Below are 53,710 nucleotides of genomic sequence, written 5' to 3' on the forward strand. Positions count from 1 at the left end.
AAAACCAAAAGTGGTTGCCTGAAACCAAACAATTAAACCCAGAAGCTTGGTCATCAACCTATATGAACTGGGCTATAAATTGACAGCTTTCATACAGGCTATTGGTAAAAATTGATCAAAACCAGAAAAAAATGGCAACAATAAGCATAGTTCAGATTTGAATGCTAGGTCTGATTAAGTTAAATTTCAATCCCATCTCCTTGCAGTCAATCAAAACCAGTATTATCTGCATTTGATCACTCAAAAATGTTTGAAAATGCCATGTATATGGTAAAGCTAAGGGAGACTCAAAATGTATTTCTATCCCAGCACAAACACTGGTAGAAAAACAAAGTAGTGTAAAATGTGACCATTTTCAGTGTAAAAGAACATAATCTCTTCAGTAACTAATAGTAGTCTCAAGTTCAGAAAGTGATTTGTCATTGTTGTTAGTAGGTCAAAGTATAACATACTTATATGTATTTGGCTGGCTTGCGTGACTTTATCAATTTCGGTGTCAGCTTTGCTTTAGAGGTTGTGCAATAAATAGATTACCACACCAGGGAAAGCGTGCCAGAAAAAAGGCAGTACCGGTGTGTAATCCTCCCCCTCCAAGTGCTTCTTTTATAAAGGCATTGCCTGTAAAAACTCTGTCAGTCTCTGAGCTTATACTCAATAGGAAAAATGTCGACTGGTGAAGAGCAACAAACAAAGAGGGAGAAATTAATAGCACAAATAAATAAATGGGCAGAACAAGCCAGCAAAATGACACCAGAAGAGCTGAAATTTAGTTATAAGGGAATTCTGTACCCTACTGTTCTCTGCAGCAAGGAAACTTTTCAAGCAATGGAGAAATTAGAGGCTAGAGAAGATGATGTGCTAATTCTAACCTATCCAAAATGTGGTAAGTGTATTGAATGTGAGAGTTTTGTTTTGTTAAATGGAAATCTGTTTTCTTGTTGAACTTCAGAAAAACAGCTAAATACATCATTGAAAGTACATACGGAGAGCACTATCCTTTGCCTCTTTCCATATGTGATTTGGATCAAGTGGAATCTAAATTGTCCGAGATTGTTTGGAGTCTTCATTTATATGCCCCAGAGGGGAGATCCAATGTTTGACCTGTTAATTCAGAGGCCATACCCTGGAGGTGATTGGCAGTGATTTTGTTGGTGAAGGGGACTGCACACCATCCACAATTGGAGATTTATGCAAATTATACCTTCCATCACTGATTGCTTCCTGTTATCCTGCCATGATATCTCTCTTTGTGTTCCCCTGTGGACTTTTTTTTATCTTCGCGCTGCACTATGTTTGGATATATATGTTCTTGGATAATGTGGAATTTGCCTTAGTGTTCAGCTTGCAATTAATAGGTTTTGCTTTCAGTCTGTTTGCACTGATTTGTTTTTTCTTTACTTGAAAATACATACTGTATATGGAGGTGCTTTATCTGCTAAAAGGGTTTGTATTATTGTCTATCCAGTACAGAGATTTACACAGCATAGTAAGATTGCACATCCATGTCAGTGACCTGACTTACACTATATTGCCAAAAGTATTGGGATGCCTGCCTTTTCCAGCACGTGAATTTTACTGGCATCCCAGTCATAGTCTGTAGGGTTCAGAATTGAGTTGGCCCACCCTTTGCAGCTATACCAGCTTCAACTCTTCTGGGAAGACTGTCCACAAGGTTCAGGAGTGTGTCTTTGGGAATATTTCACCATTCTTCCAGAAGCACATTTGTGAGGTCAGGCACTGATGTCGGGTGAGAAGGTCTGGCTCGCAGTCTCTGCTCTAACTCATCCCAAAGGTGTTCTATCAGGTGCAGGCCAGTTAAGTTCCTCCACCACAAACTCACTCATCCATGTCTTTATGGTCCTTGCTTTGTGCACTGGTGCACAGTCATGTTGGAACAGGAAAGGGCCATCTCCAAACTGCTCCTACAAAGTTGGGAGCATGAAATTGTCCAAAATGTCTTGGTATGCTGGCGCCTTAAGAGTTCCCTTTGCTGGAACTAAGGGGCCAAACCCAACCCCTGAAAAACAACCCCACACCATAATCCCCCCTCCACCAAACTTTACACTTGGCACAATGCAGTCAGGCAAGTACCGTTTCCCTGGCAACTGCCAAACCCAGACACATTCATCAATTGCCAGACAGAGAAGCATGATTGGTCACTCCAGAAAACACATCTCCACTGCTCTAGAGTCCAGTAGCGGCGTGCTTTACACCACTGCATCCAACGCTTTGCATTGCACTTGGTGGTGTAAGGCTTGGATTCAGCTGCTCGGCCATGGAAACCCATTCCATGAAGCTCCCAACGCACTGTTGTTGTGCTAATATGAAGGCCACACAAAGTTTGGAGGTTTTTAGCTATTGACTCTGCAGACAGTTGGCGACTTCTGCGCTTCAGCATGCGCTGACCCCGCTCTGTCATTTTACGTGGCCTACCACTTCGTGGCTGAGAGGCTGCTGTTCCCAGTTGCTTCCACTTTGTTATAATACCACTAACAGTTGATCGTGGAAAATTTAGTAGCAAGGCAGTTTAAGAGATGGACTTATTGCACAGGTGGCAACCTATCACGGTAGCACGCTTGCATTCACTGAGATCCTGGGAGCGAGCCATTCTTTCACAAATGTTTGTAGAACCAGTCTGTGTGCCTAGGTGCTTGATTTTATACACCTGTGGCCATTGAGGTGATTGGAACACCGGAATCCAATGATTTGGAGGGGTGTCCCAACACTTTTGGTAATATAGTGTATTTCTATCAACGTTAATCTATTAAACTATGTTACCTCCCTGCTCCCAACCTGACAGGGAAGGAGTAGCAGTATCTCAGTAGCATCATTTGTCATCATATGTGCACTGCAGGAGATATGATTGGCTAATAGTGAATCACCTCCCTCTGCCAGTCTAAGTGCTGCTGTGCAGGGGATAACCAGTGGGTGATATCAGATAAAGTGTTCCTTTACTTACCATGTTCAGATGGGAGCACATACTTCGTTATCTCCTTTTCCCACAATCCATTGCTCTTATCAGCTCCTATTTGTACAGCTTTCTGATCTGTTCAATATAGTACTGTTCTGCATGTTCTCCCTTTTGCTATTTTGACCCTATTGTCATTGTTAATTCTACTCTGCGTTTATTAAAGTTAAAGCTACCCTTTGACTGATCATTTGGTCGATTCCTTGTACCTGGTATAGGTGTATTTTTAAAAAAAATCTTTCTTTTTTAATGAATGCATAACTGTAGTAATTGATTTTGTATTATATATGCATTGGGGCTCAGCTTTAAAGTATTCATTTTATTTTTGTATAGAGTGGGGAAGTGATGAAACCCCTGCCTGATTTTTATTGCCAGTGTATCCAATGGGGACATGAACCTTCTGAACTTATCTTGTTGAAAATTGCCACAAGGATAGAAAGTGGTGTGAAATGCCACCTAAACAGGAAGGACAGGAAAATTTGGGGACACATTCTGGTTACAAATGTCTAAGACAGTGAACAATTAATATGTACATCATGCAATAAATGTAAAAAATAATGCAAAAATGTAATTAGTTTGACTACAGTTAAAACTGTCACCTAAAATTTCTTAATAAACACAGGGGTTGATTAATAGACTGTGCACTTTGCAAAGTGCAATTGCTCCAGAGCTTAGTAAATGAGCAAAATTTTTGCTGACTTCCATCATCCAATCATGCACACGCAAAAATGCAGTTTTCTTTTTCCTTGCATGTGATTGGGTATTCTTTACAAAGTGAAGTGTTACCTCATTTGCTAAGCTTTAGAGCAACTTCACTTGCAGGATGCAATTCCACTTTGCATAATGCACAGTCTATTTGCCTTTAGTAAATCAACCCCATAGAATGCAAAAAAACCCGTCCTTTAATGTGTTGCCCATAACAACCAATTAGGTTACTTGTATAATTTTCAGTGCTACTGTAGCACTACAGCCATAGGAGTTGCTGAAACAACAGAGGACAAACTTCCTGGAACTATAAACAAGTCTCTTTACAGCACAAAATCCTCTTCTGGAGAACTAGCCAGTTGTACCACCACAGACCCCATACACTCCTCTATTCAGCCGTTCTGGGTAAATCCTTGAGCAGGGGATCCAGTGCCTGTCGCTTCAAGGGTAAGACAGTCCCAGGTAGCAGCTAATCTAGTTTCCCACCAGATTGCTCCTTCCCCTTACAGGCTCATGGGGTGCAGGTCTATTCACTCAGTCCTTCTACTATGCTGCTGATGGGTCAGTGGCTGCTGCCAGGCCTTCTATCTGGGACACTCATTCCCTGCTGCATAGGTGGTCCCTATTCTGGGGACCAGTGAAGTCCTAAGTTTTCCTCCTTCCAAGTTTCCTTCTGCCTGTAGGTGAGCCCCTCTCCATCAGGGCCCCCTCCCAGGCTCCTGCTCTTTAGCCACTCACTTCCTCTCCATCTTCCACTCAAACTCTCCTGCTACTGAACAGGCTCTGTCACTTTTAAGCACTGTCCTGGCCCCATGCCAAGCCTCCTGCAGCAGATTGGCCAGGATCCTTCAAATGTGTGGATCAGCCACTCCTTACCTCCGCTCACTGCTTCTAGAACTTTCTCCAAAGTTCCATTGCAGGGGGAAGTCTCAGAGAGCTGGTCTGCAGAGACTCTCAGCCCTGACCTGAATTTTACCTCCCTCTGACTATTATGCAGGCTGCTACTCAGCCTCTGACTAACGAATTAGAACCCTAACTCCCCCTAGCTACCTAGGAGGGTGCTGCACTACACTGCAGAAATGACAGGCAGAATTCAACTGGTTGCAGGTTTAGGAAACTTTTCATACATATGCCCCTTGAAGCAACTCTGTCCCCCCTGTATAAAAATTGAAAGGAAAATCATTCTGTGAAAGAACGACCCACATACTTACCTGCCCTGTTGGCGGTATGTTGATACTTGACTGTCAGTTTTGGATTTCCTCGACACATACAATCTTTACACTGTACAACGCACTATATTTTTCTCTCTGTATTTGCTACATACATAGGTATGAGTGCTCTGTAAGTTCTGATATTAGGCTCGTTCATACTGTGCTGTGACCCTAAAGTTGTGCAACTTGTTTGCAAATTTCTTGCGACTTTTGTGATTTAACATTGCAGTTTATGCACTCAAGTCACATCAAAGTCGCAGAAAAGTAGTGCAGGAACCTTTTTTTTTATCTCTGCAACTTGAATTGCATTGAATAAGAGAGCACTTATTGAAATTAATGTGTTTTGACTTGTCATGTGACTTTATGTGTCTCAAGTCACATGATAAGTTTCAGCAGTGGGAATTGGGGCTTACCAGCATGTTATTGTATACTGTAAACAATCTGCAAATTGAGGTATATGAACATGAATAACCTTCTTCTTTTACTATCAGTCATCTACTATCAAAAGTTAACCCATTTACTGAATGGAAATTAATCTGAAATAATATCTGCTTTAAACAATACGAGAGATTCCTCTGGGGGTCTCTGTGATTTTTAGCTCAGATCAGAGCCACTGCAGTAAGCGACAGTTGCTAGGACGTGTCCCGATGCTCGCTGTGTATAGAACGATCTCCTACACTTCACCAGGACTGAATAGCCGCCTTGTGTAGAGTCCTGGAGAAGTGCAGGAGTTCGCTCTGATCTGAGCTAAAGATCACAGAGACCCCCAGAGGAAGCGTGGCTGCAGAGGAGGCTTGTGTCCAGAGGAGGGATCCTTGTTCCAGGATGGCTGACAGATCTACCTAAAGGGGCTCCCTACTGAGTCTTATTCTGCTTAATGGACATATTTTATGTGCATCTGGTGAGTGTGCATTTTATACAGTATCACACGGTTTGAATCGCACGGATCTTTACCGGAAGTCACAAATGTGAATGAAGCACTAATTTGCTGACCTGACTGCGTCAAGCCTGCACTATCTTTGAACACTTTTTTGAATTACAGACTTTTGATATTATCACGTTCCTATTTGGCGCCTGATGATGCGCCACATTCACTTGGATTTATAAGTTATGTAATAATATTTATTGTACTGGCGACAATATTTATTGGTGACAATATTTTTCATTATAAGCATATTCAGCGCTGCACTTTTTATTGATTGGTTTTCACTGGGTTTTAGGGTTCCTAAGTTAGTGCATATGCAGCTGGTTATATTAACCACTTGCCCTCCTGAGGATTTATCCCCCTTAATGACCAGGCCTTTTTTTGCAGTTTGGCGCTGCACTAATTCAACTGATAATTGCGCGGTCATGCAATGCTGTACCCAAACTAAATTTGCATACTTTTTTTCACACAAATAGAGCTTTCTTTTGGTGGTATTTTATCACCTGTGCGCTTTTTATTTTTTGCGCTATAAACAAAAAAAAAATGAAAATTTTGAAAAAAACAATATTTTCTAGTTTCAGCTATAAAAAATATATATTGTAAACTGAAAGTTAGTCATAAATTTAAGCCAAACTGTATTCTGCTACATGTTTTGGTAAAAAGAAATTGCAATAAGTATATATTGATTGCTTTGTGTGAAAGTTATAGCGTCTACAAACTATGGTATAGATCAGGGGTGGGCAAACTTTTTGACTTGAGGGCCGCAATGGGTTCATATATTGGACCCGGGGGCCGGACCAAGAGTAGATGAATGATGTGTATGTGTCATCCATAGTAAGTATAGTAATATTCCCCCATAGTAAGCATAGTAATTAATCCCCCTTATAGTAATTCATCCCCCATAGTAATTCATCCCCCATATAGTAATTCATCCCCCATAGTAATTCATCCCCCATATAGTAATTCATCCCCCATAGTAATTCATCCCCCATATTAATTCATCCCCCCTATAGTAATTCATCCCCCATAGTAATTCATCCCCCATATAGTAATTCAACCCCCATAGTAATTCATCCCCCATATAGTAATTCATCCCCCATAGTAATTCATCCCCCATATAGTAATTAATCCCCTCTATAGTAATTCACCCCCCTATAGTAATGAATCCCCCATATAGTAATTCATCCCCCATATAGTAATTCATCCCCCATAGTAATTCATCCCCCATATAGTAATTCATCCCCCATAGTAATTCATCCCCCATAGTAATTCATCCCCCATATAGTAATTCATCCCCCATAGTAATTCATCCCCCATATAGTAATTCATCCCCCATATAGTAATTCATCCCCCATAGTAATTCATCCCCCATATAGTAATTCATCCCCCATAGTAATTCATCCCCCATATATTAATTCATCCCCCATATAGTAATTCATCCCCCCTATAGTAATTCATCCCCCATAGTAATTCATCCCCCATATAGTAATTCATCCCCCCTATAGTAATTCATTCCCCATATTAATTCATCCCCCATATTAAGTCCCCAAGTCCCCCCTGTGTCAATTCACTTACCTTTGCTCTGCGCGTTCCTCTCGCCGTGTTCACACGCCGTTCCGGTGTAGCATGAAAATCTGTCTCCTATGAGGATCTGTCCCCCTCGACGTATCTGCGCATGTGCCAGTTTCAGGCATTAGCAGCCGATCGGCGATCTCCGGCACATGTGCAGATACGTCGAGGGGGACAGATCCTCATAGGAGACAGATTTTCATGCTACACCGGTCTTCAGGGCGGACTGTGAGAGGAGCCTAGCGGGAGCCTAGCTCCGCGGGCCGGATTAAAAGGTCCGCCGGGCCGTAGTTTGCCCATTGCTGGTATAGATACTGTAATTTATGTCTTTTTTTTGCTATACAGCGCTGCACTAGTTTAACTGACAATTCCGCGGTCATGCAATGCTGTACATAAATGAAATTGACGTCCTTTCTTTCACACAAATAGAGCTTTCTTTCTGTGGTATTTGATCACCTGCTTGAACCGCTACAAAAAATTTACCGACAAGTGCTAACAGAGATCAGGCCTGATTCTGTGAACACTGAGGTTTTGTGTGTAATGTATCAAGTGGCAGTTATCTACTGACACTGCACTTGCTGGGGGAGATGGGGGGGGGCGTAGGGGCTAAACGCAAGTGCTGGCAGGTGTCGGGGCTGATCCCGCTAACGCTACATTTTTGGGGATACTATAGTAATGTGGCGCTGATTTGATCAAAGATATTGATCCAATCAGACACTATACTAGCAATGGAGGTTTAGCATGCAAGTGAGCGTGTTCCTGGCAATCAAGGGGTCAAATGTGATTACTTGTGTACTAGCGGCAATCTGACCCTATCTGGGAGGGTGCTAATTGACGCTAACACTATCGGAAGTCACCAGTGACCCTAATACAGTGACGAGTAAACATCTGTTCACTGTAATCAATGACACTGGTGACAGGGCAGTGAAGGGGTTAACTGGGGGGTGATCAAGGGGTTAAATGGGATACTGGTGTACTAGCGGGAAAACTGGCGCTATCTGGGAGGGGCGCTAATACTATCGGAAGTCGCCAGCGACACTAATACAGTGATCAGTAAAAATCTGTTCACTGTAATAAATGACACTGGTGACAGGGCAGTGAAGGGGTTAACTGGGGGGGGGGCGATCAGGGGGTTAAATGTGTCCTAGGTGTGTTCTAACTGAAAGTGTAGTGCTTTGTACTCACAATTCTTCTGTCTTCTCTGTCTGAAACGGAATGTGCCCAGGCAGAGAAGAATGACATAATATCCTGTCCTGTGTAACTGTCAACACAGGACAGGATAGGACAGGGACCGATCATCCGATTTCAGCCAGACATCACTGGCTGAAACCGAATGATTGATCCCTTGGGGATCGAATAGTGACACCCCCCTGCCTGCGAAAGCCTCGGGAGTGCGGGACATGTTTAAAAATGTGGTTTTGCACACCCGTGCCGCCCTGCCACCGTTTTAATACAGTGGCTGGGCGGCAACAGGTTAATAATCTTCATTTACTTTTTATCTATTAATTTCTTCTGATTTGAGCTCTCTCCCAACACGCATGCAGAAACGCATCCAGAACATATCTGGACTGTGTTTCTATAGTGTGAACCGACCCTTAGAGCAGCCAGTGACTTAGGAGATCATCAACTGTTTGTTTGAAATTCTACAGTTTCCTTCAGATCTGGGTATCCTGTGCACCCCCATTCCCCATTCAAGTTAACTGTTCCTAAAATAAACGCCAGACCAAACACCCCTACACTGTTTATTGAGCTGAGTTTATTGAAGTGTGTGAAAATGCTTTTTGCCTGGCTGTGGGTGTTGTGAGGGCAAAAAAAATAAAATTATATATATATATATATATATATATATATATATATATATATATAAAATCAAGGTACGCTGCTCTTCTGAACAATGTCTGGAACTACCCATTTTCCTCAGAATATCAGAGAGAAATGCACTGTAACCAGCATGTACAACATTTGCTGCCTTCCTTCCTTAAATAAGGGCAATAATTGCCACCTGTTTTTCAAAGAATGAATGACCTCACTAATAGAACTCCACACTGCTATTATTTTGAACATGCCCCTTTCAATTAGTGATTCAATTACACAGAATCAGCAGCATGAATGTCATGACTGTTGGGTCTGTTGGATTTCTATTACTCTACTACACCTGCTAGTAACCTTTTTGCTATGTAGAAATATCATTTCTACCAAAAACAGTGATTGATCAGGTTAGTGATGTCTGACTGCTATTATTTTGAACACAACTCTATCTATATATATATATATATATATATATATACAGTTGCAAGAAAAAGTATGTGAACCCCTTGGGATTACGTGGAGTTTTGCATGAATTGGGCATAAAATGTGCTCTGAACGTCATCTAAGTCACAACAATAGAAGAACACAGTCTGCTGAACATAATACTACACAAACATTAGATGTTGCCATGGTTAAATTGCACATAACATGTAAACATTCACAGTGCAGGGAGGAAAAAGTATGTGAACCTTTGCACTTAATAACTGGTTGACCCTCCTTTGGCAGCAATAACCTCAACCAAACGTTTCCTGTAGTTGCAGATCAGACCTGCACAACGATCTGGAGTAATTTTGGACCACTCCTCTTCACAAAACTGTTTCAGTGTAGCAATATTCTTGGGATGTCTGGTGTGAATCGCTCTTTTAAGGGCATGCCACAGCATTTCAATCGGGTTGAGGTCAGGACCCTGACTGGGCCACTCCAGAAGGCGTATTCATTGCTGTTGCAGCCATTGTTTTGTTGAATTACTTGTATGCTTTGGGTCATTGTCCTGTTGCATCACCCATCCTCTGCGGAGCTTCAGTTGGCGGACAGATGGTCATACGTTTTCCTGCAAAATGTCATGATAAACTCTGGAATTCATTTTCCCATCAATGACAACAATCTGTCCAGGCCCTGAGGCAGCAAAGCAGCCTCAAACCATGATGCTCCCTCCGCCATGTTTTACAGTGGGGATGAGGTTTTGATGTTGGTGTGTTGTGCCTTTTTTTTCCACACATAGTGTTGTATGTTCTTCCCAAACAACTTAATCTTGGTTTCATCTGTCCACAGTATATTTTGACAGTAGTGCTGTGGAACATCCAGGTGCTCTTTTGCAAACTTCAAACGTGCTGCAATATTCTTTTTGGACAGCAATGGCTTCCTCCGTGGTGTCCTCCCATGTACTCCATTCTTGTTTAATGTTTTCCTTATTGTAGATGTGTCAACAAAAATGTTAGCATGTGCCAGAGATTTCTGTAGGTCTTTAGCTGACACTCTGGGATTCTTCTTTACCTCATGCAGCATTCTGCGCTGTGCTCTTGCAGTCATTTTTACAGGACGACCACGCCTAGGGAGAGTAGCAACAGTGCTAAACTTTCTCCATTTGTAGACAGTCTGTCTTACCGTGGACACATGAACATCAAGGCTTTTGGAGATACTTTCATGCAAGTCAACAATTCTTAATCGTAGGTCTTCTGAGAGCTCTTTTCTGCGAGGCATAGTTCACATCAGACAGTGCTTCTTGAAACCAGTAAACCCAAAACAGGTGTGTGTTTTTTAAGGGCAGGACAGCTGTCAGCAACACATCCAATATCATCACAATGATTGGAGTCAAGGTTGGCTCACTCCTGGCTCCAATTAGCTCTGGGAGAAGTCATTAAGCTAGGGCCTCACATACTTTTTCCTCCCTGCACTGTGAATGTTTACATGTTATGTGCAATGAAACCATGGCAACATCTAATGTTTGTGTAGTATTGTGTTCAGCAGACTGTGTTCTTCTATTGTTGTGAGTTAGATGACGTTCAGAGCACATTTTATGCCCAATTCATGCAAAACTCCACGTAATCCCAAGGGGTTCACATACTTTTTCTTGCAACTGTATATATATATATATATATATATACACACACACACAGTATGGCGGACTGACCATTTGGAAACTCGGGCACTGCATTTGGAAACTCGGTCAGTAGGGGGCCCCATGAGATGCCCCTGGTACCTTTTTCATAGGCTTTTTTGAGTTTGGGCAAGGACACAAGGGCCCCATGATCCCCTATTGCCTGGGGGCCCCATGAGTCAGTCCGCCCCATATATATATACACTGTATATATATCCACAGTTTGTCACTAAAAACAATGTTTATATTAAGCTCAGTGCTTTTCGCTGTGTGTATTGTCTGCTTAAGGCTTTCAAAAGGTTTTCAGGAGGATCAGGTTTTCCAAGTTTTTCATGGTGGCAGTGGGAGTACATGTAGAACAATACAAATTACAAGAATGTTGGCATACTTTTTGCAGAGTCATGCCTCTCTGTTCTGAAGTAATTTGTACTTGCCTCATTATATCTTTTCCCAAACCTACTTTCTGAATGGGAGGGGCCCCTTTCATAATCAGAAGCTAATCTGTTCAAGTGATGTAATGACAAAAACTGTAGTGTTTGCCCTGCAGGGAGGAAGAGTCCTGAAAATCATTTAAGTAAAAATGTTTTTTTTTCAGGGAGTTCAAAAACTATTGTTTAGCTCAGTGAAGACTTCTGGGAAGGGCAATGAGCCAGTCACACAGGCAGGGAATACAATTTGACCATTTGTCCTCCAGAGGATTTATCCCCCTTCCTGACCAGGCCATTTTTTGCGATACGGCGCTGCATTACTTTAACTGCACAGATTTTTGTGCGGATCAGCAGCGGCACCACCCGCTCAGATGTGAACCTAGCCTTACTGAGGAACCCTACAAAATTCTCTACACCTCCCGCCCAACATGCTTTAACAGAAAAATCGAAGGAGCCAAGGGGAAAATAGTTAGCTGAATGGCAGCTGCATCCAATCAGATTCAACCACAGGTATGTTGATAGGCACTGGCTTCGGCTGTCAGAATATAAATTCCTCAGCAGAAGTTTCTTCCATCAGTGCGGTATAGCGTAGATGGGGAATCTGGTAGATTATTTTCAGTCAGCCTGCAGTCTAAGCAAAATAATCCATGTGTATATACTGAGCTTAAAGTGGTTCTAAAGTTAAAATGTTTTTTTTTTTACCTTAATGCATTCCCTGCATTAAAGTGGTTGTAAACCTTAGACATGAAATACAAACAAACCATATCCCTCTATAGTGTGTACTTGTCTCAATCCAGAGCACTATGTGTCATTTCTGTCTGCTGCCTTGTTCCTTGGCTACCGTATCAGCATGAATCACTTCTGAAAATTTTCCTGACACCAAGAGAAAAAATGGTGACAGGGGAAGGACTTCCAGCAGATTGACAGCCTCAGCTCTGTTCCTGTGTGCTGCGTGGAGGGGTGTGTGTACCTTCCCTCCAATCAGCTGTCACAGATCTGCTCACTGAGTCCTGCAGGGTGTAATTTCAGCTCTTCATAACCTTTTTTCTGAACTCTCAGACAAGCTTTATAAATTCAGCACTTTGAAAGGATGTAGAGAAGAGAAAACTGAAGGCGGGCAGGTACAACTTAATTGGGTATATATGAGGGATTACAACCACTTTATGGTAAAAAATATAAAATATGCTTCTTCTCATAGTTGAGGCCTACCTATGATGCCAATTACAGGCCTCTCTCATCTTTTTAAGTGGGAGAACTTGCACAATTGGTGGCTGACTAAATATCTTTTTGCCCCACTGTAAATGAATGGGCTGCTGTACCTGCGACTGTAGCATACAAACACACTCGCAAAAGCTAGTATTTAAGTTTCTTGACTGCTAAATCTCACCAGCCTTTGGTATAATGTGCTGTACTGCATTGTAGGAACAAACTGGACCTTACAGATACTACAAGAAATGCTACTGGCAATGCACAACAAAGAGCCGTCAATGGATAAAGGAATGCTGGAATTTGGAAATCCAGAGAAGTATGAGGTTGGTATAAAAACCTATCATGGCTTTAAATACTGCATAAGGATAATACAGATTAAATTTGTTAAATGTAGCATGACAGAAAAGAAACAAACAGTAGCACCTTGCACATTTTAAAGCCCAAATGAACATTAATTTTTAGTTAGCTAAATACATTCCAGGTGCTGATGTAAATGTTTTGATGCACCTGGAATGCATTTTGCTGATTTAGGACCGATTCACACCATAGAAACGCAGTCCAGATGCGTTTCAGATGTGTTTCCGCATGCACATTTTTGGCATGTTCCTGTGTGTTTTTGCTGCGTTTTTAGCATGTTGCGGTGTGGATTTGATGCGTTCCGGTTCATTTCTCCCCCCTCTCATTTTCTTCAATTTAAATAGGGACATCTGCGTTCCTGTGCATTTTTGGTGCATTCCAGTGCGTTCCGATGCCTTTTTGATGTGTTTTACAGCATTCCACTACAGATCTGTGCAGGAAAAATGCAGCCTGTTTTTTTTTTCTGCAACTGAAATGCACTGGAACTGCAAGCACTGGTGTAAACTATGGCATTGACAACCATATAACCTACTTTCTGTGTGTTTTGGATGCAAAAAAGTACACTGAAATGCACGTAGTGTGAATTGACCCTCGACCACTTTCCGCCCGCCCTATAGTACAATGACGGGCGCAAGGTGGTTCTCTTGTTCTGATAGGACGTCATATGACGTCCTACCATTCTCACTGCACATGCGCGGCTCAGGGAGCGAGCAGCGCGGCGATCGCCGGTGCGCTTTGTCACAGCGGATCACGGAAAGAGCCGAAGATGTCGGCTCAGTCATGTGATCAGCTGTGTCCAATCACAGCTGATCACATGTAAACACGGAAATGCCAGTTATCAGCATTTCTCTCCTCTCGAGCTGTCACGCTGACAGCTCGTGAGGAGAGGAGAGCCGGTAATCGGCTTTCCGTGGAGGGGACATGTACACTGATCATCAGGGCACTGATGATCAGTGTGCCCTGATGATCAGTGTGGCCCCAGAAGTGCCACCTGTCAGTGCTCATCAGTGCCACGTGCCAGTGCCCATCAGTGCCACGTGCCAGTGCCATCAGTGCCACATCAGTGCCACATATCAGTGCATACCAGTGCACATCAATGCCACATATCAGTGCCCATCTGAGCTACCTTTCAATGTCACCCATCAGTGCCAGTCTGTGCCACCTATCAATGCCAATCAATGCCACATATCAGTGCTGCCAATCAGTGCCACCTATCAGTGCCAGTCAGTGTCGCCTATCAGTGCCACCTATCAGTGCCAGTCAGTGCCGCCTAACAGTGCCAGTCAGTGCCGCCTAACAGTGTCACTCAGTGCTGCTATCAGTGCCAGTCAGTGCTGCCTATCAGTGCTGCCTATCAGTGCCATGTATCAGTGTCATGTATCAGTGCTGCCTTTCAGTGCCCATCAGTGATGCCTGTCAATGCCCATCAGTGCAACCTACCATTGCCTCCTCCTCAGTGCCCATCAGTTCCACCTATCAGTGTCCATCAGTGCAGCCTATCAGTGCCCATCACTGCAGCCTCATTAACACACATCAGTGAAGGAGAAAAATCACATATTTACAAAATTGTATAACAAAAACTAAGAAAAAACTTTTTTTTCAAAATTTTCAGTGGTTTTTGGTTTGTTTAAGAAAAAATAAAAATCCCAGAGGTGATTAAATACCACCAAAAGAAAGCTCTATCTGTCTCAAAAAAATTATAAAAATTTCATATGGGTACAGTGTTGCATGACCGCACAATTGTCATTCAAAGTGTGACAGCCCTGAAAGCTGGAAATTGGCCTGGGCAGGAAGGGGGTATAAGTGCCCAGTAGGCAAGAGGTTTAAGTACAGTAAGAGTGAGTAAAATCTAAGACCCTATACACATTAACCGCTTCCCGCCCGCAATGTACTGTGGATGGGCGGTAGATGCAGGCAAAGCGACGTACCAGTACATTGCTTCCGGGTTTAGACCGCACATGCTCGTGCCCCCCACCCCTCCCCTCTCCTACAGTGAATGGAGATGCAGAGCTGTGCCTGTATTTGTAAATACAGGCACAGGATCTAGCTTGTTCTTCTCTCCCTGGAAACATTTTGTTTCAGAGAGAGAAGAAAGACATCACTTGTGAGTAAAAGCTGCACAGTGCACCCACACACTTTAGACAGAGACATTTTAACCCCTTGATTGCCAGATTTAATCCTTTGATTGCCCCCTGTCACCCTGCCAGTGCCATTAGTATGGTGTCAGTATACAGTATTTTTCACTGATCATTGTATTAGTGCCACTAGCAGGGGCGGACTGACAACTCATGGGGCCCCCGGGCAATAGGGGATCATGGGGCCTCTGTGTCTTTGCCCAAACTCAAAAAAGCCTATGAAAAAGGTACCAGGGGCATCTCATGGGGCCCCCTACTGACCCCGGGCCCTCGGGCAGTGCCCGAGTTTCCAAATGGTCAGTCCACCCCTGGCCACTATCGACGTCAGATAGCATCAGGGTCAGTTAGCGTCCCTCCCAGCTAGGGTCAGCTAGCGTTAGATTGCCCGCACTCACGCTATAAGTCGCTGATCACCTTCTTTACTAGTATAGTGTTTGTACGGATCAATATATTGATCACAAACAAAACTATACCAGTGCTCCCTTATTATTAGTGTCCCCAAAAACGCAGTGTTAGCAGGATCATCCCCATTCGCTGCCGGCACTAGTGTTTAGCTCCAACACTCCCCCCCCCACCCCTAACAAGAAGTGCAGTGTCAGTATAATTTCTGATCACTGTCACCTGTAATACATTGTACACAAAACTGCACTATTCACAGAATCAGGCCTGATCTCTGTTTTTTACTTTTTTACTTTTTTATACTTTCACGTAAATTTTTTTGTAGCGGTTCAAGCAGTCCCAGGTGCTCTTTTTGCACTAGGTATCTGTAAATTTAGAGTCCAAAATGTCCAACGAAAGGTACACTAGCAAAGAGGCTTACAGGATTCTGAGCATGTCAGGTGAGAGCAAAGGGGAAGACTCCCTGACACCATCAGCCTCAGAATACGAACCTGTAGAAAGCAGTGGCACCCCAACAGGTAGCTCAGACGATGGAGAAGAGGTCCCTGCTAAGATAAGGTATACCCGACCCCATGAAGCTGAAGTGCTAGGATCGCATGACTTGTCCCATATGCAACAGAGTGCCAGTACTAGTGCTGCACTACCTTTTGGTGAACTGGCGAGCACCAGCAGCCTAATATATCCTGGTCTTTCACATACCAGCACTGCAGTATCAGTTGGTGATGTGGCGAGTCCCATAACTGCAGTACAAGCTGGTGCGGTGAGAAGTACAAGTAGTGTCTCGCAGCCACCAAGAAATCATACACAGGCCCGTAGAGCCCATAGTGTCATTCTGGACATGCTTGCAAATCCTGATTGGGAGCCCACAGATTCTGCAGCACCCGTACTTCCCCCATTCACTGCCCAACCTGGAATTCAGGTGGAAACAGTAAATTTAACTCCCTTTGATTTTATGGAGCTGCTTTTCACAGAAGATTTGTACAATTTGATTGTGGGCCAAAGCAATTTATATGCTCAACAATATATTGCCACAAACCCACATTTAAACCTTGCCAGACCATTTGCATGGAAACCCATTACGGTTTTCAAATTTAAAACATTTTTGGGCCTAACCCTCAACATGGGCATTACAAAAAAGAATGAGTTGCATTCGTATTGGTCCACAGACCCGATTCATCATATGCCTGTGTTCTCTGCGGCCATGACCAAGCATTGATATGAGACGATAATGCGCTTTATGCATTTCAGTGATAACACACTTTGTCATCTTCAGGATGACCCTGAACATGACAAGATCTACAAAATTTGGCCCCTCATAAACCACCTCACTGAGAAATTTGCAGATGTGTATACGCCCCAGCAAAACATTTGCGTGGATGAGTCCCTCATTCACTTTACTGTCCGCCTTGCATTCAAACAGTACATCCCAGCAAGCGTGCCAGATAAGGGGTCAAATTGTATAAGCTCTGTGAGAGGGCCACAGGCTATACATACAAATTTAGGGTTTATGAGGGAAGAGGCAATGGAGTAGAGCCCCCCGATTGCCCAGACTACATGGGGAGCAGTGGCAGTAAGGGGTACCACTTATACGTGGACAATTTGTATACAAGCGTGCCACTATTTAGACATTTGTACAATCTTGGAATTGGCTCACGTGGTACCGTGCAACCTAATTGCTGGGGCTTCCCCAAACGGCTTTTAAATACCCGACTTAGAAAGGGGGACAAAGCCTACTTGAGGAATGATGAATTGCTCGCAATAAAGTGGAAGGACAAATGGGATGTTTTTGTCCTGTCTTCCATTCACGCAGACGCGACAGTCCAAATTAACACGGTATCTGGCGTTGTTGGGAAACCCCTCTGTGTCCACAACTATAACCTTAACATGGGGGGGGGGTAAACTTCAACAACCAAATGATGAATCCACACCTAGTCTCCCAGGAAGCTTGACACTGGTACAAAAAGGTGCTTTTGAAATTTACAAAGCAACTGAACAAAGTAAATCCTTCCTAAAATTCCAGGAAGAAATCATCATGGCAGTTTTGTATCCAGAAGGTGGTGTGGCCCAATCCTCAAAACCACACACTTTTTCTGGCAGAGATTTCTTATCTTTTTTCATTCAGCCCACAGGCTGCAAAAAAAAAAAAAAAGAACATAGCATGTACACCACACAAGCACCAGTGACGTACTGGTATATCACTGGACTTTGAGTGGTTATGTAAAAGCAATCCTAGTGGAAAATTAGCTGCAGGATTGCTTTTACAAGCAGCGGGAGAAGATGCCCCCCCTCCCGCTGCCTTCCACGGCCTTCTCGGGCAGTCCCGTGCCATAGGGGGAACCTGAGAATGCAGCCAGTGTTTCTGCCAGCTGACCATAGAGCTGATTGGAGACCGGAATTGGCCAATCATCTCTATAGTCTAAGAAATCGAAAGCTACGAGCATTTCAGTTTTGCAGTATATAAACAGCGCCATTTATAAATTGGGAAAGCATCTGATCACACCAATCTTGGTGAGATTAGATAATGTAAGGGGCAGAGGAGATATCTAGAGTCTGATAGACCCCAGATTTCTCAAAAAAGAATATATGACAATGCCCATTGAAGTTATAGGGGATATTTGCATTCCCTGTGATTTAAAAGTGATTAAAAAAAATGAAAGGGACAGTGTAAAAATAATTTTAGAAAATCAAATTAACTTAAAAAAAAGCACCCTCACCCCCCCCGATCATGCACCTGCAGCCAATATATTGTGTTTTTGTGCATTAAAAGCAAAAAAAAAAATTTGCGTTTGAAAAATCACTGCGTGAGTACTATGCGACATACAAAAATTGCAGCACCCACAATTTTATTAACTAGGGTGTTTGCTTTAAAAAATATATAATGTTTGGGGGTTCAGAGTAATTTCCAAGAAAAAATACTGATTTATTTCCTGTGAACAAAAAGTGTCAGAAAAGGTTTGGTCTTCAGGTGGTTAGAAGAGTGAGTGATGCGTGGCATAAACTTCTAATGCTGGGAGGTGGGTGGGGGCATAAAATGCCCCCACCCACCTCCCCAAAATGACCCCTTTTTGCAAAGTAGACACCCCAAACTATTTGCTGAAAGGCATGTTGAGTCAATAGAAGAATTTATTTTTTTACCACAAGTTTTTGGAAAATGATAAAAAGAAAAAACATTTTTTCTATACAAAATTGTCACTTAAATGATTTATTTTATTTCTCAAGAAATGTGATAAGCAGCCAGAAAGTAAAAGCTGTGTAAATTCTATTATCTATACCATAGTTTGTAGATGCTATAACTTTCACACAAAGCAATCAATATACACCTATTGGGATTTTTTTTTACCAAAGACATGTAGCAGAATACATTTTGGCCTAAATTTATGACTAACTTTGAGTTTATTATATATTTTTTATAGCCGAAAGTCAGCTCTTCTGCATTGTATCGGTCTCATGTCTCTCATCTTTCTCTTGGCAATGCCCCATAGATTCTCTATGGGGTTCAGGTCAGGCGAGTTTGCTGGCCAATTAAGCACAGTAATCCCACGGTCATTGAACCAGGTTTTGGTGCTTTTGGCAGTGTGGGCAGGTGCCAAGTCCTGCTGGAAAATGAAGTCAGCATCCCCATAAAGCTCGTCTGCAGAAGGAAGCATGAAGTGCTCCAAAATCTCCTGGTAGACGGCTGTGTTGACCCTGGACTTAATGAAGCACAGTGGACCAACACCACCAATGCATTCTGTCCTGAACTCAGTAGTTGAGTCAAATAATGGTGAAAATCCATAAAGTGACAGTTCTCCGGTAAGCTGGCCTCGAGCAGACTGCAGGGCACAGAAGTCTGTAGCAGGATGTCATGGCCTCTTCATAAGCCCAGAGAAAGCCTAGAGTCCTCTGTACCTGGTCTTCCTCCTTATATATGCCTCACAGGGTGGGTAAACGTGGTCCAAAGATTATCAAATTAATCCTTTTCGTGGCCTAGGCCAGTCACTGCTAACTGACTAATGTAGGCAACCTGCAGGGGGAGTGGGGGATTGGGATATGGACAGGAATAACTTTGCTTCATCTGTGATACCAAAAGAGTCCACTGCTAACTGACTAATGTAGGCAACCCGCAGGAGGAGTGGGGGGTGGCGATGTGGACAGGAATACATTTGGTTCATCTGTGATGCCAAAAGATGCCACTGCTAACTGACTAATGTAGGCAACCTGCAGGGGGAGTGGGGGGTGGGGATCTGAACAGGAATACCTTTGCTTCATCTGTGATGCCAACAGGCAAATGATTTCTTCCCCTATTCCTCTGTACATATTTTATTTCTTGATGAAAAAAAAATAAATAAAAAGAAGTTTACATTACCAATAATTTTTATTTTCCTTCTCTAAAGTATCTGAATCAAGAGCCATCACCAAGACTTTTAGCATCACATATTTCATATGAAAATATTCCTAACACCTTTTTTGAAAAGAAGACCAAGGTATAGTATAAATGAGCATGTAGAACCATTTAAGAATATATTTTTGTATATTTAGGTTTTCAGCTATATAGTATATTAAAGTGACACTAATCACACACTGTTTCATTTACAATTTGCCTTCTCTTTTGAAAAATACATCTAAATACCTTTTTTCATACTCGATATAAAGCTGTCATGTGACCCAGGTCTTTCCCAGCCCATCTGCAGGCAAACATCAGCATGAGGAGCTTCTAGTCCTCTGCTGCCAATCACATATTCCAAAAAAGCCCCCATAAAAATACAGAATATCAAATAAATGTTTTAAATTGGCATACAAATATGTATTTTAACTCAGATCTTTATTATTTTTGTCCAAAATATGGTGTGGGCAGTCTAGGGGAAGATTCTGCAAATCACAGCCTGTTCACATTTGTGACTCTATAGTTATGTAGGCTGAACAGATAAGAAAAAGGAGGAAATGAACAGCATAGAAGAAAACTGATACAGGAGCATGCTCAGTAGATACGGCTAGTCTACGCAATCTCAGGCTACAGCAGGGACATAGTCAAGGGGGGGCATCAGTGAATGCAGAATACAAAAAACAAATCCAATAGTGACTGAGTGGGTGTGAATAGCATGTAATACAGCATGTACTGACAGTTTTTAAGGATGTGGGTTTAATGATACTTTAAGAGTAAGTTTACCTTTCTTGCAAACTTACAAAAAAAAATTGGACCATTAGTTACAGTATGTACTTTTTTCTATAGAGTTATCCAATCCCCTGTTGTATCACCTATAATTTCCTCACAGTGTTTTTCTTGCATTCATTTCATTGGACTGTCTAACACACTAAAACACATTAAAAATGCTGGTATTTTTGTAACAGTTGAACTACCAGGCATGACAGTGCTTTCATGCATTCTGTTTTGTATCAATGCACATCTGTTGCTTTGGAGAAAATGGACTTGCATTGCAGCGAATAGTTAAAGTGGTTGAGCACATAAATATATGGGAGAATAGGGTGAGGAGGGGCCTCCATGGATCAGTCTTGTTCTTCCCACAGAAGCTCGATTGCATTGAGACTTGGATAATTTAGAGGCCAAGTAAACACCTCAAACTTGCTTTGTTTCTCAAACCATTCTTGAACCATTTTTGCATTGTGGCAGGGCACATTATCCTGCTAGAAGATGCCACAGCCATCAAGGAATATTCTTCCCATGAAGGTGTGTGCTTAGTCAGAAAGAATGTTTAGGAAGGTGGTACATGTCAAAGTAACATCCACATGAATGGCAGGACCCAAGGTCTCCCAACAGAACATTGCCCAAAGGATCACACTGCCTCCGCTGGTTTGCTTTCATCCCATATTGCATCCTGCTGTCATCTTGTTCCCAGGTAAGTAACGCACACACATCCAGACATCCACATGATGTAACAAAAAAGTGTGATTCATTAGATCAGGCCACTTTCTTCCATTGCTCCATGGTCCAGTTCTGATGCTCACATGCCCATTGTAGGCGGTTTTGGCTGTAGACATGGGTCAGCATGGGCACCCTGACTGGACTGCGGCTACGCAGCCTCATGCACAACAAACTGCAATGCCCATTAAATCTGCTTTCAACACATCAGCTTTATGGATAACATGTTTACTTTCTGCCTAATATAGCCTACCGCCTTTTCAATGCCAAAGTAACAAGGTAATCAATGTTATTCACTTTATCTGTCAGTGATCTTAATGTTATGGCTGATCAGTTTATGCTAATTTAAAAATTCCAAATCAACTGTCATTAATAAAATTGGGAAGGATCTCCCCCTTCCCCAAAAACTTATGAATAGTTATGGCAACTCAGGTGTTTGCATTGCCTTCCTCAAAGACGAAGCTTTGGAAATACCGTAAAAACTGGTATGATTCATTGGTCATACATGTCACATGCCCATGTATTTATTCACCTAGCTTGTCCCTATTGACAAAAGGGAGGGCATTTTTTTGTTAAGGGTCAGAAAGCATCCAGTGCATGCCTCACCATTACCTCTGTATTGCATCACAAATGTTGGCATGATAATGTAATGAAACAGTGATCTCTGTGTTATTTTCTCTGCCTGCGTGTGTCTGTGTCAGATCTATTTATCAGCCCTCAAGAATAGACTGAGAGACCCTAGGATTATGGAATTTGTAGTTTCTTCACAGTAAGTGTCAGTTTTTAGACTACAGAGAGAGATCATGCAGTAACCTGTGCAATGCCTTGTTGCGTGTCTCATGTTTGAACACAAACTGCTGACACCAGAATGGGAAGATTTACTCTACTATTGGCAGGGAGTACAGGGCAACACTATGAAACTACATAATTAATGCATAGCTTATGCAGGTGAAAAATACACAGTGCAGGAAGAAAGGTTCATAATGCCTTTAAGGAAAAAATCCCCAGTGGGGCATAGCAAAAACCAAATTGACAGGGGTTTTAACAATTCCAATTACATTCCAAATCTAAAATAAGAACCTTAGAGCCTTAGATAAAAGTTTAATTTTACAACCGAACAATATATTTAAAGAAGAACTCCAGCATAGGCAAACAAAATCACCCATTAGTACACCCCCTACACAATACACTAAACAGTTAATACAATTCTGAAAATCCTTACCATTTAGGGGAAAAGTCTGATTGAATTTTCATGACCTCATCTCTGTAATTCAAAAGATAACAGCATCTACTCTGCCAAGGAGTAGGTGTAACAGCAGGGGTTACATCATATCATCTCCTCTCTCTCTGCAGTAAAAGGAAACTACAGTTCCCATCAACCACAGGGAATTGTAGTGAATGTGGGCAGCTACACTAGGCCTGTACATTTTGAATGTGTCTGAGTCTTGGTCTGCCCAACACTCAAGTGAGGCTGCATGACATCATTGCTTCCTTTTGTATGAACTACAAAAGGAATGTGCCAAGGGGCTGGGGGAATAGGAGGCATAGCAGCCACCAGTCTTACAAACAGGAAAACAAAGAGTATTAATGGTTTGATTTGAAAATGAATAGGCTATTTCAGAGCAACTACTGAGTGATGCAGAAGATGAATGCCATATTCAGTGAAGATAGGAAATCAACAACAAGGAACTGTAAAGAAGGTTTTGCCCAGAGTTCTGTTTTAAATATAATGAATTGTGCAACTTTAAATATTATGATCATGAGCAAAAATATGATAATAATAATAATCATGTGCATATGCTGCTGAAGTAACACAATCCTTTTTTTTCCTACCAATTTTTAACTCTGTTTTTGTTGCAGATGTTACTTATTCTTCGGAATCCAAAAGATACAGCTGTGTCTTACTACCATTTCTCAAACAAGAATCCCGTGCTTCCCACATATGAATCTTGGGACTTATTCTTCAAGGATTATATAACTGGAAATGGTACTGACTTGATGTTTTTAAAAGTGTACAGTTATAAAAAGAAGTGCACTAAAAAAGAGGCAAAACAAAGAATATCAAACACACTGTTTTGTCACCTGTTTTACTGACATATTTTTAGATGTACAACTGTATCATGCTCTTTAATGTTTTCTTGTTCAATATATTAATTTAAAAAAAAAAGAAAAAAAAAAAAAGTACAGCAGAAATGAAACATTCAGGTTACAGAGAAAAAAGGCGATATGACCAAGAGGACAACGTATACACATAGAATATAAAACTGAATTGGTACAGTTTGTAAAGTTTTGAAAAATGTTAGCATTATTGTCAGTATTTTTTTCATAAAAGGGGATTTAGCATCAAAAGTTTCCTTCCGTCAAATATAAAAACTTTACCTGTTAATTGCCATTTGGTTCAAGAGCTAAACCTACAGGTAAAGGGGGGGGGTTGATGTACCAAAGGAATAGAGTGTGATCACTTTCAAAGTAAATTGTAACTTTAAAAAATAAATGAGTATCAATTGTCACATCTTAAGGCCTCATTCACACCAAACGTGCATTCTTCAAGGGCACAACTAAATCAATTGTTCGCTATGTGCCCTGTTCACACCTCAACACTAGTATCACATGTAGATTTTGCAGAATCTAAAACGTGTATAAAACTCATTGATGCAAGCATGAAAACTGATGTCAACTAATGTCTCTGCAATTAAATCTGCATGTCAGTTTCCATCTGTTTTTCTGCACATATTGTGTGAACGAGGCCTTAGAAGGGGCATATCGTCAGTTACATGTGTGAGTCCGATTCTCACCAGTTTTTGTTACAATTTTAAGGCTAGGGATGAAGGGGGAAAAGTGCTGAGAATAGGGGAAGGAAAGAAGCAGGGAGGGTTCTCGGGGTAGAGAAAAGAATAATAACAATAATAATAATGGTACGAAATTCTTAAATTAAAGGGGAGGGATCAGATAGGGTGTCCTTGAAAGTGCCCCCTGGAGCAAACAAATGAGAAAGTAGAGAGGGCTTCTCAAAATTGTAAATATTCAGTAGACACTCTGGGGGTTATTTACTAAAACTGGAGTGTGCGAAATCTGGTGCAGCTGTGCATGGTAGCCAATCAGCTTCTCACTTCAGCTTGTTCAATTAAGCTTTGACAAAGAAAATTGGAAGCTGACTGGCCTCTATGCATAGAGGCCAATCAGCTTCCAGTTTTCTTTATTGAGCACAATCAATTTACGCAGCGCTTTTACATGTATATTGTAAATTCACATCAGTCTATCCCTCAGGGCAGCCGTAAGTTGCTCCATGCATATCGTTCACCCTGGCAAACCATTGAGCTACAGTGGGTAGAGACTGTTATTTCCACATACTTAGGATACAGGCCTTTGGGGCATTCAAGAAATGTATAAGTAGTGATTTTCTGTATAATTTTCTAGAAAGAGGTGTAGTGGAGATTTAAAAAGACACCTGCTAGTAAATTAATAATAATAATAAAAAATAATAATTAATAATTAATAATGGAAATGTCTGTTAAATTGTCACAGTATTTGATGGACCTTTTGCCAGAATGGGCAGATATAACAGCATTCCCAAAATATGTGCAGAAATGTACAATTGTGTGTCTTACATCTCCAGCACAGGTCACTTTGCCTTTGAAATAGTTTTTAAAGTGGACGTACACTGTATCTGAGCAGCACAAATCAAAAGCGCTATTTAATTCATTTTTAATTGTCAAAGCAAACTTCCCCATCCATCCATGTCTCCATGATTTATTTTGTAGAGAAATCACTTAGAAAAACACCCCCAGGATTTCTGGCCATGGCCATCTTCAGGCATACAGGCAGGAGGGTGTGCTTAGCTGAGAAAATCCCTCATCCCCTCCTGAAGATTCCTGGGATATGTGACATAATTTGCCTAGGCATAGAACCTAGGAAATGACTAAAGAAATGCAAAAATATTTTAAAACAAGTAAATATGATAGAATATCCTATCTATTTAATAATGCTACCGACTCAAAATAGCAATTGTTGATTGAGACAATGAAGTTCACTTTGAGTACAGTTTAGGATCCTGTACATCAATAATTTTTTGGTACTTACTGCTAATTGTGGCTTTAGGCACAAAGAATAGAATTCAGTTTCTAAATATTGGAGAATGGTATTTAATTTAAGTCCTTCTCCCATTTGGATAGGTATTTGAATCATTTTTGGAAATGTTTCCAATTAATATTTGGTAGGATATAGAAAAGGTTTTCCTTATCATGCCTCTGTCTTGACAGAGCTCCTCAAATGGTGAAAGCTGTTTTTTTACTGGTCTAGGCAAGGAATGGAGAAAGTGGTGAGTTTTTGGTATCTCAACATTTCCAGGTCTGCAGTAGCAGAGTGAGTTTGAAGGTCCATGATATTCACCCATCTTTCAGAGGGCAGGAGATTTAAGGCTTGCATGAGTTCCTGTCCGAACCAATTTCTGAACCTTCCATCTTAAAAGCCAGGGACACAGTTTGGGTGGCCAATAATGGGTGTCAAAAGGGGGAGGGAGCTCTGCAAATCTGATATTTTATTTACATCTGTCTATTTCAAGTAAAGTTGGCCCGGGTATTACTTTCTTCCCAGTGCAGGGAATTCCATCCAAGGAAAATGGGAAGGAATCTTATTCAAGAGACAGCAGGAGCTTTTGTGAACCGTTCCTACAACAGTCCAACCCTCTTGCCATATGCACTGCTGTGTAGGACATGGCAGGGTATAGGAAAACCAATCATCCCCTTGATATGAATTTGAGCAAAGTAGTTTGGGTAATAAAGGCTGCTTTACCCTGCCAAATAAATTTAATACATTCATCCCAAACCACTCTAAAGAAGGATTGTACCTGCCAAGCAACGATAGTGCCGACTTTTTCCATTTCTTCAGATCTGCTTAGTGTTGTTAAGGTAGGCAAAATGTTTTGTTTAGAGAAAAGCCTCAGGTTTGAAGAAATTTTTGTCCCTAGGTACTGGATAGGTTGTTCAGCTAAAAGAAATGGGAAGTTGGGGCATATGGATGATAGGTGGTTGCTGAAAGGGAAATATTGAGGGTTTATAATTTTTGTAAACTTACTTTAAAGTTTGATAGAGATTGATAGGAGCAGAGCTCCTTCAGAATGGCAGGAAAAGAGATGGCTGGGTTAGTGATGTAAAATTGTCTGTGTTTTATGGTAATGTGAGTATTGTATATTGTCTTTATTTTAGTGATCTATGGATCGTACTTTGATTATACTGTTCAGTGGGAGAAACATATCGATAATGGGAACATCCTTGTACTTACATTTGAAGAAATGAAAATGGTAATTGTATGCCCTATAGTCTATAGTAATCCCAATCACTTCTATTGTTCATAGCAGTGTTCATTTCTTGATGAATATATTTTCGTCATAGTCTTCACCACCTGCATGTTTTCAGTGATGAAAACGAAACTAAAATAAAATTAGAATTAAGTCAATTGATGAAAACTATGACAAAGTTCATTTCTAATTTTCACCAATGAATGAAAACGAAATGAAAATGTGAGGGAGGGACTTTTACCCACCTGAACTTCTGCTTTCTCTCGAGCTTCCTGTCTGTTAAAGCCCCAGCCCCCTGACTCTATTGGCAATCTGTATTGGCTGACCTGCTGTCTGGGAGTTGTGGAACAATGCCCTGCAAACCACAGAATAGGAACTCCTCTGTCGGATTCGTGTCCGTCTGGATGTGGCGTGGTGAGTGTTTCCCCTCCCAATAAGGTAACAATGCTTTGCACTGTGTACAAAAACAGCCTCCCCAGACTGTCCAGTTCTCTGCCCTGTGCACTCCCTCACTCCCATTTACTTCCCTTCCAGTCTTCACTTGCAGGTCACCTTCCCATCCCCAAAGTATAATGCGCTTTACCCTGTGCACTCCCTCACCCCCATTTACTTCCCCATTTTCAGGTCACCTCCACATCCCTGAAAAGTAAACTGCATGCTCCCATCTAATTTCTCTTAATCTATGCCCTCCCCCCTCATCACAAGTTTTTGCTTCGCGGAGTCAGCGCTCTGCTCTCTAATAAACTGAAGCATCGGTCATTTCCCTTTCCTATGCATTTCCACACATTCATCCACAAAATGTACTGAAGATTTTAGTTGACTAAAATGTACTGGAGATTTTGGTTGAATAATAAAATATGAATAAAACTAACAAAATTCAGATGACTAAAATACAACTAAAACTAAAATGGCATTTTATTCCAAAGACTATGACTAAAACTAAATCTAAATTTTATGTCAAAATTAATAGTGAATCGTAGTAAAACTAAAAACTGCTTCTACTTTTATTCTTACAATTTGGTACAGACTTTGTTTAGTAAATTTATGTACAATACAACATACATCAATATATTAATATATAATTATATCATAAGGACTTACAGATTTAATTAAGAATTTACTCCTTACACTTAGCTTTTGATCAGCTTTTGCAGTTCACTTGGTGCAATGATACCACCAACAGTCTGTACCGTTTGTTTAAACTACAATAGATGTTCTTGAGCATTATTTGGTGCCATTTCAGTGTTTTAAATGTTTCTGTTTCTCAAAAAAGACAACAGGGGAGGACTAAGCTGGAATTCCTAAATGAAGCTACTCTCCCATTCAAATTTCAATCAGAGTGTGACCTGCAGTCTGTGTCAGCTGCTGAGCTTTATTTAGCTATCTGCTCCCAGTGCAGACCTAAGATCTTCCAGCATTGGCTTTCTTTGAGGCTCTGAGATGTTATATCTACAGAAAAATGGCACCTGGCTGCACACTGGATCAGAAGATTGTAAAGATAAAAATTGATAAAATATAGGAATGGCATGCACAAAGCCATCCAAGCAGGACATGCTTGAATAGAGCTCTGCTGCTCTCGGGTTCCCAAGATGATCTTCAGCCTCGAACTGGCAGCCTTTAGAACACCCATCGCACCCTCGGAGCACGGTGATCGCTGAGCTTCAGCTGTGATGGTGTATGAAGGGGCACAACAGAAGACAAAGCCAAAATCCATCCAAGACGTCCTCGTCCGAGCATCATCCAAGATGGAGATGGCTCCATCTTCTCAGCAGAGTGCGCCAAGCTCACAGAGGCAGACACAGCAACCATCCATTGCTGATGGTGAATCTGATACAGACCTTGAGATCACTGAATTAGCTACACAACCCGATCTATTTCACCAGTTTGTGCAGATGCTCAACAAGGCTTTAAAGCAGACCTCCAACCATACCACTAACAGACTATCCTGCAAAATCTGTGAACTCAGACAACACAAACTTAGAGTGGATGACATTGAAGCTCTTACGGCTAACCATTCAGAGGAACTGGAGGCTCTGTGGGAAGAAAATCTCAAATAACAATCTTGCCTTGAAAACTTTGAGAATAAGGCCCGCAGATCAGGATCCCCGAAATTATCATTGACTTTCAATCAACAGTTACAGCACTGTTCCAAGAGCTGGTGCCCTCTATTCCTATTGACTGCCTGGTAAATGGACAGAGTCCATAAAGCTTTAGCTCTCCAGCTATCTGAGGGCCCTCCCTGTGATGTAGTCATCAGCTCCACTTTTTTAAAACCAAGGAACAACTGATGAAGGCAGCCAGGAACAAGAGCTCTCTGGTCTTCCAAAACCACAATTACTAAATGTTCCAGGACCTCTCTCCACTGACCATCTCTAAGAGATGCACTTTGAAGCCCTATCTGCAGATCCTACAACAACATCATATCACCTACAAAAGGGGTTTCCCCTTCTCTTTCAGCTTCTTGTACCAAGGATCTCATCACACCTGTAGATCCTCAGATGATCTCTGATCAGTCCTTATAGACCTCCAACTGCTTTCCACTGATCTCGCTACAGAAGGCTCCCACAACGTTCTACATCCTGCTCTCCAAGGAAGCTACACGAGTCTCTTAACTCCAAAGGCGTCTCTAACAGACCATTGCCGGCTGATTTATGGCTGCAATCTCATCTCTTTTCCTGGCCAGCCCCTTTTTTGACTTACCTAAATCCTAAATATATTGGCTTCATAGGATCTAATACTACATATTATGAACACCTCTCCCAGTGTTCCTCTTTCTCTGGATCTTTGGTCCACTTACGAATCCCTCCCTCCCAAAGGTTACACATATCCTCCTATCCCTATTTCCTTCCTTTACCTTTTTCCTTCCCTACCCTTTCTACCTCCCCTTCCCACTTCCCCATATTCTACCCCAAATAATCTTTATCTTTACAATGCATACCCTAGAGTTCTTGTGAGCCTCAGGTGCCCCTCCCCCTTATCCCATTAGACCACCTCCCTCCCCTTATTTCATCCTCCACAAAACTAGAGGAAGGGTTATGCACCTAATCCTCTACCTACATTGTTTGCTCTTACTATGTGCCAACACCTAAGCTCCTGCCGCTCAAAAGGTCCCTATGCCAAGCCCACTGGGTCTAAGCTAAATTTTCTATTTAATCTATCCATGTTCTGGGTTTTATTATTGTTGGTATCAGTAATGAATGTAATTTTTGCGTTATAAATAATATACTTCTCAGTGGCGAGCTTATCAGCATTAAAGGCTGAGCTTACTACTGACAAGTTTATATACTGCTGGGTTTTTTATACTTCGTAAGTTGCTTTTGGTTTTGGTCTGGCTATTACTGACAACACTGCAGAAGGGGGCATTTTCTGTGCTAATTTGGACCTAAACCCTTATTACATCCCACAGATATAGGGTGAAGAGGATCTCCTCCCACTTCCCCTTCCATAGTGGGCCTCGGCCTTCCCCCCACCTCTGCTCCAATCCTCCCTATAGCCTATATCTAGCTGGGTCTTTTTTATTTTATTGCACTACTATTGTCACCCACTTATATATGTGCATTTTTAGTTGGCCACTTGAACCCTGATGCAGGTCACTGCACCCCTCACTATGTTCATGACTATCACATTGCGGCTACTCTATGGACTGCCTCATGTCCTTGGTTGGGAGTTTTCTAGTCCCACCCATAGGACACCCACTTTACTACTCATCAATTTCTTTCTGTTGATCTCAGCTTTTTTCTCTTTCTACTCCTCCCTTCTCTTGCCTCCTCCATCCCTTTCAGACCCTTCCCTCCCTACTCCCTTTTGTGGTATTCAAAAAGGTGCGCTCTTCCCTAGGCATACAGCTTAAATAAGCCCCCCCACCCCTTGCCTCATGTCCTCAAGCGTCTATGTCTCTAATATTGGTGCTTTGTCATCTTTCATTTTTAATTAAGTTGCTTTTTTTTGTTACCTTTCCTATTGAATGGCTGATACTCATTATGCAAGCTTATGACCTAAATGTGTCACTTTTTTTGCCATCAATTAAATATTTGAACAAGAAAAATAATAAAAGATGATGAGAATTGGCTTCAGTTTAGTTCTCCATCCATAAGAGAACCCCTCTAATGCATCTCGCCCATTTAGGGCTTAACCTCCTTTGTACTGAGCACTTTCACACCCTTCCTGCCCAGGCCAATTTTCATCTTTCAGTGCTGTCGCACTGTGAATGATAATTACTCAGTTGTGCACCACTGTGCTGATATGATTTTTTTAGACAGATAGAGCTTTCTTTAATGGTAATTAAACACCACTGGGGTTTTAATTTTTTGTGCTATAAACAAAAAAAGAACGAACATTTTGAAAAAAAGTGTTTTTCTTAGTTTCTGTTATAAAATTTTGAAAATAAGTAATTTTTCTTCATAAATAAAAATTTATACTGCTACATTTATTTTGGTAAAAAATAACCCAAATCAGTGTGTATTGTTTGGTCTGTGTGAATGTTATAGAGTCTACAAGCTATGGTACCAACCACTAAAAATTGATCACACTTGATCACACCTGATGTACTGACAGCATATCTCATTTCTTGAAGCCCTAATATGCCAGGACAAAGCAAATACTTCCCCCCTTCACCCCTTTTTGGAAAGTAGATGGTTTGAGGTATTTAGTAAGAAGCATGACAAGCTTGTAGTTGAAGTTGTAATTTTTGTCCACAATTCTTTGGAAAAGGAGGACATTAAATAAAATGTGTTTTTTCCACAAAAATGTCATATTAACAAGTTATTTCTCACACATGGCATAGTCATACTTGCAACTACACACAAAAACACATTCTGCAACTTCTCCTGAGCATGGCAATACCACATGTGTGAGACTTTTTCACAGCCTAGCCACAAAGTGAGGCCCAGCACCCAAGGAGCCCCTTCAAGCGTTATCCACTTTAAGACCAGGCTACCTTCTGACACTTTTTGTTTAAGTAAAAACCAGTATTTCTTTAGAACTTAGAACCCCCTAACATGTTATATTTTTTTTAGCAGAGGCCCTAGAAAATAAAATGAGGGGTTTTTAAATTTTTATGTCACATGGTATTTTTGCGGCTTTTTTTTAATGCAATGTTACAAACTAATGCAAAAATACATTTTAATATATTGTATTGCACAAAAACACAATATAATAACCAATTTGTTGGTAATTATAAAACATGGTGTTGGGCCGAGTAAATAGATACCAAACATGTCATGGTTTAAAATTGCGCATGCTTGTGAAATGGGGCCAAACTTTGGTATTTAAAAATCTCCATAGGCGACGCCTTTTTATAAGCCTTTACAGGTTACCAGTCTAAAGTTACAGAGGAGGTCTGGTGCTAGAATTATTGCCCTGGCAATACCTCACATGTGTGGTTGGATTGCTGTTTACATACGCGTATGAGGCCAACTCATACATTCGCCATTGCATGCAAGCATGGGGGTGTTTTACATTTTTTTAATTTATTTATTGGTGGGACACTGGTACACTGACAGATGTTTTTGTGCACTTGTACACTGTTCACTGGCAGTAGATGTTGATGTTGAAATAGGACACTATTGCAGGTGTTTTTGTGCACTGGTACACTGTGACAGATGTCGATGTGACACTGGTACACTGTGACAGATGTCGATGTGACACTGGTACACTGTGACAGATGTTGATGTGACACTGGTACACTGTGACAGATGTTGATTGGACACTAGTACACTGTGACAGATGTTGTGTGCACTGTTACACTGGTACAGATGTTGATGTGACACTTGGAGTGGGAGAGATGGTGCTTGGTGTATTGTGTGGGGATGGCTGAAATCTGTGTGTTCTCTGCATACCTGAACAACAAATTCATCAGCTATGCAGAGAGCTGTCACAAGCTGCAGCATCCACCTCACCCCCCACACTGAGCACTCACTGAGCTCAGCGAGAAGCTCAGATATAGAGACACATGTCTCTGTTTACACTGAGTGATGGCTGTAATTGTACACAGCCGTCATGTGATCGGGAGGGCCAATCACTGCACCCATGTCCTGATCATGTGAGGTGCTGTGTTCGGCCTTGAGGCCGCATGAGGCGCACATTCTGAGAGGACTTTCAAGATCGTCCACTGAATATGGGAGAGCTCCCACCCGAGTGTTTTATGTGCAGTGCCTGGGTGGGAAGCGGTTAGTCATAGAGGCCTTGCCAGCATAATGCCAGCTGGAGTAGTAGCAACAGACGGTGTGACATCTCTAATGTGTAGATCTGTAATCCTTCTCATACCCCCTCCCCCCACATCCCCCATTCGTCCGCTATCAGTAGTCTCCCCTTATTTCTTGATTGTTCAATCATGAGAGCCTATCCCATTTGTGAATAAGATGAAGCTGAAAGTTAGCCTTCCCTATGGTGAGTTGATTGACTATAGCCCTACAATACTGCAGACGAAGTGACATAAACTTGTGCTATTGAAAATATATCATTAAAGCAATAACTGCTATTTATATGTTTTTCCTGTCTAAAGGACCTTCCGAAAGAGCTGAAAAAAATATGTGACTTCTATGGCTTAGCTTTGACAGATGAGCAAATCGAGTTGGTACAGGAAAAAACTACTTTTTCGTCTATGAAGGAGAAATCCAGTAACACACATGGAGATCTTGGGAATGTTTTCTTCCGAAAAGGTAACTATTAAAACTGATTTATCCTGTGTAGTACATACAAATAACACAGTTTTCATTTCGTAAAATAAAGCTTTTCACAGATGTAAAAATAGGCTTGTTGTAAAATTGCTCAAACCCATAAAAAAGAGCACCAAGCCAAAACTGGAAGAAGGAGTCCCAAATAATGTTAGGGCTTCATGTACACTGCTGCTCCTACATGTGAGTTTAGGAGCTTTTAGCGTTTTTTTTTTGGTCAAAGCTCCTGAACTCAACTCAATAAAAGCCTATGTGTCTGTGCACACATAGGCTTTTATCAGAATTTAGCAGCAGCAGCACGGTTTAGGGGTAGCTAAACATCCCTCTCCTGAACGCAGAAGAATTGTGTTCTGGAGAGGAACATTTTGGCCAAAAAAAGTCAAATGCCGCAAACACGCATGTAAATGTTCCTAAGCACTGCCCTCCTTTAGTGCTTGGGTGTTTATTCATTTTAATGGAAAGTACTCTAGCCAATGAAATGAATAAACATCGAAGCGCTAAATGCAGCTAAACGCTGGACTGCATTTACACGTGTTTTTGCGTTTTTCTGCTGCCAGTAGAGCTAACGTCTACAGCAGTTCCAGTGTACATGTAGCCTAAATGTTGGTAAAAAAATAACCTAAAAACAGCCAATGCATTTCAGGGGCAGAACCATCAGGGCTCAACACAGGACAAAACTTGCTCACCGACTACTGTCAAGCTCTCACTCCATGAGGAGAGTTCAATACTGATGACTTTTTACAAGCATTAAAACACTCCCCAAATGCCCTATGTGCAGTTGTGAAACGTTTTATAACACTTTTACAAGCTTTAAAACCACACCACAAACTCCTATAATAAACAGTAATGTTATTAAGGCTCCGCAACTGCACTGCAAATGCCCTGCACACGCCTGCAAGAGCCTTTGTGGAGCGTCACCATAGACTTGCATGGGAGGCGTTGAAAGGCTTCAAACTCTTCCTGACTCGACATGTGGCTTCAATTTTGAAGCGACACAACTCTAACATTTCATGCTTTGATAATATGAACAGCACTGTGTGCTACCCATAGTATCATCTGCATAGGTGTTTGAGGACCATTAACATCCCTCAAACACCTGCTTTGAATGCCAGTGTGAATATGCATCTGTGAAGTCTTTGTGTCCATCCAAGTTTTATCCTGTGTTTTGACCTGATGAAGGGGGGGGGGGTAATAATGTCCCCACAATTAGTTGGCTGTTATTATATGACTTTCTTCACCTGCAACAAAGTTATCTTTTTCATCCTGCTTTAATCCAGTACTCTTTTCTGTATTTCTATGGTTTGAGCTACTGTTGTGTGTCCATTAAGGGAAGTATTGCTGTGTGGGAGCCACATTGCCAGAGCTATTAATAATTTTTGAGGTTTGGACTAGCTGCTGCATTATTTTTTGATAATTGATCATTTAATAACTGATAGTTGATCATTTTCATTTCTTTTAAACAATAGAGCATCCTTACGTTCCCAACACATTACCCAGTCCATATCAGTATAGATATCCAGCATGATATTTCCCCATTGAGATCTGATGTGTTTTCAAAGTGTTCCTTTAATTTTTTTGAGCAATGTATTATCCTCAAGATGTTTTTAAGTGAAGATTCTCAACTTCATTAGTAAATCATCTTCTATCTACCCAACCCATTCCAATTATGTCTAGCCAAGCAGAACTGTTCACTGCAATGGTATTGCAAAATTTTGTTATATATCTGACTAAGAAGGTCCACAAGAAAATTGACTATAGAGTTATATGGATGTTTGATTGACGTGAACTGCACCAGTCAGATGCCAATATATATTTTGTTGTAAAATAAAATAAAAGTCTAATTATTTTTTATAGTTCACACTGATAATGTATACTAGTTGGTACTTATTTTTAAAATACAAAGTTAAACTTAAGTATTTGTAGCTAGTTTAAGAGTTACTAGAGGACCATTATGTTGCTAGAGGTAGCTGGCCAGTATTGCAAAATATGAATCAAGAGTTCCCTTGTATGCCATCTACAAAACCATAGTATTTTCAATGACTAATGCTGCTAGATAAGTGATCTCCAAACTGTGGCCCAGGTAGCAGATGCAGCCCTTTACCTGCTCTTATCCAGCCATAGAGGCACTATTCCTCCCACCGACACCAATGGAGTACTTTTCCTCCCACTGATACCAACAATGGGGCACTATTGCTCTCTCTAATGCCAAGGATAGGGCATTGTTTAATCCCACTGATGCCACAACATTTTTTACTCCCTATGGCCACTCTCTGTCCTCCTTAAATTCTGAAGGATAATAAACTGGCCCTTAAAAGGTCTGGAGATCCCTGTGATAGATAATAAAATATATATGTACTATATACTAGACATATCTGGACAATTCAAAATGATATGTGGAGTACAGCAGGGCTTGAAATTTCCACTTGCCTGCTCACCAATGGCGAGTGGAAATTATGGTGGGGGCGAGTATGTCCTCCAGCGCAGGGGCATATCTACCTTGAGGCAACGCTCCCCGGAAGAAGGTACCTTTTGGGCAGCAGCGGACAGAGCCATACAGGGCCGCCAGCAGAGGGGTCGCACCAGTACCCTTGCAGTGGCCCGGACAGCAGGAAAATCGATGCGGGGGAGGGCAGTTGCAGAGCGATGCTCCTGTACCTCTCTCTCCAGCAGCTGACGAGCCGGGACCAGAGGACAGCCTGGAGCAGGGAGAGGAGAAGTGTCGGAGAGGAATAAGCCCGGAGCAGGTGAGCTGTGCTGAGTTCTGTGGGATCTCCCTACCTCCCTCTCTACACTGACGGATCATATGGGCCTGCACCTCCCCCACCACCCCCCTTCCTGCTGCCCGGAGATCAGCAGCCCTTGGTGAAGGTGTTTGTGTGCAGCCCCATAGGATGTGAGAAAGGAAGAGAGAGAGAAGGGGAAGAGAGAGAGAGAGAGAGAAGGGGAAGAGAGAGAGAGAGCGAGATAGAGAAGGGGAAGAGAGAGAGAGAGGGGGGAAGAGAGAGAGAGAGGGGGGAAGAGAGAGAGAGGGGGGGCGGGGGGAGAGAGAGATGTGTATTTCTGTGCATGTACATGTGTATGCGTGTCTGTACGTGCCTGTGTGTGTATACATGTGTCTGCATGTGTGTGTGTGTGTGTACATGTGTTTCTTTGCGTGTAGGTACATGTTTCTGTGTGTGTATGTGCGTTTGTGTGTATGTACATGTCTGTGTGTGTACAGGTGTCTCTGTTTGTGTGTGTTTATTGGTGGCGAGTAACTCTAACGCCTGGCTAGTAGCTCAGGACTTGGAGTACAGTATGCATACTATTCTGATTGCTTTAGGCACCACACTTTGCTCCATGCACTGCCTAACTGAATAGGCCAAAAATGTCTTCTGAGCAGCTGACAAAAATAGCTATTGCATTGCTCTGATGATCATTGTACACTAGTTAGGCTAGTTTCATACCTTCACCTGGGTCTCAAAATACAAAATTTAAAATGACTCAATGTATGCATTTCAAAGAATTATGTTTAATTTTTTTTTGGTCAGATTCAGAAATTGCTTAGAGGATTACAGTGGGGATCGAAAGTTTGGGCACCCCAGCTAAAAATTTGTATTAATGTGCATAAAGAAGCCAAGGAAAGATGGAAAAATCTCCAAAAGGCATCAAATTACAGATTAGACATTCTTATATTATGTCAAAAGTTAGATTTTATTTCCATCATTTACACTTTCAAAATAACAGAAAACAAAAAAATGGCGTCTGCAAAAGTTTGGGCACCCTGCAGAGTTAATATCTTGTACTGCCCCCTTTGGCAAGTATCACAGCTTGTAAACGCTTTTTGTAGCCAGCCAAGAGTCTTTCAATTCTTGTTTGAGGTATCTTTGCCCATTCTTCCTTACAAATGTCTTCCAGTTCTTTGTGATTTCTGGGCTGTCTGTCACGCACTGCTCTTTTAAGGTCTATCCATAGATTTTCAATTATGTTGAGGTCAGGAGATTGTGAAGGCCATGGCAAAACCTTCAGTTTACGCCTCTTGATGTAATCCCCCGTGGATTTCGAGGTGTGTTTAGGATCATTATCCATTTGTAGAAGCCATCCTCTCTTTAACTTCAGCTTTTTCACAGATGGCATCAAGTTATCGTCCATAATTTGCTGAAATTTTATTGAATCCATTTTTCCTTCTACTCGTGAGATGTTCCCTGTGCCACTGGCTGCAACACAACCCCAAAGCATGATTGATCCAACCCCATGCTTAACAGTTGGACAGAGGTTCTTTTCATTAAATTCTGTGCCCCTTCTTCTCCAAACGTACCTTTGCTCATTCCGGCCAAAAAGTTCAATTTTAACCTCATCGGTCCACAGAACTTGTTTCCAAAATGCATCAGGCTTGTCTATATGTTCATACGTTCAAACGATGATTTTTGTGGTGAGGACGTAGAAGAGGTTTTCTTCTCATGACTCTTCCATGAAGACCATATTTGTACAAGTATCTCTTTATAGTGGAATAGTGTACCACAACTCCAGTGTCTGCCAGATCTTTCTGGAGGGATCGTGCAGTCAAACGTCGATTTTGAATTGTTTCTCACAATCCTGCGAGCTGTTCTGTCTGATATTTTTCTTGGTCTTCCAGATCTTGCTTTAACTTCCACTGATCCTGATGACTGCCATTTCTTAATTACATTCTGAACAGAGGATATTGACATCTGAAAACGCTTTGCTATCTTCTTATAGCCTTCTCCAGCTTTGTGAGCATCAACTATTTTCAGTTTCAGTTTTCTAGACAACTGCTTAGAAGAACCCATGGTGCTGATTGTTGGGGCAAGCTCAGATGAGTCTGGGCATTTAAAACCTTTGAGAAGGACATAACCTGGTTTTCACAGACAATGATTGAGAACAATCCATGACACTGGCAGGTCTCAGCTTTGCAAAGGGGGCAGTGCATGCTATAAATTCTGCAGGGTGCCCAAACTTTTGCAGACGCCATTTTTTTGTTTTCTGTTATTTTGAAAGTGTAAATGATGGAAATAAAATCTAACTTTTGTTGACATATTATAAGAATGTCTAATCTGTAATTTGATGCCTTTTGGAGATTTTTCCATCTTTCCTTGGCTTCTATATGCACATTAATACAAATTTTTAGCTGGGGTGCCCAAACTTTCGATCCCCACTGTATATTTTGATATTAAATGATGATAAAAACTATTATTTATTTATTTTTTACTTTTACAGGAGAAATAGGGGACTGGAAAAGTCTTTTTACTGAAGAACAGAGCAAAGAGGTGGATGCACAGTTTGAAAAGTATCTCGCTGGAACAAAATTAGGAAATATGATAAACTATAAAAAATACTGTACATTTTAATGTGTTTTGGTCTGTATATTAAATCTCTTTTTCAAGTCTTATGTTTTTATGTGTATGCTTGTATTAAATAAAAGTCACAGCATTGGTTTTAATTTTTTTATGTAATCCTGTATAAAATGCAGTAGTTTAAGGTTGTTATGCATACTCTTGGTTGCACACAATATAATCTGCTTTAGGTCAGTCAATAAATATGTTTTGTGAGTGTTCACAAATAGTGGCAAATAGTGAATGCTTCCTCCCTTTAGTGCTGTGTCCTGTAGTGACTAATCCCAAAAATGATTCTACAATAATACATTTATTTCTATGTATAAAATCTTTTTGGTCAGATAAAATAATGATAATAAGTAAAAAACTCATGTAACTTTGTGAATTGTGGAGCCTCAGGAGTGCACAAAGAACTGAGTGCAGGACTCAGCAGTGCATAATTTACAGAGTGCAGGGGTCAGGAGTGTATAACACACACAATTGCAGCTCTCAGAAGTGTGTAATAGACAGTAACACAGAGTATGTAATACACAGAGTGAAGGGCTCAGGGGTAAAAAATTTGTAAACGGAGTAAACGAGCCAGGGCAGTACAGGGGTCTGTACATAATGCAAAGTGTACAGAGTACAGATAAAAATTACCCCTTTTTCCTTTTCCAAATCTCTGCCAGGCCCTCAGTATAGAACTACCCCAACAGCCTTAATTTCCCCAGTACAGATTTTGCCCACCCCCTCAGTACAAACCCCACCCCAGTAAAGACCTACCCTCCAGTCCATTCCCTTAGTACAAACAAACCCCTCTCAGCCCCTTCCCACTACAGAACCCCACTGTACAGACCACCCCTCTCAGTACAGATCCCTAGCCCCCACAGTACAACCCCCTCCATCCCAAGTACAGACCCCCCCCTCCCCATTAGTAAAGATCCCTTCTCCCCAGCAGAGATCTCCCTTAGTACAGATCTCCCTTCTTCCTTAAACCCACTTACCAGATGTAATGGCAGTTCGGAGTGAGGGAGAGTCCTGTGTCATGTGACCAGAGCCAATGAGGAACCTTCCCAGCTCTGAACGGTCACTGTCAGATAGACAGAAGTGGTACTGCAATGCAAATTCCAGCAGCAATGCAGCTCTGTGCAACACAAAAAAAAGGCATTTGCGGTATTGGGAACCTTGAAACCCCACCAAAAAACCAGGACGAGTGCCCTGAGTGTTGCTGACACCTAAGGACTGAATAGCAGCAATGCAGCTGAACTGAATACAGAAACTGAGTAGCAGGATCAGATACTTAAACACAGTTGTTACTGGAAACAGATGCTGTGGAGCTGAACATGAATCAGGACTCTGTAGCTGTTTAACAGAATAGTTAACGTGTTAAACCCAGGACCCTGCATTCACTATATCTGGTCTCCCACAGTACACACAACATGGAAATGCAATTACTTTAGTAAATATAAACTGCTAAATACCTTTTCTCATCAGCAGTTAGAGCAGTCTTGTGATTTCTATCAGTGTTCAGCCAAGCACTAGCTAAAGCTTGTAGGAGGAGTTTTCTTTCTGCTCTAGGAGGATGCAAAACCCCTGACCTCTGTCTGACCAGCAAAGATTGGCCCTGTGCTGATCACATGCACTCTCCCCCCAAAAAAAACCTCTTTAGCAAAACACCAAATTGAGCATGTACAAAATGCCTACTGTTCAGTCTGTCTTATCAGGAGATAAGAGGTGGTCACTTAAACAAGGGAAGGAACAGAGTAATCAGGAACAAATTGCCTTTTTACACAGAGCAGAGGATTAACCCCTTAGGTTCCACAGTGAGTATAACAAACATGCTTTACTGCATATACAGACTGATTATACTGTTGTGGGTTTAGTAACAATTTACTGGCTAAATGAGCAGCATACCTGAGAACTTGTTGGAATTCCCCCAACAGTGCTGGGATTTTGTTCAAACTGCCGGATCAGTTAAAATCAGCCAGGCCGGTCACGCAAGTTATGTTACAATTGCTTTGGGTTATCACTCTCCGGATTCGCGCAAGCTGCGTTGACTGCTTATTGCCATTTAGGGGCCCGCAGGTACAAGAGAAGATTGAAACAAAAAAAAGTCACACTGCAGAGGGACAGGATTGCACATGAGGCTAGGATTGTGGCTGGAGCTGTATACAAGAGGATATTAGGTCAAAGAGATTGAGCTCACCCCTGGGAATGGTATGGCAAATAAGTTTATTAAAGATCAGCAGTCTTCACCATTGTGGAACCTGAGAGAAACGGAGGGGAGACTTAATTCTGTTAGCTAATGCAGTGTGGGAAGCACAGTGATTAAGTAGCAAGCACTCCCGCCTAGCAGCACTAGCATTGTTGGTTCAAATCCCAACCACGGCACTAATTGCCTGGAGTTTGCATGTTCTCCCTATGCCTGCATGGGTTTCCTCCAGGTTCATTGGTTTCCTCCCACACTCAAAGACATGCTGATAGGTTAACTGACTCCTGTCTAAATCAGCCTTAATATATGTATGAACATGAGGTAGGGACCTTAGATTGTACACTCCTTGAGGGTTACGGACTGATGTGAATGTATGATATATTGTATGCATGAAGAGCCTCTGGTTTTGACACTGGAATGAATGGCTGTAGGTACAGGACCAGGGGCGGACTGACAACTCATGGGGCCCCTGGGCAATAGGAGATCATGGGGCCCCTGTGTCCTCACCCACACTCAAATCACATCTAAAAATGAAAGGTACCAGGGACATCTCTTGGGGCCCCCTACTGACCCCGGGCCCTCGGGCAGTGCCCGAGTTCCCCAATGGTCAGTCCGCCCCTGTACAGGACCATACCACTGGAAACTCAACATCCTACAACCATAGCTCCCAGCTTTACATGGAACTGTCTTATGATTTGAACCAAAACACTATATCCCTGCACTGGGTGTCGGAACACTTGCTCCTGATGTCAGGATCGGACCTTCCTCTCAAAATTCACAAATTTTCTTGTTACAGACATCTAACCAAATATTGAACATTAAGTTTGTTTCATGTTCTCAAGGTAAATGTTAGAAGCATGAGTCTGAATTATGCTCCCACCATGGCTGCCCAGGTGTTCTTAGCGGCGTTTGTATCCTCATTGCTGGGCAACAAGGACAGCACCCACGATTGGCCGACAGTAGCAGGCCCATGCTGGGTATCCTCATTGCTAGGCAAATAAAAAAACTAAGTGAAAGAACAGCGCGCACCAAAACAACCTCATGGTATATCACATATTCACCACAACTCCCTATCCCCATGGATAAAAGAAAATTTAGACGTACCAGTTAGGCCTATTATCCCTGATTAAAATGATCCTGTTGCTAGACAGTTTTACACTGCTGTATCATCTGCAGTATCAATTCTTGTAGTAAAGACCAAGTTTGTTTCTAAAATTCTATTTTAAATTGTCCTGCTTGTAGCCAATTTTACACTGCCACCACTGTGCATTTTTTTGACCTCCTAATTCTTCAATATACACTATATTGCCAAAAGTATTGGAACACTCCTCCAAATCATTAGATTCAGGTGTTTCAATCACCTCCATAGCCACAGGCATAAAATCAAGCACCTAGGCTACAAACATTTGTGAAAGAATGGGTTGGTCTCAGGAGCTCAGTGAATACCGTGGTACCTGGTACCATGATAGGTTGCCACCTGTGCAATAAGTCCATCCATGATATTTCCTACTAAATATTCCATGGTATTAGTGGTATTAGAACAAAGTAGAAGCAACTGGGAACAACAGCAACTCAGTCACGTGGTAGGCCACGTAAAGTGATAGAGCAGGGTCAGTGCATGCTGAAGTTCACAGCGCGCAGACGTTGCCAACTGTCTGCAGAGTCAATAGCTAAAGACCTCCAAACTTCGTGTGGCATTCAGATAAACACAACAACAGTGTGTAGAGAGCTTCATGGAATGGTTTTCCATGGCCAAGCAGCTGCATCCAAGCCTTACATCACCAAGTGCAATACAAAGCGTCAGATGCAATAGTGTAAAGCTTACCGCCACTGGACTTTAGAGCAGTGGAGATGTGTTCTCTGGAGTGACGAATCACGCTTCTCTGTCTAGCAATTCGATGGACATGTCTGGGTTTGGTGGTTGCCAGGAGAATGGTATTTGCTTGACTGCATTGTGCCAAGTGTAATGTTTGGTGGAGGGGGGATTATGGTGTGGGGTTGTTTTTCAGTGGCTGGGCTTGACCCCTTAGTTCCAGTGAAGGGAACTCTTAAGGTGTCAGCATATCAAGACATTTTGGACAATTTCATGCTCCCAACTTTGTGGGAACAGTTTGAGGATGGCCCCTTCCTGTTCCAACATGATTGCACACCAGTGCACAAAGCAAGGTCCATAAAGACATGGATGAGCAAGTTTGAGGTGGAGGAATTTGACTGGCCTGATAGTCCTGACCTCAGCCCGATCGAACACCTTTGGCATGAATTAGAGCGGAGACTGCAAGCCAGGCCTTCTCATCCGACATCAGTGCCTGACCTCACAAATACGCTTCTGGAAGAATGGTCAAACATTCCCATAGACACACTCCTAAACCTTGTGGACAGCCTACCCAGAAGAGTTGAAACTGTTATAGCTGCAAAGGGTGGGCTAACTCAATATTGAACCCTACAGACTACGACTGGGATGCCATTAAAGTTCATGTGCGTATAAAGGCAGGCGTCCCAATACTTTTGGCAATATAGTGTATTTCTGGTAGTTCACCCTCATTAAAATGTCCTGTCGCTGGACAATTTTGGACTACTTTAGTTTCTTAATTCTTAAATGGCTAGACTTTAAAGAATAAGTGCACCTTTGGGAACATGTTACATGTTCCACCTGTTTTTAGGGTGCAACATGTAATATCAGATAAAATAAACAACATCCACGCTGACTGAGGGTGTAAAGCAGCTAACACCAATAGGTAGTATACAAGCCTAAATAGTAACTAAAACCTAAAGTGTAGTGCCAAACACATAACAATGAAACTGAAATATATCAAAACAAATAAATGTCCGTGATATAAAAAAAACAATAGCGCAAAAAAAATATTTTAAAAAATATATAATTTTAAAATAATGTCCGTCCACCACCATAAAGTGCTCTTGCTTGCAGCAAAACAATTCAACTCAAAATTGCCATCACTGTCTCCCAGTGAATTGAGGACTCACCAGAAATGTTGGCTACCACTACAACAGCATAAACGCCTATGTGTTTAAACAAAGATTCCAAAGACACATGTATCTTGACATGAGACTCTTGGTGGGTTTCATTCTGTCTAGCTGGTTTCATAAACTTTTTAGGGGAAAATTATGTAGCACATCCATTCAAGAGGTGAAAGTCTACAAATCCGTATTGACACATCACACCTCAGCTTTATCTGTCAGTTCAGTCTTTTACTCTGCTTCCATTGCTCCTTCATCTCACCACAATGCAATAGAATAACACTTGATAAAACCCAGATTGTTGGTCCGCCACACACTGACTGAACGCAACAAGATTGCAAATAATTCCCAACATGATATACTGCACAGCATGCGCGAAAGAGAGCACGAGTCTGTCATGTTGAGAATTAGTGGAAAACTTGATGCGTTCAGTCAGTGTGTGGTGGACCAACAATACGGGTTTTACCAAGTGTTATTCTATTGCACTGTGGTGAGATGACGTCTCCCTGTACTGTCGAATTTGAAAACAGCTTCCTTGTTCTGTGAATGAATGATCTGCAAGTCCCAACAGCCTTAATGGCTGTGGGCTTGTAGTTTTCAATGAACTATCACGTCGCTGTGGAGTGCCATGGTAGTTCATTGAAGCTTCTTGTCAGAATATCTGTACAGCAAGCAGATATTCTGACAGGTCTGCAGGAGACCTGCATGGCATCAGCGATCTACTGATCACTGGTACAATGCTTTCCAGGCTCCTGTAGACAAAAATAACAAATGCACATATTTTTACCTGCAAAAAAATGTGCATTCATTATTTTTGTCTGGAACGTGAACTTATCCTTTATTATAGGAGTCACACTCTACCATAAAGACTTCAATGGGATTTGCCACTAAGTTTGGGTATGCGTTTCAAACAAGATTTGCCGAACCCTCAGTCAATCAAACCCAGGCAGATTCACCTATCTAGACCTCATGACCTCTCTCTGTTGTTAGAGAGAAAGATTCTAGAAATAGTTTTGTTCATGTGTGTTAATGTCTTAGAATTATTGTAGCTTCCAAGAACATAAAATGTTAGTTGTGAATCCAAAATTTAATTCAGATAATCTAATTAATAATCATGAACGGAAGAGTGGCTTTTTCAAGAAAAACATTACAATCTGAGAACATTCTCTAAGACTTGGGGTGGATATTTAGCAGTAACTAGAAAATGCATGATAATCACACCTACTGCAATTTATTATTTAAAATCGATAAAGAGAACAATATGTAATAAAATTGAATAGTTGAAGGAATATCATCCATGGATGGTAATTGCAGTAAACTGTGTTTTAAGGGAGATCACAGTACAGTATACTCTGCACGCATAGAAACACTGCAGCCTGGTGGCTGCTGCCACCATGATATTGTGTACATCTGACAAGCAGGTGCCCCCCCCCCCCCAACTACGTGAGCCGTCACCATGTATCCTGGGCTCTGCTTGCCCACCTGTGGGTCCAGAACCAACATGGCGGGTGCCTTCAGGTAGGGAGCTGAGCGGACACATGTCTGCTCTCCTCCCCTTCTTATTGGTGATCCAGAAGCGACGTGTTTGTGGTCACTTCCGGGCCTCCCCTCTCAGTTTTCCCAGCCACTATGGCCAGGAAATAATGCAATGCAATGCAATCTGCATTGCATTACATTCAGTGGAGAACAGGAGAGACATTCGGGGTCTAAAAGACTCATTAAGAGAACCTGTCAGCAAAAAAAATCATCACATTATCACAGGAGATATGTTGTCCTTAAATTGTAAAAATTAAAGGCACACCTAATCACATAAAATCCCCCCCCCAACATTATTTTGAGGTCCCCCACCCCACGAACATAGATGCAAGTGTTGGGAGTGCCTACGCAGGAAAAGTCAATTGCAATACACATGTTACATATTGCCACGCACGCTGGAGCGAAAGCAATATTTCTAGCACCAGACCTCCTCTGTAGTGCCAAACTAATGATCATTAGAGGGCTTTTAATGCATCACTGATGGAAAATATGGGTTACTGAAGTTTGTTGCTATTTCAAACTTAAATTTAAATTCAAGGTTTGACATGTCAGCTATCTGTTTACTCTGTGCAACCTCATCTTTCATACTTCACCAAAGAATTGGATAACATATTGCTTTTGTGTGCCATAAAATTAACTTTAGTGTATTTTTTAATGACATTTTGCATTTCCTAGAACTTTGCAGTAATATTGTTTAACATACAAATTTGGAAATACCACTATTTTATTCTTTGGGTGTCTGTTTTCAGAAAATACATAAATGTTTTATGCAATTTTCAGGCCTACAATGATTTTTTTTAAATGTGTTTAAAAACGGTCCTGGTAGCGAAAGGGTTAAGTCTTCACCAAGCACCAACTATGTATGTTCTTAAAAAAAATGTAAAAGAAATGCAATGCTAATAGAGTTATAGTCTTACAGTGTATTGTGGTTTGTTTAGTCAGCTTGTGAAATTTTGCATAGCTTAATGTGCTGATTGACAGTGAACAGCATTATCATAGCCCTGACCCCTTGAAGTCAATTTCGCCAGTTTGAAACTAGTTAATTTCTGAGGCCCACTTCCACATTTTTCTTTGGTATAAATGAAATCTGTTCTCTTCTACCATCACCTTTCCTTTAATAACAGTGACATGCTGTATAACTTGACTTATATACTCTTGATTAGAGATGTTGGAAGTACAATCTAAAAATGCAATGCAAAAAACCTTTTTCTCTTTTTGCTAAAATTATGGAGCAAACAGTGTGGTTCAATAAATTGATAAATTAATTTTGATTTCTTTTTGACAGGTAATTGAGAGTATTCTACTGATGTGTTTAAATTTTTTCTTTTAATAATATATTGTAGCGACTGATTATGATTTCTACAAATATACCAGAATGTAGCCTGGCACTGCCATTTTCAGAGCCTCTAGGTACAAGATTTTTTTCTTTTTTTTTTTGCGCAAAATACATATTAAGACATTTTGCTTCTGTTTTTTTAGTATGCATAACTTTCCTCCGTGCATTGATAATTGCTTTCACATCTTTCAAGCTTTTTTTCCCATCAATTGTCACTTGGGATAGCATTGACAAGGTTCCAATGACTTTCTTTATGTACAGTATACAGATGTGAAGATTCAGGTGTTTTCACGTGTAGAAACTTTTTTTAAGTCAGTTAATGCAAAGTTGTGCCTCCCAAACAAAATACATGGAAAGCATAATATAGCATTCAAATTTTTTAAATAAATCAATTATGTATGATCAATGTTTTTACCACTAGGTACATGTTTGGTAAACCAAGTGGCGTTGAAAGTGTGTCCTTGTGCGTTACGTTTTCCATAATTTTCATCTTTGTCATCATATAAGTTTTTTAATGTCTGATTTTATTGTCAAAGTTGGCCATGAGAGAGAACAATTTGCATTAATCATGGTTCAAATAAAGTGTTATCTAAGGAGGGTTCATATAAAGATCTATGTATAAATCATCTGTACAATTGACAAAAATTGCTGTGTTTGGTAACATGTATAATTCCTATATCGTTACCACCACCTAGTGGTCATAATGCTTTTTTTTCCAGAAATACTTCAATCAGAAATGAAAACATATTGTGGCCCTAGATGGCGCTGAAGATTTATGGAACCACACATAATAGAAGAATTATGGCAGTTTTCACCAATTGTTTGTCACATCTGCACCACAAACACTTTAGTCGAAGACCCACAGTGTTTCTCTGTTTTCTGCTACTTGGGCTTCAGAGACAAAATGCCGTCATCTTCTTTTTTACAAAAAAGGGTCTCTGAACTTTGCTCAGCCTCACAAACAGCAATCGCATCTTGGTCTGCGAAAGTACTAATGACATTTGTAGCTGTGGTTTTGTTCCAGAACCTGTGCTGGCTCCTTCTTTTTAAGTGGTGGGGTTTTCTGAAACTTTAATTTTACTTGGTTTCAGACATTTCTACAATTGCTGAGCTCACCTTGTGGCTAATATTTTCTTTGGTTTTGGGATTCTGCTCCAGATCATTTTTACATCCTTTAGATAACAAAAATGCAAGTCAAACTCCAATCAGATTGTTGAATTGTTTTATTGCTTTAAGACAAAGCATGCAAGCTGTGCATGCTCATCTGTAGGACCTCTCTCGAGCCTCTCCCATCCTATGGAATTCCCTACCCCAATCTGTCCAAATATCTCCTACTTTGTCCACTTTTAGGCGATCCCTGAAAACTTTTCAGAGAAGCCTATCCTGCCTCCACCTAACAACTGCACATGCATTTTCTCCCTCAGCTCATCCCCCACAATTATGACCTTTTGTATCACTTCACCCTCCCCTTTTGGATTGTAAGCTCTAACGAGCAAGGTCTTCTAATTCCTCTTGTATTCAATTGAATTGTAACTGTACTGCTCTTATGTTGTAAAGCGCTGCCCGAACTATATAAATCCTCTAACTAGGGCAGCACAGTGGCTAAATGGTTAGCACTTCCACCTGGCAGTACTAGGGTCATTGGTTCGAATCCCAACCACAGCACCACCTGTCTGGAGTTTGCATGTTCTCCCTGTGCCTGTGTGGGTTTCCTCCAGGTACTCATTTCCTCCCACACTCCAAAGATATGCTCGTAGGTTAATTGGCTCCTGGCTAACTTAGCCCTAGTATGTGTATATATGAATGTGAGGTTAGGGACCTTAGATTGTACACCCCTTGAGGGTTAGGGACTGTTGTGAATGTACTATATATATAGTACACATATATATATATATGTAAAGTGCTCCATAAATTGACAGCGCTATACAAGTACCTGAAACAAATGATAAAATAAAATGAAGCAAACAAGGCATGCAATGCAGTAAACAGCAGGCATTGATAGGCCATATGTTGTTTGAGCCTGACCTTTGACCCTGACCTTGACCCAAACACTAACCCTGGCACTGAACTAGATCAAACCTTGATCTAGGTACTTTTTCTTTTCTTTTTTAATTTTTTAAGAAAGTAAAAAGGAAACATTGTTTCTTTTAACTCCGGGAAATAAATTAAAAGAAAACTTTCTCTTTCTTTTAGCTGGGGGGAAAGTGACAGCTGAATTTCTGAGTTACAGTGAAGAAAAAAAAAAGCGGTAATTACATTTAAAAGCGGCACCATAATAAATAAAAAAAAATGGTGTGGGGTCTCCCCTCCCATCCATACCAAGCCCTTTGGGTCTGGTATGGATTTTGAGGGGAACTCCCACACCAAAAATTAAAAAAAAATGGCTTGGGGGCCCCCCCCCCCCCCCCAAAATCCATACCAGACCCTTATCCGAGCATGCAGCACGGCAGGTCAGGAAAGGGGGGCATAAGCGAGCTCCCCCCCTCCTGAACCATACCAGGCCACATGCCCTCAACATGGGGGGTGCTTTGGGGCAGGGGGGCTCACCCCATAAAAGCACCTTGTCCCCATGTTGATGGGGACAAGGGCCTCTTCCCCAAAACCCTGGCTTGTGGTTGTGGGGGTCTGGGAGCTTATTTTGGAATCTGGAAGCCCTCTTTAACAAGGGGGCCCCCAGATCCTGCCTCACCCCATGTGAATGAGTATGGGGTACATGGTACCCTTACACATTCACAAAAAACAAAAAGTGTAGTGTGAAAAAAGACAGGACACGGTCTTTGACAAGTCCTTTATTAAAAGAAAAAACTAAAAGAATATCCCCCGCAGTAGATCCAACATCAATCATGGTGTCCACCACCGACCCGAAAAAAGAATGAAAAAAAAAAAAAAGGTTCCGCTCCCGGTGATGGCTGCCAGCCGTCTGCCTGCTCCAGTGGTTTGACAGTTCTTAAATATGTAAGGGCACCCGGGGACATCATGCATGTGACCCCACCCCATGTGACATCAATGATACACACGCAGACTTTTAGAAGCTTTTAGCGGCAGGGACTTTTAAGAGCTGCAAAAAAACCCCCACTGCCAGTGCGTTCAGCAGCAGCTGCATTTTGGCCTGCACACGTGTCTAAACACGCCTAAACCAGAATAAATTATTATTTTGGCCAATGAAATGAATTAACACCCAAGTGCTTGATGCCTGTAAACACGCCTAAATGCTTGTAAGCCCTCGTGCACACTGGACATTTTGATAACGCTAGTAACATTAGCTGTGTAAAGTCACATTAAAAATGTGAGTTTTTCTGATTTTTTACATTTACGTTTTTGCATTAGCGTTTAGTGCTGTGCCACGATTAGCGGCGTTTTCCTGTGTTTTCATTTTTTTAGTGTTTTTTTGGTTAAAAAAAGTCCCAAACCGACAGTTTGTGGCATTTTACCATGTTTTGCTGTGTTTTTCAGCATTAGAGCATTTTTACAGCTAAAAACTCCCCTAGAAACCCACTAGTTCTGGGGTTTTTTCCTGCCAAAAAACGCTGATTACAGTCTGTGTGCATGGACACATAGGATAACATGCTGGGGGGTTTACTGGTTGTAGAAAAAAACATCAAAAGCCAAAAACAGCATGTTTGCATGAGGACTAAAAGTGCTAGACACTTTTACACGTGACAGGCCTTTTTTCTGTTTTCTGCCAAAACGCTGCTGCCAAGAGGAGCAGTGTTTTTAAAATTTCCTGTGTGCATGAGGCCTAACAATGAAAGGATAGCAATGCCAAAGAACAAAAGCCATTAAAAGGACATTCAATAGCAAATGGAAAGTCCATTTTTTTTCCGCCAGATCCCTACCCCCCAACACAATTACAGTCACTTTCTGTCTCTCCTTTGCTATAACCCTCACAGTTACCAATACTGCTGGCATGAATACATCCTAATACATTGTCGTATGTTCTGGTCAGGCTGTCTCTATTTATTTATTACAGGTACTTATATAGTGCCATCAATTTACACAGCACTTTACATTTATATTATACAATAACATCACAGTGGGTAAATGATTAGCACTTCCACCTGGCAGTGCTAGAGTTCTTGGCTCAAATCCCAACCACAGCACCACCTGCCTGGAGTTTGCATGTTCTCCCAGTGCCTGTGTGGGTTTCCTCCGGGAAATCCGGTTTCCTCCCACACTCCAAAGACAATCTGGTAGGTTAATTGGATCCTGTCTAAATTGTCCCTAATATGTGTATGTATGAATGTGAGTGAAGGACCTTAGATTGTATGCCGCCTTGAGAGTTAGGGACTGATGTGAATGTACAATATATATGTAAAGCGCTGCGTAAATTGACAGCGCTATATAAGTACCTGTAATAAATAAATAATAAATACATCAGTCCCTAATCCTCAAGGAGTATACAAGCTAAGGTCCCTAACTCTCAATCAAACAGTCACTTGTGGTTAAAATTTAAAATCAATTTTCAGTGTGAACAAGGACATGTGTAAAGCCTGTTCATATCCTGCAGGGAGAATCACTGTGATTCCAAATCATGGCAGAATGTGTGATGTGTGTTTGGGTACCATTATTCTTTATTGGCACCCCAAATGTAATGCGATTCTGCCACGATTGTTGTGCATTTAAAAATCACATCAAGCTTGTAGTCGTAAAAAGGGAACAGGAGCTTCTTTTGTGCAATAAATGCACATAGGGCAGCCCATTGAAATTAATAGGCTGCCCTATGTGTGACACATGAAATCACACAACAAAAATGGCGATATGTGATAGCGTTCTGAAAGTTTGATTACCTGAGTTTGGCTTGCATTTGAAACAGGGGCGGACTGACAACTTATGGGGCCCCTGGGCAATAGGGGATCATGGGGCCCCTGTGTCCTTGCCAAAACTCGAAAAAGCCTATGAAATAGGTACCAGGGGCATCTCATGTGGCCCCCTACTGACCCCAGGCCCTCAGGCAGTGCCCGAGTTTCCAAATGGTCAGTCCACCCCTGGTTTGAAACAAACATCAAATGCAAGTCATCAGATTTCCATTTCCAGCAATGATGTAATGTCAGTGACAGTGCTGAAATGTTTGACCTGCTTGACATTATGCTGCATTTCACTAAACATAGTATGTACAATTGGAGATTCATTTGCAGTGCAGGCAAAAGCAGATTAAACACAGCCTTTTGTTTTGTATGGATGACTTTCAGTTGTGCTGCATTCAATCACACATTTGACAACAGTGTCCATCTATACTAAAGGTAGAAATACACGATTAGAAAATTGACCGATCGGTCATTCGTTGACCGAGAGGCGTTCGTTTTTGGTTCAAATCGTGGCCCACATTAACCCCTTCCCACCGGCGCTTCCCAGCCCTTTAAGAGTTTCAGACGCTGGGAGGTGGGGCGGGTGGTGCGTGGTTTAGGGATCATGTGACCGCCGTGACGTCGTCACGGAGGTCACATGATCGGGAAAGGCCCCGATCGAAAGAGCAAACCGGGGCCTTTCCGTGAGTACCGGACATGTGTGCTGGGAGTGCGCAGGGCGCGCGCTCTCAGCACATATGTTTTTTCTTACCTGAACGCAAATGTGCAGCTGCTCGGCATCTAGGCCCAGACACGGGAGGCTGTACTTTTGTGTGCGGCTGGCGGGAAGGGGATAACCAATCTAAAAAAATAATTTGTCGGGCAATACGTAGTGTTGACGTCTTCCCTACAAGTGGAAGTGATGCAGTGTGCGTGTGACCTTGTAGCCACACCCTTTTGGCCAGAACAAGCGATATACACAACAATTAACAGCAATGAGTATAATATAGTTTATTACATTATCTATAAACATAAATAGTGATACATAAAATATAATATACATAATTCTGGTTTCATGATCTCATTAGGCCAATCTACTTTTAACATTTAGATTTTTCGTTTGTGTTTACGAAGATTCCTTGGACATAAACATCCGAGTCATCTTCTGTTTCCGCTCATGCGTGATAGCGCTTGACAGATTTTTTTCGTACGACCGTCATACCACCGCATAGAAAATCGGTCGTTCATATGCGAAACAACAAAATTTTTCACTGTTGTTCAAATGGATTTTTTCGTTCACAATATCGTTATTGCTGTTAAAACATCCTGCTCATCAACAAAGTGGTTCCGTGAAATTTTTCGGACAATTTGCTTATCGTATGTACGGGGCATAAGGCTACCATGCATCTCCATTTCCTGGGAACAATCCCTGAGGTGAGTGGTTTGTTCCCATGAAACGACTGTCCCTGGAATAGTCTCCAGAACCATGGCAGCACAACATAAACCTTATAGAGCACAGATGCCAAACAAACAGCCACACTACAGTCCAAAATGGTACTATTGGAGCTGCCAGCACATGCACCTCCAGTGACAGTGCGACTGCTGAGTTGGCCCTTGCGCTTTGCAAGGTTTATTCTACACTGCTGGCTGCCCAGAGATGCTGCCGCAATACCCATTGTCAATGTCAACCCATTCTATGAAGGATGGATGCCAGACATTCATGTGGGGGTAATGAGTCACAACCAGTGAGCTACCAAGCCAAAGGATGAGATATTACAAATATACTTCAGCTGCACTTATTACAATGCAACCTGTGCATTACTTGCTGCTGAACTGACCTCAGCTCTCTGTTATTGCTGATCTGGCCATTGCTATCTCTGCATGACTTACTCCTGACCTCTGCTCTCTGTTATTGTT

General features: G+C 41.6%; 1 protein-coding gene across 1 annotated transcript; it reads left to right on the forward strand.

The window, feature by feature from the left end:
- The first annotated feature begins 617 nt into the window (after positions 1-617).
- Positions 618-39,077, forward strand: LOC149448777 (sulfotransferase 6B1-like). Its single transcript, XM_089694267.1, has 7 exons — positions 618-883; positions 13,136-13,245; positions 20,187-20,276; positions 23,531-23,657; positions 26,875-26,969; positions 33,469-33,625; positions 38,855-39,077. The coding sequence occupies exons 1-7, from the start codon at positions 664-666 to the stop codon at positions 38,983-38,985; spliced, it is 930 nt and encodes a 309-aa protein (XP_089550393.1). The 5' UTR covers positions 618-663; the 3' UTR covers positions 38,986-39,077.
- Positions 39,078-53,710: the final 14,633 nt, after the last annotated feature.

The sequence above is a fragment of the Staurois parvus genome, unplaced genomic scaffold (genome assembly GCF_062004578.1).
Source record: "Staurois parvus isolate SC_StPar_1 unplaced genomic scaffold, SC_StPar_1.0 ptg000657l, whole genome shotgun sequence".
Lineage (NCBI taxonomy): Eukaryota > Metazoa > Chordata > Amphibia > Anura > Ranidae > Staurois > Staurois parvus.

What these genes read in the sequence shown, in the direction of transcription:
- LOC149448777 (XM_089694267.1), top strand. Translation starts at nt 664, where the DNA reads ATGTCGACTGGTGAAGAGCAACAAACAAAGAGGGAGAAATTAATAGCA. An exon ending in TTTTTGAAAAGAAGACCAAG is followed by an intron (nt 20,277 to 23,530) that starts GTATAGTATAAA and finishes TTTTTGTTGCAG; the next exon opens with ATGTTACTTATTCTTCGGAA. An exon ending in GAATGTTTTCTTCCGAAAAG is followed by an intron (nt 33,626 to 38,854) that starts GTAACTATTAAA and finishes TTACTTTTACAG; the next exon opens with GAGAAATAGGGGACTGGAAA.